Source organism: Heptranchias perlo, unplaced genomic scaffold, assembly GCF_035084215.1.
Source record: "Heptranchias perlo isolate sHepPer1 unplaced genomic scaffold, sHepPer1.hap1 HAP1_SCAFFOLD_49, whole genome shotgun sequence".
In the NCBI taxonomy this organism is placed as follows: Eukaryota; Metazoa; Chordata; class Chondrichthyes; order Hexanchiformes; family Hexanchidae; genus Heptranchias; species Heptranchias perlo.
In genome coordinates, this window is record NW_027139505.1 from 2,537,829 (window position 1) to 2,609,917 (window position 72,089).

General features: G+C 41.8%; 1 long non-coding RNA gene across 1 annotated transcript; it reads left to right on the forward strand.

Annotated features, from left to right (window-relative positions):
* Positions 1 to 25,833: 25,833 nt before the first annotated feature.
* LOC137313853 (uncharacterized) lies at positions 25,834 to 36,410 on the forward strand. The gene is made up of 3 exons (XR_010961086.1): positions 25,834 to 25,989; positions 32,419 to 32,703; positions 36,324 to 36,410. It is a non-coding gene; the product is annotated as an uncharacterized lncRNA (long non-coding RNA).
* Positions 36,411 to 72,089: the final 35,679 nt, after the last annotated feature.

Here is a 72,089-nt window from a genome sequence, read left to right on the forward strand (position 1 = left end):
CTGAACTCACATGTTAAGCCTATTAGTTGTGCCACAGCTCACAATCTTGTGATCTGGTAGATAGAGAACTGCCAACTTAGTTCAGCTGCCAGCTGATCAACGGTCACATCGAAAGCAAACAACTTTTCACAGGATATTTTCAGAGACTTCGGGTGGAGTTAAGGGTTTTATGTCCTGCTTGTGTGCGTGGCACATCCTGTCAGATGAGCTCATGTTTTAAAACCTGAAGTGGAGCCAAAAACACAACCTTGTGATCTGAAAGATAGAGAACTGCCAACTGAGGCAAGCTGCCAACTGATTCACGGTCACACAGAAGGGGAATGCGTTTTCTCCGTATATTTTCAGAGAATCCCTCACTGTGTATCTGATTATAAATACAGCAAACTTTCTGAGTATAGATACAGAACTTGTGTACTCCAGCTTTCTGATCCTGACTCTGAGGAACTCAGCGGAAGATGATGAAAGTCCTGCTCCTGGTATTTGGAGTCCTGGTGCTGACTCAGTCCATCACTGCTCCATGGTGGATCAGTGGAGGTTACAACATTCCAGGATCTAACGGAGGTAGGTTTCTCTGATCTCTCAGCACCAAGTTTTGTTTGAACTAATTTGTTCTCTGACTGAAGCTCACGGTTTGAATGGTTAAATGAATATTATTGTCAGAATGATTGAAGAATGTAACCTGATCCAGTTCCACAGCTATTCCACAGATTGTTTAATCGGTACCACAGCGAGTAGTGGGAATGGTGGGTGTTTTGTGATGATCCAAACAGAACACGAATTAAAGCACAAATTACTGGCCGGTGCCAAGTTAGTGGATCTCAGCCGAAGCATTAATTGTTTGGGGGGGGGTCTGTAATTGGCCTCAGTTCCCAGGTACTACGGAAACTCACTGTTCCTGCTCCCGACCAGTGCTACCTGCTACAAAGTGTTAGGGTGCGAACGGGATCAGGAACTCCTTCAGCCCATTTCCCCCACACTCACTGCTCAGACCCACAGATGAAGAATGGTGCATTGGGAGCGATACTGGAGGCGTCTGTGGAACTGGTCTGAAGACATGAGTCAGATTTTCATAACATGAGGGGAGGGGATTGGATCAAAAGTGTTTCAAAACAGGTTTCTGAATCCTAATAATTCTGCAGCGTTCATAGTGATCAGAATATGAGGACAAGAACTAAGTGGAGGAGTCAAGCGGTGAAACTATCATTTTTCAGTAGCCGGGTGTCAGTTTGCCTCAGTTGGGAGTTGAGTGAACAAGTTGTGGTTTGATGTCATACTGCAGCACATACAACCCAGCACTGGGGGAGTGCTGCACTCTTGGAGGTGTCAACTTTTGGATGAATCGTTAAACGGAGACCCTGTCTACATGTTCATGGGGCAAGAAACATTTGGTGGCATTATTTAAAGAGCTGTTAGTTCTCCTGGTGTCTTGGACCAACATCACTCACTCAACTAACAGAACAAGAAACTCCCCGCAGTGTCAAGTCTCATTTGCTGTTTGTGGGACTTTGCTGTGAGCCATTTGGCTACAAAATAGTGTCGGCACTTTCGAAATAATCCTTTGTCTGTTAAAACTCTTTGGGCCCTTCTGTTGACGGGAAAGGCTCTATATAAATGTCAAATCTTTCATTTCTTTGTCCTGAGTCTCCGATAGCGGGAATAGTGGGCTCCATTCTGTGGATAAACTATTGGGCTGCCCTTGAGAACAAAGGTTGGGACTCTGCAGGCCGGGGAATGGTCAGTGTGAGGTTTAATGAAGTACAAATGAGCTGAGGTTTATGTGTGGTCCAGAGTCGGTCCCAGTAACACGGACAGACTCAGCTTCATGTTTTCTCATTGTTCTCCCTCCCTCTCTGTCCATTACGATCAATCAATTAAGTCCACATTTTGGATTTAGGAGATACTGCCCCAGTGGATGGTATTGTTGCAGTCTGAAATAGTTAAAGGTCCAGTGATGGAATCTAACCAGCCCGAGATCTGCAAGTTCTCACTGAATGAAACCTTCGTCCACGGGATGCAGGCTCTGTTTGATTTTCCAGGTCCCATAACCCCTTGACCCTGTATTATTGCTGTCTGAATAATGGGCTGTACTCAGAAATAAAACTCACTGCATTGATCACTGTTTCGTATCCGTTTCTTCTTTCTCTTTGGGATCATTGTGTCCCAGGATGTTCAGACTATAATGGGGCTGGGAGAAGACGTGGGAATCGCAGGTAATGGGAAGAGGAGACCACATCAGGGAATCTCTGAAAGTGCCTGATAATACATTCAGAAAGGTACTGAGATAAGACAGGTCTCCCAGAGATTCAGCACTCTGACCATTCGAGGTTCAAAATATCTCACTTCAACGGTTTTTTTCAGGCAGATTGCAAGGAGACTTACTTTGCATCATGCCCAGCAGACTGTTTGATGGAATATTTAAGAAGGAGCTTTTCTCTGCATCAAATTCATGTTGTACCTGTCCTGGGAATATTTGATGGGACAGGGGAGAGTGAGCTTTATTCGGTATTTAACTCGTATTGTGCCTGACCTGGTGGTGTTTGACCGGACAGTGCAGTTGGAGATTTACTCTGGATCGAATCCGTGCTGTACCTGCGCTGGAACTGTGTGAAGGGACTGTGTGGAGGGAGATTGACCAGAGACCCATGTGAAGCTGTCAGTATAACTCGGTACCGCTGGATCAACCTGCTCTGACATCACTAACTCTCTCAAAACCACTACGTGATGAATAAAATGTTATTGCTTTTAGGTCAGTGATCATAATCCAACAGCGCTTTTATTATAGAAGAATAAATAATACAAGAAATATTGAACTTAAAAGGAACGCAGGAATAAAAAAATGTCTTTGCTTCCCAATCCATCTCTGCCTCTGTCTGAATCCCTCAGTCTCGTTTCTCTCACTCATTCGCTCTTTGACTCATTTCTTCTGTCGCAGCCTCCAAGGAACCCACAATTACTTTTGCTATTCTCTTCTTTTTTACATACTTGTAAAGCTCTAATAAGCTGTGTTTATATTTCTTGCTAGTTTACTTTCATAATCTATTTGCTCCCATCATGTTAAATTCCCAATCTAACTTTAACAACTCGCCCCTCATACCGATGTAATTGACTTTATTTAAGTTTAAGTCTCCAGTTTCTGACTTCAGAACGTTACTTTCAAACTCAATATGGAATTCTCCCATATAATGATCACTCATCCACAGAGGTTCTTTTACTGTGAGATTACAAATTAACCCTGTCGCATTACATCATACAAGTCTAAAATAGCCTGGTCCCTGATTGGTTCCATGACGTATTGTTCGAGGAAACTATCTCGAATACAATCCGTGAACTCTTCTTCCAAACTACCTTTGCCTATTTGATTTGCCCAGTCTATATGCAAATTGAAGTCGCCCATGATGATTGCATTTCCTTTGTTGCACGCCCCCATTATTTCATGATTAATACTCTGTCCAACGGTAATGCGACTACGAGAGGGCCGATAAACTATTCCCACCAGGGTTTTCTGCCTCTTGTTATTTTCCACGCATATTGATTCTACTTCCTGATCTTCTGAGGCAGGATCCTTCCTCACTACTGTCTTAATGTCATCCTTTATTATTAGGGCTACACACCTTCTCCTTCTTCATTCTTCCTGTCTTTTCTAAATGTCATGTACCCTGGAATGTTTCGTTTCCAACCTTGGTCATTTTGCAAACATGTCCTAGGAGGAGTGTTTGCTAGTGCTGTTGGGGAGGGTTTAAACTAAAGTGGCAGGGGGTTGGGAACCTGAGCAGGGAGAGAGAGGAAAGCGTAACAGGAAGGGACAGAAGGTATGGAGTAATAGGTAAAGTGTTAAAAAAGGAAAAAGCAGGAACTAAGCGTCACAAAACAGATTTGAAAGTTCTTTATCTGAATGCACGTAGCATTCGTAATAAAATGGACGAGTTAACGGCACAAATAACTACATATGGGTATGATCTTGTGGCCATTACAGAAACATGGCTGCAGGGTGACAACGACTGGGAATTAAATATGCCAGGGTATTTAACAATCAGGAAGGACAGGCAGGAAGGAAGGGGAGGTGGGGTGGCTATGTTAATAAAGGAAGGAATCACTGTAATACAGAGAAATGATATTGGGACAAAGCATCAAGATAATGAAACAGTTTGGGTGGAGATAAGGAATAATAAGGGAAAAAAAACATTAGTGGGCGTAGTATATAGGCCTCCTAATAGTTGCAACTCTGCTGGAAGAAGTATTAATCAGGAGATAGTCGGGGCATGTAATAAGGGAACAGCCATAATTATGGGGGATTTTAATTATCATATTAACTGGACAAATCAAATTGGGCAGAGCAGCCTTGAGGACGAGTTCATTGAGTGCATCAGGGATGGATTTCTTGAGCAGTATGTAACTGATCCTACAAGGGGGCAGGCAACCTTGGACCTGGTCCTGTGTAATGAGTCAGGATTAATTAATAATGTCCTAGTTAAGGATCCCCTTGGAACGAGCGACCACAACATGGTTGAATTCCATATCCAATTAGAGGGTGAAAAGGTTGATTCTCAAACAAGCGGACTGAGCTTGAATAAAGGAGACTATGATGGTATGAGAGCGGAATTGATTAAAGTGGACTGGGAAAATAGATTAAAGGGTAAGACGGTACATGAGCAGTGGTGTTCATTTAGGGAGTTATTTTACAACTTTCAAAATAAATATATTCCACTGAGGAAAAAAGGGTGTAAAAGAAATGACAGCCACCCGTGGCTAAGTAAAGAAATCAAGGATAGTATCCGACTAAAAACAAGGACATATAAGGTAGCTAAACTTAGTGGGAGGATAGAAGATTGGGAATTCTTCAAAAGACAGCAAAAAGTAACTAAAGGATTGATTAAGAAAGGGAAGTTAGATTATGAAAAGAAATTAGCAAAAAATATAAAAACAGATAGCAAGAGTTTCTATAGTTATATAAAAAGAAAAAGGGTGGCTAAGGCAAACATAGTTCCCTTAGAGGATGAGACCGGGAAATTAATGGTGGGAAACATGGAGATGGCAAAAATGCTGAACAAATATTTTGTTTCAGTCTTTACAGTAGAGGACACTAAGAATATCCCAACACTGGACAAACAGGGGACTCTCGGGGGGGAGGAGCTAAATACGATTAAAATCACTCAAGAGATGGTACTCAGTAAAATAATGGGACTCAAGGCGGATAAATCCCCTGGACCTGATGGCTTCCATCCTAGGGTCTTGAGGGAAGTGGCAGTAGGGATTGTGGATGCTTTGGTGATAGTTTTCCAAAATTCCCTGGACTCAGGAGAGGTCCCGGCAGATTGGAAAACTGCTAATGTAACACCGTTATTTAAAAAGGGTAGTAGGCAGAAGGCTGGAAATTATAGGCCAGTTAGCTTAACATCTGTGGTGGGTAAAATTTTGGAGTCTATTATTAAGGAGACAGTAATGGAACATTTAGATAAGCATAATTTAATAGGACAAAGTCAGCATGGCTTTATGAAGGGGAAGTCATGTCTGACAAATTTGCTTGAGTTCTTCGAGGATATAACGTATAGGGTGGATAAAGGGGAACCAGTGGACGTAGTGTATTTAGACTTCCAGAAGGCATTCGACAAGGTGCCACATAAAAGATTATTACTTAAGATAAAAAATCACGGGATTGGGGGTAATATTCTGGCATGGGTGGAGGATTGGTTATCAAACAGGAAGCAGAGAGTTGGGATAAATGGTTCATTTTCGGACTGGCAACCAGTAACCAGTGGTGTTCCACAGGGGTCGGTGCTGGGTCCCCAACTCTTTACAATCTATATTAACGATTTGGAGGAGGGGACCGAGTGCAACATATCAAAATTTGCAGATGATACAAAGATGGGAGGGAAAGTAGAGAGTGAGGAGGACATAAAAAACCTGCAAGGGGATATAGACAGGCTGGGTGAGTGGGCGGAGATTTGGCAGATGCAATATAATATTGGAAAATGTGAGGTTATGCACTTTGGCAGGAAAAATCAGAGAGCAAGTTATTTTCTTAATGGCGAGAGACTGGAAAGTACTGCAGTACAAAGGGATCTGGGGGTCCTAGTGCAAGAAAATCAAAAAGTTGGTATGCAGGTGCAGCAGGTGATCAAGAAAGCCAACGGAATGTTGGCTTTTATTGCTAGGGGGATAGAATATAAAAACAAGGAGGTATTGCTGCAGTTATATAAGGTATTGGTGAGACCGCACCTGGAATACTGCATACAGTTTTGGTCTCCATACTTAAGAAAAGACATACTTGCTCTCGAGGCAGTACAAAGAAGGTTCACTCGGTTAATCCCGGGGATGAGGGGGCGGACATATGAGGAGAGGTTGAGTAGATTGGGACTCTACTCATTGGAGTTCAGAAGAATGAGAGGCGATCTTATTGAAACATATAAGATTGTGAAGGATCTTGATCGGGTGGATGCAGTAAGGATGTTCCCAAAGATGGGTGAAACTAGAACTAGGGGGCATAATCTTAGAATAAGGGGCTGCTCTTTCAAAACTGAGATGAGGAGAAACTTCTTCACTCAGAGGGTGGTAGGTCTGTGGAATTTGCTGCCCCAGGAAGCTGTGGAAGCTACATCATTAGATAAATTTAAAACAGAAATAGACAGTTTCCTAGAAGTAAAGGGAATTAGGGGTTATGGGGAGCGGGCAGGAAATTGGACATGAAGCTGAGTTCGGATCGGTCAATGCCCTGTGGGTGGCGGAGAGGGCCCAGGGGCTATGTGGCCGGGTCCTGCTCCGACTTCTTGTGTTCTTTAGATTTGTGGTTGGGATCAGATCAGCCATGATCTTATTGAATGGCGGAGCAGGCTCGAGGGGCCGATTGGCCTCCTCCTGCTCCAATTTCTTATGTTCTTATGTTCTTATGCAATGGCTATTAGGTCAAACCCATTTATCTCTATTTGTGCAAGTAATTCATCTAACTTGTAACGAGTTCTCCATGCATTCAGATAAAGAACCTTTAATTTTGCCTTTTTACCATTTTTCCTGCTTTGAACTTACTTGTTGTTGCACTATTATTCGTAAACTCTGTCCCTTCCTGCAACACTCTGCTTGTCTTTCCCAAAGTCACTACACTGTTCTATGGTCTTAACATTTCGAATTAGATTTCTAAATTTCCTTTGACCTGATCCCTCCCCCTTTTTAGTTTAAAGCCCTATCTTCAGCCCGAGTTGTTCGAATCGTCAGGACGCTGGTCCCAGTCCAGTTCAAGTGTAGCTCGTCCCGTCGGAACAGCTCCCTCTTTCCCCAGTACTGGTGCCAGTGCCTCAAGAAAGGAAACCCCTTCCTCTCACACCGCACTATGAGCCACACATTTAACTCTCTTATCTGTCTGTCCCGATAACAACTTGGATGTGGCTTCGGTAGCACTGCAGCAACTCGCCAAGGCTTCTTCGACAGCATCTCACAAACCCGCGACCTCGACCACCAAGAAGGACAAGGGCAGCAGGCGCATGTGAACAACACCACCGGCACGTTCCCCTCCAAGTCACACACTATCCCGACTTGGAAATATATCGCCGTTCCTTCATTGTCGCTGGGTCAAAATCCTGGAACTCCCTTCCTAACAGCACTGTGGGAGAACCGTCACCACACGGACTGCAGTGGTTCAAGAAGGCGGCTCACCACCACCTTCTCAAGGGCAATTAGGGATAGGCAATACATGCCGGCCTTGCCAGCGGCGCCCACATCCCGTGAACGAATAATAAAAAAAAAGGTAGCATTCCAGAGATTATTCCCTTTGAGGTTCTGCTTATTAATTTAGACCCAAGCTCCTCAAACTCTCTCATCAAACCTCATCCTTAGTTCTACCTATGTCGTTGGTTGCTACGTGGATCACGACAACTGGATCCTCCCCCTCATGCTCCAAGTTATTTTCCAGCCTTGAGGAAATATCCTTAACCCTGGCACCGGGCTGGCAACACAGCCTTCGGGACTCGCGGTCGCGGCTGCACAAAATAATATATATCACCCTGACTATATTGTCACCTACCACTACCACAATCCTTTTTACTCCTCCCACTTGAATGGCCTCCTGTACCACAGTGCCGTGGTCAGTTGGCCCATCTTCCCTGAGGCCTTGCTCTCATCCATACATGTACCAAGTACCTCATGCCTGTTCGACAAGGTAAAGGGCTGAGTCTCCTCCATCACTAGAACCTGGATCTACATGCCTGTCGCACTCGCAGTCACAACATCTTTCCCTGAACACTGAATGAATCTAAACTACTACCGAATCTATGGGGTGCGACTGATTCCTGGATCAAAGTGCTCGGGTAACTCTCCCCCTACATGAAGCATCGTAAAGTCTGCAGCTCGGACTCCAGCTCAACAAACCTGAGCTGAAGCTCCTCGAGCTGCAGACACTTACTGCAGATGTGGATTCCGGGTATCATGCTGCTCTCCACCAACTCCCACATGCTGTAATTACCACACACCACTTGCCCCGTCATTGCTTGTCGAACCAGAAATTATTCACATACCTTATCATGCCTTTAATCTCTAGCTATTCTTAGTTTTATTCACTCATTCATTTATATCGTTGAATCTATTGATTTAAGTTCTTAGTTAAGCCCCTGCCATAAGAGAATGAAAGAAAAAAAAGTAATAGTCACCAACCAATCACCGACCTGCTGACCTGTCACACTTTCAATTTCTGCCTGTGGTGAGTTGACTCCAACTGTGTCTCGCCTTCACTCTACTCTCGGGCTTTCTGCTTCCGCCGCTTTATCGTCTCGATTAGACATTGCCAATATTAAACATTGTAGCAGAGGTTCGAGGATTTTCAGGCCTATTTCAGGCCTATTATCGGTTTCAGGCTTATTTTATACATTGTTGTACAGATTTGAGATGTTTCAGGCCTATTTGAGACATTGCAACAGAGGTTCTCGATATTTCAGGACAAATTTATACATTGCTGTAGAGATTAGAGATGTTTCAGGCCTATATCAGTTATTGCAGCAGAGGTTCGAGATGTTTCAGGCCTAATTTATACATTGTTTTAGAGACTAGGGATGTTTCAGGACTTTTTTAGACATTGTCGCAGAGGTTGGAGTAGTGTCAAATCTATTTTATACATTGTTTTGGAGATTAGAGGTGTCGCAGGCCTAATTTGTGCAGTGTTGTAAATATGACAGATGTTTCAGATGTATGTTACATAAGAAATAGGAGCAGCAGAAGGACAAACGGCACCTCAAGCCTGGTCCACCATTCAATAAGATCATGGCTGATCGTTTGCCGCAACTCCCCTCTCAGGCTCTATCCCCATATCTCTTGATTCCATTAGGGTCCAAAAATCTATCAATCTCAGTCTTGCATAGATTTAGCGACAGCGAATCCACCGCCCGCTGGGTCGAGAATTCCAAACATTAATGAGCCCCTGCGGAATGAAATTCCTCCTCATCTCAGTCCTAAATGTCTGACCCCTGATCCTGAGCCTATGTCCAGTAGTTCTAGACACTCCAGACAGGGGAAACATCCTCTCAGCATCGACCCTGTTAAATCCTCTTAGAATCTTATATGTTTCAATGAGGTCACCTCTCATTCTTCTAAATACATTATTGTAAACGATAGAGATGCTTCAGGCCTATTTTATGCATGGTGGTAGAGATTAGACATGTTTCGGTTCCACTTTGTTGTTGAGATTAGACGCGTTTCAGGCCCATGTTATACATTGCTTTAGAGATTAGAGAGGTTTCCGGCCTATGTTACAGAATGTTGTAGAAATTACAGATGTTTCAGACATATGTTATACACTGTTTCAAAGATTACAGATGTTTTAGGCCGATGTTGTACTTTTTTGTAGAATTCTTTGGTATCCCTCACCTGTGTCACTGCATCTTTCCTTTTGTTTTACTTTGTGTCACTTTACTCTCTCAGAGTTCATGTTTTTTTTTTCCATTTGGCATTCACTTGCAGAGGTCTCTGAACAGTCATTGCTTTGAAGTTGAGTGGTTTTTCTTTTTGCAGGTTACAGTTGTTCATGAGATTCATTGTCTGAAACGGAAGAATCTGGGCTGGGAATTGATTTTGTTGTTACAAACACCCATTCAAAGCAAAACAAAGTGCGCTGAGGACTTTCTCTACCCATTTTTTTTGCAACGCGCTCGGACCGAGGATCAGATGTCAGCTCCGCCTAAAGTCTCCGTTTTGCTGTAACAGACGGAGAAGCTGAATTTAAAGCTGCGCCGACAGCTCCAGGTGGTCGGGGAGGGGCGGAGAGTGGACCGGGAGCTCGGTTAGTCGCATTCCGCAAAGTGCCGAACAACTGATTCCTGCACCGGATATTGAACAAGCACCTGTGTTTATTTTGCATTAACTGAATGTTGCAAGATGAGGAAATGCTCAGATGAAACGCAGCTGCAATCAAAGCTTTATTCTCAAACAACCAGTGAAATAAACGGCAGCTTTGAAAAGCAACGTCCGATCACAAAATGTGAGCAAATGGAGATTGCACTCTCATAAATCATTTGGACAAGCAGCAGCCTTCTGGATTGTGCATTGAATTCCCCGGTAATTCCCTCCGGTACGGGCGAAATTATGATTGACAGCTGCTGGCTGTACACTGCAAGAAAAGTGAGGGGATTTATTGTTAACATTGTTGATACTACTGACAGTATCTGCACTGATTATTGATTTGATATTACATGCATTATCTGCAATGATTACAGAGCTGATATTACTGACAACATCTACAATGATTATACAGCTGATATCACTGACAGTGTCACTGTTGCTTGCAGAGCTGTTCTTACTGACAGTATATGTTCTGAATATAGAGCTGTTACTAATGACATTATCTGTAATGATTATAGAGCTTCTATTTCTATAATTTATGGGCGGATTATAGAGTATCTTTTCTGATTATACAGTATATATTTCTGACCGTACCTGTGTTGCTTGTAGAGCTGCTCTAATGACAGGATCTGTGCTGATAAAACAGCTGATATTACTGACAGTATCTGTACTTATTAGAGAGAAGATATTACTGACAGCATTTGTATTGATTATGGAGCTGATATAATTGGCAGTATCTGCACTGATTATAGAGCTGATATTATTGACAGTATCTGTACTGATTATAGCGCTGATATTACTGACTGCATCCGGGCTCAATATAGCGCTGTTATTACTGACAGTATCCCTGCTCAATATAGGGTTGATTTACTGACAGTATCCCTGCTCAATATATGTTTAATATTAATGTCACTATCTGCGATGATGAAAGAGCTGGTGTAATACAAATAGTCACTCATTTACATAGAATTGTACAGCTCAGGAACAGCCCACTTTGCCCAACAGATCTGTGCCTGGATTTATGCTCCACACGAGCGTTCTCCCACACGACTTCATCGCACCACATCAAATTATATTTCTATTGCTAGCCCCCTCATGTATTTATCTAACTTCCCCTTAAATGCACCTGCACTTTTCGACTCAACCATTCCATGTGGTAGCGAGTTGCACATTCTCACCACTCTCTGAGTAAGATATCTCTCCTGAATACTATCTTAGTTTCATCAGTAACTATTTTAAATTCATGGCCTCCAGTTTTGGACTGCCCTCGAGGTGAAACATGCTCTCTCGGTCGACACTAAGGAACCCCTTCCGAATATAAAAAAAACATCTATCAGTTCATCTATCAGTCTTCTCCCCAATAGAAAAAGAGCCACAGCCTGTTCATTCTCTCCTGATATTGTTACAGAAATAATGCATTACCAAGTGACGCCAGGAATGAAAGGAAATTAATGCCGGACAGGAACATTCCAGGCCATAATCTACAACCTCAGGACCGGATCAATGCAGGCAATCTCGGCAAAATCCGGTAGAATGGGTGTTTAAAACTGCACTAATAAAATGTCCGGAGCCGGCAGGCTGTGTTTGTGTATTGCTGCGGTTAAAGCAGATCAGTTAGAAGGACTGCACTGTCAAACTCACATATTGAAAAAAACAACCTTCTGTACAAGTGTTGCCTTGTTCTGCCAGGTGGGTGCGGGAGAACTGCTGTGACTCGCCCGGCAGAGGCGGAGACTCCGAAACGGCGCCAGAGAGTGCGATGTCCTGACCTGTCTCACTGTTCGTCGACTGAACAAGATTATTATGACAACGTGATATTTCGCGGGGGGGGGGGCGGGGGGGGGGTGGCGGTTTGGTGGTGAATTGCCATCCAGAATCCTGAACACATCAGGTTAGCATCTCGGCAGATACAAAAAGCATCAAATTCAGGAATTAGTATTTGAAATCTGGAGATACAGAATCTCTTGTACTGAACTTTTAACCGTCCCCGAAATAAAATCGGAGATTGGTTTCAGGGTATCACTGTTTAATTCTGACTGGACACAGGGTGGAACAGTGGGTGTGTTTACAAAACTATATTTATCAAACTTTACCTTCGATTCTCTCGCAACGATTATCTGATCTTTACTCCCCTGGAATTCTGAGAAGTTCACCACACGGACTGCAGCAGTTCAAGATGGCGGCTCACCACCACCTTCTCAATGGCAATTCGGGATGGGCAATAAATGCTGGCCCTGCCAGCGAAGCACACATCCCATGAACGAATAAGAAAAATAAAGAACAGATGGAGCTCAGCCTTAAATAAAACCAGCCATTCACTGCCCATTTGGTTCGGGTACAGTGTGGACACATCCGTCCAAGGAGGAAGGAAAGCCACCCAAAGCTAGAATTTCCTGGATGACTAAAGGGATAGAGGTTAAAAGGAAACAGGAAACGGAGGCTTATGATGAACGTAAGGTTCATAATACAGTTGAGAACCAGGCTGAATACAGATAGAACAGAGGATATCTAAGGAAAAGAGAATAAGAGGGGCAAAAAGAGAGATTCACGAGTAATTTTCAAAGGGGAATTGGACAAAAACTTGAAGGGAAAATTTACAGGGCTATGGGGAAAGAGCAGGGAAAGGGACTAATTGGATAGCTCTTTCAAAGAGCCAGCACAGGAATCATGGGCCGAATGGACTCCTCCTATGCTGTCCCTACTGTGAAACTACGATACACCCATTTAAAGGCAACGTACACACCATCCAGTGCTGATGCCATTGGACAGAATCTATGGTTAACCTTCACTTTCACCAAATGCTGGAATTCATAATCCAGCACATCTGGGAACATAGAAACAGAAGTAGGCCATTCAGCACCTCGAATCTGTTCTCCCATTTTATTAGATCATGGCTGTTGTGTACCTGAATTCTATTTGCCTGCACTTCATACATTTCGCTTGATATCCTTACCGAAAAAAATCTGCCTCTTTCGTTCTTCAAAATTTCAGTTGACCCAGAATCCATAACTTATCGGAGGAAGGAATTCCACATTTCCAGTTAACTTTGTGTGAAAAAATGCGTCACTGTTTCACTCCTGAACGGCCGAGCGCTAATTTTAATATTGTGCCTCTTTGATCTGGACTCCTCCATTAGAGGAAATGCCTTCTCTGTATCTAATGAGTGTGACGTATTATATTTTGGTTGGTAAAATAGGATAGAGAAGCAGAGGGTTCTGGTGGTACAGATATCGAAATCACTAGCTGTTGTGATGGAGGTTAATAAGGCCATAAAAAAGCAAATCAAGCACTGAGTTTTTTTCTCGAAGGATAGACTTTTAAAGCAGAGACGTTAAATTTGTACAGAACCCCGGTTAGGCCACACTTGGATTATTGTGAACAGTTCTGATCTCCATATGATAAAAATGACAAAGAGGCACTGGAGAAAGTGCAAAAAATAACTACTCGGACGACACCAGAACTGAGAAGTTATACCTATCAGGAAAGATTGAGCAACATGGGGCTCCTTTCCCTTGCAAAAGTAAGATGGAGTGGTGGCCTGTGAGAGGTCTTTAAGATTATCTAAGGGTTTGCGAGGGTGGTCGGAGAGAAGATGAAACCAGAACTCGGGACCATAAATATAAGATAGTCACCAATAAATATAATATGGAATTCAGCAGGAATGTCTTTAACCAGAGAGTGGTTGGAATGTGGAACTCACTGCCACAAGGAGTAGTTGAGGCGACTAGCATTTAAAGGAAGCCAAATAAAGTCAATGAGGCGAAAGGAATATCGGGATATGCTGATAGGGGTAGATGAAGGGAGGATGTTCGTGTGGAGCATGGACCTTTTCTACCCAATGACCTGTTTCTGTGCTGTACGTTCTATATAATTCTATGAAATTGCATATGGAATCCTTTTATCATTATAGAAATTTCATATAATGCACTCTGACTCCATGAAAACCCAGCATTGATCCAAATTTTCCTTTTAACAATGTATTTAATGATATGAACTGTTCGTTTGAAGGTTTTTGTTGGAATGAATAAAACTCCGCTTCAATCAGCGATAGATTGAAACAAGCTGTGGAGGGAGAGTTCACATGAAGATAAATGTTGGGGATTGTTAGTTTCCGCCGCTTCAGGCTGTGTCTCCGGCCCGAATGAATCCTCAATCCTGGTCAAAAAACAAGGGATGAATTAGTGAGAAAGGGGGAAATATCGCAATCTATACCTGGGATTGATCACAATAATCCGTCTCTCTGAATTATCACCACAATCTGTCCCTGGAATTGATCACAACAATCCGCCACTCGGAATTATCACCACAATCTATCCCTGGGCATGATCACAACAATCCGCCACTCGGAATTATCACCACAATCTGTCCCTGGGATTGATCACAACAATCCGCCCCTCTGAATTATCACCACAATCTGTCCCTGGGATTGATCACAACAATACGCCACTCGGAATTATCACCACAATCTGTCCCTGGGATTGATCACAACAATCCGCAACTCTGAATTATCACCACAACTTGTCATTGGAATTGATCACAAAAATCCGCAACTCTGAATTATCACCACAAACTGTCCATGGAATTGATCACAACAATCCGTCCCTTTGAATTGTCACCACAATCTGTCCTTGGGATTGATCACAACAATCCGTCCCTTTGAATTATCACCACAATCTATCCCTGGGATTGATCACAACAATCCGTCCCTCGGAATTATCACCACAATCTGTTCCTGGGATTGATCACAACAATCCGTCCCTTTGAATTATCACCACAATCTATCCCTGGGATTGATCACAACAATCCGTCCCTCGGAATTATCACCACAATCTCTCCCTGGGATTGATCGCAACAATCCGTCCCTCGGAATTATCACCACAATTTATCATCAAACACTTTCTCTATTCGGAAACTTCCAAACCGGGGAGGGGCTATTTATTACTGTCTGTGAAGCCCCTCAAAATGAGGGCAATCCAATCTTTATACCAGCAATAGTCCATTCCGGATTTAACAATGTAACTGGTGTATCTGCTGAATATTTACTGTGATCAATTTAACTGTTGAAAGTCAGTACTCATTCCCCCAGTGATTGAGGTGATTGATGCTCAACGATAGTTTAATTCGGCGGTTAAATGGTTAATGTCCTCCCTTGCAGAATCAGCCTCTCCTCAGCTCATTGACGAAACACTGGCTCTTGGCCCCAGGGTTGAAGCGCAAACATTAAAAAATCGATGGATCTTCAGTAAACAATGTTACTGATGCAAATATAACAATTTATTTCCAACAAAGTATCTGTTTTACTGAACTTCCCTGGAACAAGATGAGAAAAAGTAAAATTTAAAACTGACTTTGTTCACAATTGACGTTGCAGCGAATTGTCAACTTGGTTCGATTTGATTCAACCAGAAAGGCCGCTCCCTGTTCTGAAACAAATGAAGAATGTTTGTGTTGAAATCCATCCTGATGTCTGACAGCAGCTTTCACGGAGGGCGGAGCTCTGAATCTCACATGACAAGGATCAGATCAAATTCCCAAGTTGTTAACTGCTAAAATGAAGCAAAGAACGTGTGCTCGATTGATTACAATGAAATAACAAGGATATAATTTGAAAATCTACACGGACATTGCGGGACGGAAAATCCTTGCGGTATCACGGTAAGGGTAATACAATGTCAATTTGTTTTGTAATGAACTTTTTCTGCTCCTTCCTCTTTTCAAAAGCCGATTTACCGCGGTCAGATATGTTCCCTGGCGTTGGGAGCTCTCTATTCCTCGCGGATGGAACAATTCACTAATTGTTCGCTCAGACAATGACTGAAAGCCCGGTATTTCACACAGCGAATTTCAGGGCTTATCCCTTCATGGACCCCACCAATCTCCCCACAGACACATTTTAAAGCCGTTACAGGAGAGAAAGCCGGAACACGAACTCTGGAGATTTGCACCATCCCAGTCCAGCGGTGCCTCCACCCCATGTTAGAATTTCAAATTCAGTAAACAGGGGAGCGAAACTGTCCGTTCTCACTCTATATGCATTGATTTTTAACTGTAACACTGGCTCTTTTTACTCACTGAGCTGTGTTGTGCCCGGTACAATTTATTGAACTGATCAAAGAGTGATCGAACACACAGTTCAGCTCAGGAAAGGGTTAACACTTTCGCAATGGCCGATTATTGCTCTCTGCCTGGCACCTGGAAAATCAGCCTATGGTTACCCGAGGCCAGGACTGAACGTGATCCAATCACAGGATAGGAGCAACGTCGGAGCGAACACTTGTTCCTGATTAATTATAATTAATTCGTTTAATGCGAATTAGATGGGAGAATGGAGCAGGGACTTCTGTTTTCTCTGAAATATTTTATTGAGGATGTTATTTGTTAAACTGGCTCAATTGAAGAAAGAGAGGCCGCTCCCTTCAGACAGAAACAAAGTTCAGGAATGTTTTCAAGGGAAACCTGTTCAGCGCTGAAACCATCTTTCACACAGATCGGTGCTTCCTGATCGTTAATCTTGGTAATTTGAGATGTTAGTTTTAATATCAACAGTTCGGAGGGTCCGATCACAAAACTTTAAATTAAAAAAAAACAACTCAATTTACCAGCAGTCGATAGCCCCATCACTAACCTTTATATCAAAAGTAAACACTGAAATTACCAACAGGTCGGAGAGTCCATCACTAATCTTTCCAAAAAAAGTAACAACTCAGTTTACCAACAGGTAGGAGAGTCCATCACTAATCTTTATATAAAAGTAACTACTGAAATTACCAACGGGGAGGAGGGTCCATCACTAATCTATGTATAAACAGTAACCACTTACATTACCAACAGGGTGGATTGTCCATTACTAATCTTTATATAAAAAGTAATTACTGAAATCACCAACACTAACTTTTATATAAAAAAGTAACTATTGCATTTACCAACAGGAAGAGGGTCCATCATTGATTTTTTTTATCGATAGTAAACACAAAAATCAACAACCGTTAGGAAGGTCCATCACTCATCTTTAAATAAAAGGCAACCACTGAAATTACCAATACGGAAGCGGGTCCAACAATAAACGTTATATAAAAAGTAACCACCAAGATTACCAACAGGTAGGAGTGTCCATCACTATTTTTATACAAAAGTTTCAACTGGAATTACCAATAGGAAGGAGGGTCCATTACTAATCTATATATAAAAAGTAACAACTGGAATTACCAATAGGAAGGAGGGTCCATCAATAATCTTTATAAAAAAAGTAACTACTGAAATTACCAACAGGGAGGAGGGTCCATCACAATTTTTTATATAAAAAGTAACTGCTCAAATTAGCAACAGGTAGAAGAGTCCATATTAATCTTTATATAAAAAGTAACAACTCCATTTACCAACTGGTATGAGGGTCCATTACTAAAACTTAAATAAAAAGTAACTACTGAAATTAACAACATGGAGGAGGGCCCATCATTAATGTTCATATGGAAAGTTACCACGGAAATTATCAAAAGGTGGGAGGGTCCAATACTAACTTTTATTTCAAAGGTTGCTAGTGAGATTACCAACAAGTAGGAGGGTCCACCACTAATCTTTATACATAAAGTACAAAGTCAAATTACCAACAGGTAGTAGGGTCCATAACTAATCTTTATATATAAAGTATATGGGGATAGAGCAGGATAAAGGGTCTAATTGGATCGCTCTTTCAAAGAGCCAGCACAGGCATCAAGGGCAGAATGGACTCTCCTGTGCTGTACGAACTGTCATACTGCAATACACCCATTTAAAGGCAAGGTGCAAACCATCCAGTGATGATGCCATTGTGCAGAATCTATGGTTAACCTTCACATTCACCAAATGCTGGAATTCATAATCCAGCCCATATGCGAACATAGGAACAGGAGTAGGCCATTCAGCCCCTCGAATCTGTTCTCCCATTTAATTAGATTATGGCTGCTCTGCACCTGGATTCGATTTACCTGCCTTTTATCCATTTCGCTTGATAACCTTACCTGAATAAAATCTGCAGCTTTCAGTCTTCAAAATTTGAGTTGACCCAAAATCCATAACCTATCGGAGGAAGGAATTCCACATTTCCAGTAAACTTTGTGCTAAAAAGTGCGTCACTATTTCACTCCTGAACGGCCGAGCGCTAATTTTAATATTGTGCCTCTTTGTTCTGGACTCCTCCATCAGAGGAAATGCCTTCTCTGTATCTAATGATTGTGAGGTATTATAGTTTGGTTGGTAAAAGAGGGCCACATACTGCTTGGAGAATAAGTGTCCAAATAGGATCGAGGAGCAGAGGGTTCTGGTGGTACAGATATAGAAATCACTAGCTGTAGCGATGCAGGTTAATCAGGCCATAAAACAGCAAATCAAGCACTGAGTTTGTTCTCGAAGGATAGACTTGTAAAGCAGAGAAGTTAAGTTAAATTTGTACAGAACCCCGGTTCGGCCACACTTGGATTATTGTGAACAGTTCTGGTCTCCATATTATAAAACTGACATAGAGGAACTGGAGAAAGTGCAAAAAATGACGACTCGGACGACACCAGAAATGAGAAGTTATACCTATCAAGAAGGATTGAGCAACATGGGGCTCCTTTCCCTTGCAAAAGGAAAATGGAGTGGTGGCCTGTGAGAGGTCTTTAAGATTATCTAAGGGTTTGCGACGTTGAACGGAGAGAAGATGAAACCAGAACTCGGGACCATAAATATCAGATAGTCACTAATAAATCCAACATGGAATTCAGAAGGAATGTCTTTAACCAGTGTGTGGTTGGAATGTGGAACTCACTGCCACAAGGAGCAGTTGAGGCGACTCGCATTTAAAGGAAGCGAAATTAAGTCATTGAGGCGAAAGGAATAGAGGGTCATGCTGATAGGGGTAGATGAAGGGAGGAGGTTCGTGTGGAACATGGACCATTTCTGCCGAATGACCTGTTTCTGTGCTGCACGTTCTATATAATTCTATGAAATTGCATATGGAATCCTTTTATCATTATGGAAATTTCATTTCATGCACTCTGACTCCATGAAAACCCAGCATTGACCCAAATTGTTCATTTAACAATGCATTTAATTATATGAATCGTTCGTTTGAAGGTTTTTGTGAGAATGAATAAAACTCCGCTTCAATCAGCGATAGATTGAAACAAGCTGTGGAGGGAGAGTTCACATGAAGATTAATGTTGGGGATTGTTTGTTTCCTCCGCTTCAGGCTGTGTCTAGGGCCCGAATGAATCCTCAATCCTGGTCAAAAAACAAGGGGGAATTAGAGAGAAAAGGGTAAATATCACAATCTATCCCTAGGATTGATCACAACAATCAGTCTCCACGGAATTATCACCACAATCTGTCCCTGGGATTGATCACAACAATCTGTTCCTCGGAATTATCACCACAACCTGTCCCAGGGATTGATCACAACAATCCATCCCTCGGAATTATCACCACAATCTATCCCTGGGATTGCTCAGAACAATCCGCCCCTCGCAATTATCATCACAATCTGTCCCTGGGATTGATCACAACAATCCATCCCTTTGAATTATCAGCACAATCTATCCCTGGCATTGATTACAACAATCCGTCCCTCAGAATTATCATCACAATCTGTCCCTGGGATTGATCACAACAATCCGTCCCTCAGAATTATCACCACAATCTCTCCCTGGGATTGATCACAACAATCCGTCCCTCGGAAATATCACCACAATCTGTCATCAAACACTTTCTCTCTTCGGAAAATTCCAAACCGGGGAGGGGCTAATCATTACCGTCTGTGAACCCCATCAAATTGAGGGCAATCCAATCGTTATACGAGGAATGGTCCTTTTCCGGATTTAACAATGTAACTGGTGTATCTGCTGAATATTTACTGTGATCAATGTAACTGTTGAAACGCAGTACTCATTCCCCCAGTGATTGAGGTGATAGTTTAATTCGGCGGTTAAATGGTTAATGTTCTCACTTCCAGAAACAGCCTCTCCTCAGCTCACTTACGAAACACTGGCTCTTGGCCCCAGGGTGGAAGCGTAAACATTAGAAAATCGATGGGTCTTCAGTGAACAATGACACTGATACAAATATAACAATTTATTTCTGACAAAGTATCCGTTTTACTGAACTTCCCTGGAACAAGAAGAGAAAAAGTAAAATTTATAGCTGACTTTGTTCACAATTGACTTTGCAGCGAATTGTCAACCCGGTTCGAATTGATTCAACGAGAAAGGCCGCTCCCTGTTCTGAAACAAATGAGGAATGTTTGTGTTGAAATCCATCCTAATGTCTGACAGCAGCTTTCACGGAGGGCGGAGCTCTGAATCTCACATAACAAGGATCAGATCAAATACCCAAGTTGTGAACTGCTAAAATGAAGCAAAGAACGTGTACTCGATTGATTACAATGAAATGACAAGGATAAAATTTGCAAAATCGACACGGACATTGAGGGATGAAAAATCCTTGCGGTATCAAGGTAAGGTTGATATAGTGTCAATTTGTTTTTTAATTAATTTTTTCTGCCCCTTCCTCTCTTCTAAAGCCGATTTCCCGCGATCAGATATGTTCCCCTGGCGTACGGAACTCTCGATTCCTCGCGGATGGAACAATTCACTAATTGTTCGCGCAGACACTGACTGAAGGCCGGCTATTTTACACCGGTAATTGCAGGGTTCATCCATTCATACCCCACCAATCTCCCCACAGACACATTTTAAAGCGGTTACAGGACAGAAAGCAGGAACACGAACTCTGGAGATTTACACCATCCGAGTCCAGCGCTGCCTGCTCCACATGTTAAAATTTGATATTCAGTTAACAGGGGTGGGAAACTGTCCGTTGTCACTCCATATGCATTTATTTTTAACTGTAACAATGGCTCTTTTTACTCACTGAACTGTTTTGTGCCCGGTACAATTTATTGAACTGATCAAAGACTGATCGAACACACAGTTCAGCTCAGGAAAGGGTTAACACATTCGCAATGGCCGATTATTGCTCTCTGCCGGGCTTCTGGAAAATCAGCCGATGGTTCCCCGAGGCCGGACTGAACGTGATCCAATCACAGGATAGGAGCAAAGGAGGAGATAAAACTTGTTCCTGATTAATTTCTCATTCATTCCTTTAATGCGAATTGGATGGGAGAATGGAGCAGGGACTTCTGTTTTTTTCTAAAATATGTTATTGAGGATGTTATTTGTTAAACTGGCTCAACTGAAGAAAGAGGCGCTGCTCCCTTCAGACAGAAACACACTTCAGGAATGTTTTAAAGGGAAATCTGTTCAGGGCTGAAACCATCTTTCACACAGATCGGTGATTCCTGATCGTTAATCTTGGGAAGTTGAGATGTTGCTTTTAATATCAACAGTGAGGAGGGTCCGATCACAAAACTTTATATAAAAAGTAAAAACTCAATTTACCAGCAGGAGGTAGCCCCATCACTAATCTTTATATAAAAAGTAACTACTGAAATTACCAACAGGTATGATGGTCCATCACTAATCTATACATAAAAAGTAACAACTCAATTTACCAACAGGTAGGAGGGTCGATCACTAATCTTTAGAAAAAAGTAACTACTGAAATGAACAACATGGAGGAGGGTCCATCACTCGTCTTTATAGAAAAAGCAAATGCTGAAATTACCAACGGGGAGAAGGGTCCATCACTAATCTTTGACTAAACAGTAACCACTTTCATTTCCAACAGGGAGGATAGCCCATCATTAAACTTTATATAAAAAGTAATTACTGAAAATGGCAACACTAATTTTGATATAAAAAATAACTACTGCATTTGCCAACAGGTAGAGGGTCCATCATTGATCTTTTTTTCGAAACTAAACACCGAAATTACCAACAATTAGGAAGGTTCATCACTAATCATTATATAAAAAGTAAGGACTGAAATTACCAACATTGACGAGGGTCCAACGATAAACTTTATATAAAAAGAATCCACTAAGAACACCAACAGGTCGGAGTGTCCATCACTAATTTTTGAATGAAAGAAACAACTGGAATTACCAATAGGAAGGAGACTCCATCACTAATCTTGATATAAAAAGTCACTGCTGAAAATGCCATCAGGTCAGAGCATCCATCACTCATCTTTATCCAAAAAAGTAACTACTGAAATTACCAACAGGCTGAAGAGTCCACACTAAACTTTTTATAAAAAATAACAATTCAATTTACCAACAGGTAGGTGCGTCCATCACTAATCTTTAAATTAAAAAAAAGTATTGAAATTGCCAACAGGCAGAAGGATCCATCACTAATCTTTATATAAAAAGTAACTACTGAAATTACCACCAGGTATTGGGTGCATCACTTATATTAATATAAAAAGTAACTCCTCAAAATGCCAACAAGGAGGAGGGTCCATCACTATTCTTTCTTTAAAAAAGTAACTGCTCATATAACAAACAGCTCGGAGTGACCATCACCAATCTCTATATAAAAAGCATCGACTGAAAATACCACCAGGTCGGATGGTCCATCAATAAACCTTATATAAAAAGTAACTATTGAAATTATAAAAAGTTAGGAAAGTCCATCACTAATTTGGCAAAAAGAGTAACTGCACAATGTAATCTGACACTAGTGTCAGCGAATAACTTCAACTAGTTTGAAGAAATTACTGACTGAGATTAATCGCTTTTACATTTCCACAGTGTGGTAAGGATAATACAGTGACTGATAGTTTGATTAGTTGCTCTTGCCTGTGCGCACACAGAGGGAGGCACACGCACAAGTGGACAATTATGATGGTAAAATTGCCGTCGAATCTACAACTTATATATTTGTGTTTTTTTCTGAGATTGTAAGACCCCGACAAACAGTCCAACAATCAATGTGCAGCACCTGTTTAAAGTTACACAATTCATAACATTATACATTAGTGTTAATATTCGTAGAACGGTGTAAAATTCCTCACCTCCAACATTAATCAGGTCCTGATACCATGAGAGATATGGTAAATATATCCAAATCGAAGCACCAACCAAAACACATCTCCATGAACATACGGACAATGTCAGTACCCATCGAGAGTAGAGAAATCATACCAAGCTCCATTTGGGTGTGTAGATAGATATCACGTTCATAAAATACCAGAAATTAATAGCAAAACTCAACAAATCAAAAATATTAAAAAAACAAATCTGTGAATAAAATAATACAATAGCGCCAGACTGGGTAAAACTGAGTGAAGGATCATTTAATTCATCACCTCGCTCCATATTGCCCTCCAGAATATTCACTACCTCAGGAATAAGTCTCGTGCTGGCCTGCACCGTAAGTAAATCTTACTAAATGGTGCTCCCAGTGCAGAATCTCGGCCGTCGAGAACTGGGTTGTGGAGATCAGCGGGACTCATTGGGTTTCACTGGGTAGCTGTCTGCGCCGCACCTGATGTGGAGAGTTGATCGTAACAGTTGGAAAATGCTCGATCCTGGAGCTAACAGCTGTTGTACTAATGGGGAAGGAGGGACTTGATATCACTTTTAACAAGGCAACGTTGCTCCTTCTCATTTTAATATTTCAGTCTAAGCCTCCTATTAATATATTTATTACAGAGCATCACAATCTTGGAACGCCTGTCACCACCGTGGCTGAAGGTCCAAACAGGGGTGAAGATCCAACATCTTCAACAAGAATGAGAATAAAAACCGGTAGGTACAGAACAATCTTTCAAATATCAATTCTGTCCTGATAAACGGTCCAGATCATGAACAAGATCCTATTGCTCAAACAAGAAGAAGAAACCGAGCATATAGAGTGCAGATAAACGAAAGTGAGTGAACTTCTACCGGGCCAGTGCAGTCACAGTTGGAGGAATCTCATGACTGGAACTGTCCAATAGACACCTGATGTTATGGAATGTAAGGCGAATAGAAACAGTCACGCAGATTGGTCTTCATGAGTAACAGCTTGAAACCAGGGAGCAGTGGGAGGCAGCCCGAGCGGGAGAGAGGTGAGAGGCAGGTGGGGCACAGGAATAGGAGAGCGAGAGTGGTGCGAGATTCAATAGTCAGGGGAATAGACAGACTCTTCTGCAGCCGTGAGCAGGTCCAAATGATACGTTGCCGCCCTGGTGCCAGAGGGAAGAACTTCCTGGAACAGGTGGGACCATCTCTAGAAAGGAAAGGAGAGCGGAAAATAGTCATGGTCGGAATCAATAACACGGTTATAATTATGTTTTTAAAAGGAATATTAAAATTTGAGTTCTGTACTGAAAAACATGGCCACAGGGTGGTTATCTCCGAATTGTTTTGCACTGGGCCCTTACTGAGAACAACATGAGTCTGTTGAATTTATGGCAGCGGGGCTGGAGTAGGAGTGAAGGGTTCATGTTCTTGGGACACTAGGGTGAGTTCAGGAAGAAGGGAAGGGACGGTTACGATCTGAACCAACCAGCAAAAACGGTTTGACAGACTGGGAGGGTTTCACCTGATAAGACTGGAGCGTGTGAAATATCCGGATCTGAGACTAGAGAGTGGAAATAATAAAACTGTTGGAGCAGGAACAGATGATTTATGAAATAGTGAAAAGTTATTAGCAGGAAAAAAGGAAGGAGGTTTTTGAAGTAGTGACAGAAGATGTAACTTGATATCTAAAAATTTAAAAAAACGAGAACGTGTCAACATTCCAGTGAATTGGATTTCAGATTGTGTGTTATGCCTGTGAATCTAAAAATCATTCCAAACACGTTTGGAAAGTCAGACTCTTGAGCGATGTGATCTGGTATCTATCAGACAGGGCTGGATTGGATGAACTTTTGGGACGATATAAATTATTTTCTTCATTTTCTAAAAATGATGGCAGATGTGAAAATGTTGGTTTCAATGAATCAAGGAATCACAGTATCAAACTAGCTGCAGTAAAAGTATTCCATACAAAGGTGTCGATACAGCATCTTCAGCGAGACTGAGGAGGATGTGGAGCCATATTTCGAGACAATTGTGGAGAAGGATTTGGCTCTGAATTTAATAGCCGAGGTGGATTAATCACTGAGCTAAGAGATAACGCACCCAGGCTGTGAAAAGGAAGTGAGAGAGCAGATCGGAGGTACTCGGACCACAATTTGTCAAACTCACAATTTTTGAGAACACAATTGTTAATGAAAATATCCAGCTGGACTGAAAGAGACCAAGTAATGTCTGTGTTAAAACAGGGAGAATGTGGCAATCAGATAACTAGAGACCAATTAGACAACGTCATTTGTGGGCAAACTTCTCGAATCTGCAATTTCACGCCGAATCATTTAAGATTCAGTCATGGCTGGAACGGATTAACTGTAGACATTTGACATTGTCGTTGACAAATATGATACAGCCTTTTTGAGACCTGACTATATAGATCAATGGATTGTAAAACATGCGGTATATATGGGTTTTCAAAAGGTATTTGATAACGTGGCTCACAGGAGGCGGCACCAGTTTGGTGCAAGAGGAAATGTAACCGCCCGGATAGAAGGTCGATAATGTGATTAGTTTTCTCCATTGTTGTTCACAGAACGAACACTGCGATCACTGAGGTCTTGACAAAGTGTGACGGTTACCAACTGTTCCAGTTGAGGAAATTCTACCGGGACAGACCAGAACAGGCAGGTGAAGAAGGGATGGACGGAGTCAGCACATTGTCAACACTCGAAAGGCATTTCACTGGACAAGAACATCGGGTAAGTGGGAGGGGAACGGGATGAGTTTGGATTATTTAAACATCACAGAACTGACAGGATATTAGAACTTAGAATCATAGAAGGTAACAGAACAGAAACAGGCCAAACGGTAAAGAAATGGATCAAACTGCAATTATAGTGAATCTGAAACAATGAAAGGCAGTGGTGAAAATGCCCAGCGGATCCGTCAGTATCTGCACAAAGGACAGGGTAATGGTTCGGATACAACTCTTGAGTGGACCGAAAAGAAAGTGAAACTCTTTTAGTGGAACTGGTAAAAGGGCAGATCGGAGGCGACAACCAGGAGTCTGATGGAATTTCATGATTTGACTGAACTGGAATGTAGTTCAGGAAATTAAGGATCTGAGAGGTGAAAAAATACCCTGCGGAGTAAATGAGAGACATTTCAAGAACAAAAATGTTGAAATGGTTCAAATGTCTAAGACCCGAACAGGGAAACTAATCAAACAAACTGTGGAGAGCGCGAAACAAAGGCCGTGGAGGGTTTTGTTCTTCCCCATTCATCACCGTGGTTTAATTCTGCCTTCAGCGGACTCACAATCCGGGCAGTAGAACTTGCGGTGGAGCGTCACTCCCCGGGAGAGCACTTTAGCAAATTGCATTCCATCAGTCCATAATATTCTGTCAATTACTTTTAATGGAATCGAGGTAAATAGAAGTGAAAATGTGTCAGGGTTGTAATGGACGGACGATCTGACACCACCTGCTGAAGGTGGAAATCTAGGCAACCGAGTCACAGAGTCGTGGTAAAGAGGAGCAGGAGGAGGCCATTCGGCCCTTCGAGCCAACTCTGCATTCAATAGGATCATGGCTTGTCCTCCATCTCAATACCATATGCCCGCTTGTCTAAATTTTTACAGTCCGCTTTTATGTTCCATGCAAGTTCACTCTCATAATCTATTTTCCCTCACAATCAATGTGTCTATGCGCAATATAGCGCTGATATTACTGACTGTATCTGTGCGCAATATAGCGCTGATATTACTGACGGTATCTGTGTTGCTTGTGGAGCTGATATTACTGACAGTGTCTGTGCTCAATACAGCGCTGATATTACTGACAGTGCTTGTCCTGATTATGGAGCTGATGTTACTGACAGTATCTATACTGATTATGGAGCTGATATTATCGACAGTATCTATGCTGATTCTATACAGCTTAATGACGACAGTATTTGTGAGAATTATAGGGTTCTTACACTGATGGCGACTGTTCTGATTATATAGCTGGTATTACTGACAGAATCTGTGCTTAATATAGGGCTGATATTACTGACACTACCTCTGCTCAATATAACCCTGTTATTACTGACAGTATCCCTGCTCAATATAGGGCTCATAATTCTGGCACTATCTGTGTCGATGAAAGAGCTGGTGTAATGAAAATATTCATTCAATTACATAGAATTGTACAGTTCAGGAACAGCTCATTTGCGCAACAGGTCTTTGCCTGGATTTATGCTCCACACGAGCGTTCTCCCACACTACTTCATCGCACCCTATCAACTTATATTTCTATTGCTAGCCCCCTCATGTATTTATCTACCTTCCCCTTCAATGCATCTGCACTTTTCGCCTCAACCATTCCACGTGGTAACGAGTTGCAGATTCTCACCACTCTCTGAGTAAGATGTCTCTCCTGAATCCCATCTTGGTTTCATCAGTCAGTATTTGAAATTCATGGCCTCTAGTTTTGCACTGCCGTCAAGGTGAAACATGCTCTCTAGTTTTACCCTAAGGAACCCCTTCCGAATATGAAAAATAACATCCATCAGATCATCTATCAGTCTTCTCCTTAATAGAGAAAAGAGCCACAGCCTGTTCCGTCTCTCCTGATATTGTTAAATAAATAATGCATTAAACAAGTGACGACAGGAATGAAAGGAAAGCAATGCCGGACAGGAACAATCCAGGCCAGAATCATCTGCCTTCGGACCGGATTAATGCATGCAATCTCGGCACAATATAGAGCACGGTAGGGAGGGAACTTAAAAATGCAGTAATAAAATGCCAGGAGCCGGCAGGCTGTATTTGTGCACTGCTGCGGCTGAAGCAGATCAGTTAGAAGGACTGCACAGTCAAACTCACATATTAATCAAAACAACCTTCCGTACAAGTGTTGCCTTGTCCTGCCAGGTGGGTGCGGGAGAACTGCTGTGACTCGCCCGGCAGATGCGGAGACTCCGAAACGGCGCCAGAGAGTGCGATGTCCTGACCTGTCTCACTGTTTATCCACTGAACAAGATTATTCTGATAAAGTGGGTTTTCAGGGGCGAGGTGGGAGGTGTTGGTGGTCAATTGCTATCCAGAATCCTGGACACATCAGGTTAGCATCCCGGCAGGTACAAAAATCATCAAATTCAGGAACTTAGTATTTAAAATCTCGAGATACAGAATCTCTTGGACTGAACTTTTAACCATCCACGAAATAAAATCGGAGATTGGCTTCAGGGTTTCAATGTTTAATTCTGACTGGACACAGATTGGAACAGCAGGTGTGTTTCCGAAACTATATTTAAGAAAGTTTACCTTCGATTATCTCGCACCGATTATCTGATCTTTACTCCCCTGGAATTCTGCGAAGTTCACCACACGGACTGCAGCGGATCAAGAAGGCGGCTCACCACTACCTTCTCAAGGGCAATTCGAGATGGGCAATAAATGCCGGCCCTGCCAGCGATGCCCACATCCCATGAACGAATAAGAAAAATAAAGAACAGATGGAGCTCAGCCTTAAATAAAACCAGCCAGTCACAGCCCATTTGGTTCGGGTACAGTGCAGACACATCCAACCGAGGAGAAAGGAAAGCCACCCAAAGCTAGAGTTCCCTGGATGACTAAAGGGATAGAGGTTAAAATGAAACAGGAAACGGAGGCTTGTAACGAATGTAAGGTTCATAATACAGTTGAGAACCAGGCTGAATACAGAAAGAACAGAGGAGATCTAAAGAAAAGGGAATAAGAGGGGCGAAAGGAGAGATTCAATAATAACTTTCAAAGGGGAATTGGATAAAAACTTGAAGGGAAAAATTTACAGGGCTATGGGGAAAGAGCAGGGGAAAGGGACTAATTGAATCGCTCTTTCAAAGTGCCAGCACAGGCATCAAGGGCAGAACGGACTCCTCCTTTGCTGCACTAACTGTCATACTACGATACACCCATTTAAAGGCAAAGTACAAACCATCCAGTGATGATGCCATTGTGCAGAATCTATGGTTAACCTTAACATTCACGAAATGCCGGAATTCATAATCCAGCACATATACGAACATAGGAACAATAGTAGGCCATTCAGCCCCTCGAATCTGTTCTCCCATTGAATTAGATCATGGCTGCTCTATAACTGAATTCTATTTACCTGCCCTTTATCCATTTCGCTTGATAACCTTACCTGAATAAAAAATCTGCCGCTTTCAGTCTTCAAAATTTCAGTTGACCCAAAATCCATGACGGATCGGAGGAAGGAATTCCACATTTCCAGTAAACTTTGTGCGACAAAGTGCATCATTATTTCACTCCTGAACAGCCGAGCGCCAATTTTAATATTGTGCCTCTTTGTCCTGTACTCCTCCATCAGACGAAATGCCTTCTCTGTATCTAATGAGTGTGAGGTATTATATTTTGGTTGTTAAAAAAAGGGCCACATGCTGCTTGGATAATAAGTGTCTAAATAGGGTAGAGGAGCACAGGGTTCTGGTGGTGCAGATATAGAAATCACTAGCTGTAGCGATGCAGGTTAATAAGGCCAGAAAATAGCAAATCAAGCACTGAGTATTTTCTCGAAGGACAGACTTGTGAAGCAGAGAAGTTAAGTTTAATTTGTGCAGAACCCCGGTTAGGCCACACTTGGATTATTGTGAACAGTTCTGGTCTCCATATGATAAAAATGACAGAGAGGCACTGGAGAAAGTGCAAAAAATAACTGCTCGGACGACACCAGAACTGAGAAGTTATACCTATCAGGAAAGATTGAGCAACATGGGGCTCTTTTCCCTTGCAAAAGGAAGATGGAGTAGTGGCCTGTGAGAGGTCTTTAAGATTATCTAAGGGTTTGCGAGCGTGGTCGGAGAGAAGATGAAACCAGAACGCGGGACCATAAATATAAGATAGTCACCAATAAATATAATATGGAATTCAGCAGGAATGTCTTTAACCAGAGAGTGGTTGGAATATGGAACTCACTGCCACAAGGAGTAGTTCAGGCGACTCGCATTTAAAGGAAGCTAAATAAAGTCATTGAGGCGAAAGGAATAGAGGGATATGCTGATAGGGGTAAATGAAGGGAGGAGGTTCGTGTGGATCATAGACCTTTTCTGCCGAATGAACTGTTTCTGTGCTGCACGTTCTATATTGTTCTATGAAATTGCATATGGATTTCTTTTATCATTAAGGAAATTTCAATCAATGCACTCTGACTCCATGAAAACCCAGCATTGACCCACATTGTCCATTTAACAATGTATTTAATGAAATGATTCGTTCGTTGAAGGTTTTTGTTAGAATGAATAAAACTCCGCTTCAATCAGCGATAGATTGAAACAAGCAGTGGAGGGAGAGTTCACATGAAGATAAATGTTGGGGATTGTTTGTTTCCTCCGCTTCAGGCTGTGTCTCCGGCCCGAATGAATCCTCAATCCTGGTCAAAAAACAAGGGGGAAATAGAGAGAAAAGGGGAAATATCACAATCTATCCCTGGGATTGATCACAACAATCAGTCTCTTTGAATTATCACCACAATCTATCCCAGGGATGGATCACAACAATGAACCCCTCGGAATTATCACCACAATCTGTCCCTGGGATTGATCACAACAATCCGCCCCTCCGAATTATCACCACAATCTGTCCCTGGGATTGATCACAACAATCCGCCCCTCCGAATTATCACCACAATCTGTCCCTGGGATTGATCACAACAATCCGCCCCTCGGAATTATCACCACAATCTGTCCCTGGGATTGATCACAACAATCCGGCCCTCGGAATTATCACCACAATCTGTCCCTGGGATTGATCACAACAATCCGGCCCTCGGAAATATAACCACAATCTGTCTCTGGAATTGATCACAACAATCTGTCCCTCCGAATTATAACCACAATCCGTCCCTGGGATTGATCACAACAATCCGCCCCTCGGAATTATCACCACAATCTGTCCCTGGGATTGAACAAAACAATCCATCCCTGGGAATTATCACCACAATCTGTCCCTGGAATTGATCACAGCAATCCTTCCACCTGATTTATCACCATAATCTGTCCCTGGGATTGAAAACAACAATCCGTTTCTCTGAATTATCACCACAATCTGTCCCTGGGATTGATCACAACAATCTGTCCCGCGGAATTATCACCACAAACTGTCCCTGGGATTGATCACAACAATCCGTCCCTCGGAATTATCATCACAATCTGTCCCTTGGATTGATCACAACATTCCGCCAATCGCAATTATCATCACAATCTGTCCTTTGGATTGATCACTGCAATCCCTCCCCCTGATTTATCACCGCAATCTGTCCCAGAGATTGATAATGACAATCCGCCCCTCGCAATTATCACCACAATCTGTCCCTGGGATTGATCACAACAATCCGCCCCTCGGAATTATCACCACAATCTGTCGCTGGGATTGATCACAACAATCCGCCCCTCGGAATTATCACCACAATCTGTCGCTTTGATTGATCACAACAATCCGCCCCTCGGAATTATCACCACAATCTGTCCCTGGGATTGATCACAACAATCCGCCCCTCGGAATTATCACCACAATCTGTCCCTGGGATTGATCACAACAATCCGCCCCTCGGAATTATCACCACAATCTGTCCCTGGGATTGATCACAACAATCCGCCCCTCGGAATTATCACCACAATCTGTCCCTGGGATTGATCACAACAATCCGTCCCTCGGAATTATCACCACAATCTGTCATCAAACACTTTCTCTCTTCTGAAACTTCCAACCCGGGGAGGGTCTAATCATTACCGTCTGTGAACCCCATCAAAATGAGGGAAATCCAATCGTTATACGAGCATTGTTCCTTTTTCGGATTTAACAATGTAACTGGTGTAACTGCTGAATTTTTACTGTGATAATTATAACTCTTGAAACGCAGTGCTCATTCCCCCAGTGATTGAGGTGATAGTTTAATTCGGCGGTTAAATGGTTAATGTCCTCACTTCCAGAAACAGCCTCTCCTCAGCTCACTGACGAAACACTGGCTCTTGTCCCAGGGTTGAAGCGCAAACATTAGAAAATCGATGGGTCTTCAGTAAACAATGACCCTGATACAAATATAACAATTTATTTCTGAAAAAGTATCTGTTTTACTGAACTTCCCTGGAACAAGAAGAGAAAAAGTAAAATTTATAGCTGACTTTGTTCACAATTCACTTTGCAGCGAATTGTCAACCCGGTTCGAATTGATTCAACCAGAAAGGCCGCTCCCTGTTCTGAAACAAATGAGGAATGTTTGTGTTGAAATCCATCCTGATGTCTGGCAGCAGCTTTCACGGAGGGCGGAGCTCTGAATCTCACATAACAAGGATCATATCAAATTCCCAAGTTGTGAACTGCTAAAATGAAGCCAAGAACGTGTACTCGATTGATTACAATGAAATGACAAGGATATAATTTGTAAAATCTACACGGACATTGAGGGATGAAAAATCCTTGCGGTATCAAGGTAAGGTTAATACAGTGTCAATTTGTTTTTTAATTATTTTTTTCTGCCCCTTCCTCTTTTCGAAAGCCGATTTCCCGCGGTCAGACATGTTCCCCTGGCGTGCGGAACTCTCGATTCCTCGCGGATGGAACAATTCACGAATTGTTCGCTCAGACACTGACTGAAGGCCGGCTATTTTACACCGGTAATTGCAGGCTTTATCCCTTCATACCCCACCAATCTCCCCACAGACACATTTTAAAGAGGTGACAGGACAGAAAGCAGAAACACGAGCTCCGGAGATTTACACCATCCGAGTCCAGCGCTGCCGACTCCACATGTTAAAATTTGATATTCACTAAACAGGGGTGGGAAACTCTCCGTTCTCACTCCATATGCATTTAATTTTAACTGTAACACTGGCTCTTTTTACTCACTGAACTGTTTTGTGCCAGGTACAATTTATTGAACTGATCAAAGACTGATCGAACACACAGTTCAGCTCAGGAAAGGGTTAACACATTCGCAATGGCCGATTATTGCTCTCTGCCGGGCTTCTGGAAAATCAGCCTGTGGTTACCCGAGGCCGGACTGAACGGGATCCAATCACAGGATAGGAGCAAAGGAGGAGATAAAACTTGTTCCTGATTAATTTCTCATTAATTCGTTTAATGCGAATTAGATGGGAGAATGGAGCAGGGACTTCTGTTTTTTTCTAAAATATGTTATTGAGGATGTTATTTGTTAAACTGGCTCAACTGAAGAAAGAGACGCCGCTCCCTTCAGACAGAAACACACTTCAGGAATGTTTTAAAGGGAAACCAGTTCAGGGCTGAAACCATCTTTCACACAGATCGGTGTTTCCTGATCGTTAATCGTGGTAATTTGAGATGTTGCTTTTAATATCAACAGTGAGGAGGGTCCGATCACAAAACTTTATATAAAAAGTAACAACCCAATTTACCAACTGTCGGTAGCCCCATCACTAATCTTTATGTGAAAAGTAACGACTGAAATTACCAACAGTTGTGAGGGTCCATCAATTATCTATACATAAAAAGTAACAACTCAATTTACCAACAGGTAGGAGGGCCCCATCACTTGTCTTTAATGAAAAAGCAAATGCTGAAATTGCCAACACTAATTTTGATATAAAAAATAACTACTGCATTTACCAACAGGTAGACGGTCCATCATTGATCTTTTTATAGAAAGTAAACACTGAAATTACCAACAATTAGGAAGGTCCATCACTAATCTTTATATAAAAAGTAACGACTGAAATTACCAACATGGACGAGGGTCCAACGATAAACTTTATACAAAAAGTAACCACTAAGAATACCAACAGTTGGGGGTGTCCATCACTAATTTTTGAATGAAAGTAACAACTGCAATTACCAATAGGAAGGAGGGTCCATTACTCATCTTTATATAAAAAAAGTAACGACTGAAATAACAAATATGGAGGAGGGTCCAGCAATAAACTTTATATAAAAAGTAACCACTAAGATTACCAACAGGTAGGCGTGTCCATCACTAATTTTTGTATGAAATTAACAACTGGAAATAACAATACGAAGGAGGCTCCATCACTAATCTTTATATAAAAAGTCACTGCTGAAAATGCCAACAGGTCAGAGCATCCATCACTTATCTTTTTATAAAAAGAAACTACTGAAATTACCAACAGGGAGGAGGGCCCATCATTCATTTTCATATGGAAAGTAACCACTGAAATTATCAAAAGGTAGGAGGGTCCAACACTAACTTTTATTTCAAAGGTTGCTATTGAAATTACCAACAAGGAGGAGGGTCCATCCCTAATCTTTATATATAAAGTAACAAGTCAAATTACCAACAGGTAGTAGGATCCATCACTATTCTTTATATAACAAGTAACTCCTGAAATTGCCAACATATAGTGGGGTCCATCACCAATCTTTATGTCAATGTAACGACTGAAATTAACAACAGGGAGAAGGGTCCAACAGCAATCTTTATATAAAACGTTACTACTGAAATTACCAAAAGGTAGGTGCATCAATTACTAATCTTTGTATAAAAAGTAAGAAGTAAAATTACCAACAGGGAGGGGGGTCCATCACTAATCTTTATATGAAAATTAACTGCTCAATTGCCAACACGGAGCAGGGTCCATCACTAATCTTTGCATAAAATGTAACTACTGACCTTACAAAAGAGGAGAAAGGCCCATCACTAATCTTTATATAAATAGGAACTACCGAATTACCAAGAGGTAGAAGAGTCCATTAATAATCTTTATATAATGAGTAAAAACTCAATTTACCAACCGGGAGGAGGGCCAATCAGTAATCTTTTCTAAAAAGTAACCACTAAAATCACCAACAGGGAGGAGGGTCCATCACGAATCTTTAAATAAAAAGTAAGCATTGAAATTACCAGCAGGCAGAAGGGTCCATCAGTAATCTTTATATAAAAAGTAACTACTGAAATTACCACCAGGTTTTGGGTGCATCACTTATTTTTATATAAAAATCAAACGACTCAAACTACCAACAAGGAGGAGGGTCCATCACTATTCTTTTTATAAAAAGTAACTACACAAATTACAAACAGCTGGGAGTGACCATCACTAATCTCTATATAAAAAGCATCGACTGAAATTACCAACAGGTCGAATTGTCCATCATTAATCTTTCCATAAAAAGTAACTATTGAAATTACCAAAAGTTAGGATAGTCCATCACTAATTTGACAAAAAGAGTAACTGCACAATTTAATCTTGTTATCACACTAATGTAAGCGAATAACTTCAACTACAGTTTGAAGAAATTGCTGACTGAGATTAATCGCTTTTACATTTCCACAGTGTGGAAAGGATAGTATCGTGACTGATAGTTTGATTAGTCGCTCTTGCCTGTGCGCACACACAGAGAGAGGCACACGCACAAGTGGAGAATTATGATTGTAAAACAGCCGTCGAATCGACAACTTATATATGTGTGGTTTGTTTCTGAGATTGTAAGACCCCTACAAACAGTCCAACAATTCCTCACCTCCTACAGTGCTCATTTATCAGGTCCTGATACCATGAGAGATATGGTAAATATGTGCAAATGGAACCACCAACCAAACCACATCTCCATGAACATACGGACAATGTCAGTACCCATCGAGAGCAGAGAAATCGTACCCAGCTCCATTTGGGTGTGTAGATAGATATCAGGTTCATAAAATAATAGAAATTAATATCAAAACTCAACAAATCAAAAATATTAAAAACAAATCTGTGAATAAAATAATCCAATAGCGCCAGACTGGGTAAAACTGAGTGAAGAATAATTTAATTCATCACCTCGCTCCATATTGCCCTCCAGAACATTCACTTCCTCAGGAATAAGTCTGGTGCAGAATCTCGGCCGTCGAGAACTGGGTTGTCGAGAACAGCGGGACTCATTGGGTTTCACTGGGCAGCTGTCTGCGCCGCACCTGATGTGGCGAGTTGATCGTAACAGTTGGAAAATGCTCGATCCTAGAGCTAACAGCTGTTGAACTAATGGGGAAGGAGGGACTTGATATCACTTTTAATAAGGCAACGTTCCTCCCTCTCATTTTAATATTTCAGTCTAACCCTCCAATGAAAATACTTATTACAGAGCATCACAATCTTGGAACGCCAGTCACCACCATGGCTGAAGGTCCAAACAGGGGAGAAGATCCAACACCTTCAACAAGAATGAGAATAGACACCGGTAGGTTCAGAACAATCTTTAAAATATCAATTGTGTCCTGATAAACGGTCCAGATCATGAACAAGATCGTGTTGCTCAAACAGGAAGAAGATACCGTGCATAAAGTGTGTAGTTAAACGAAAGTGAGTGACCATCTAACGGGCTGGTACAGTCACAGTTGGAGGGATCTCATGACTGGAACTGTCCAACAGACACCTGGTGTTATGGACTGTAAGGCGTATAGAAACAGTCACTCAGATTGGTCTTCCTGACAAACAGTGTAAAACCAGGGAGCAGTGGGAGGCAGCTCGAGTGGGAGAGAGGTGAGGGGCAGATGGGGCACAGGAATAGGAGAGCGAGAGTGGTGCGAGATTCTATAGTCAGGTGAATAGACAGACTCTTCTGCAGCCGTGAGCAGGTCCAAATGATACGTTGCCGCCCTGGTGCCAGAGGGAAGAACTTCCTGGAACAGGTGGGACCATCTCTAGAAAGGAACGGAGAGCGGAAAATAGTCATGGTCGGAATCAATAACACGGTTATAATTACGTTTAGAAAGGGAATATTAAAATTTGAGCTCTAGACTTAAAAACAATGCCACAGGGTGGAGATCTCCGAATTGTTTTGCAGTGGGCCCTTACTGAGGACAACATGTGTCCGGTGAATGTGTGGCAGCGGGCCTGGAGCAGGAGTGAAGGGTTCATCTTCTTGGGACACTAGGGTGAGTTCAGGAAGAAGGGAAGGGACGGTTACGATCTGAACCAACCAGCAAAAACGGTTTGTCAGACTGGGTATATGGAGCAGTGGGAGGGTTTCACCTGATAAGACTGGAGCGTGTGAAATATCCGGATCTGAGACTAGAGAGTGGAAATAATAAAACTGTTGGAGCAGGAACAGAAGATTTATGAAATAGTGAAAAGAGGTCACCAAGAAAAAAGGAAGGAGGTTTTTGAAGTCGTGACAGAAGATGTAACTTGACATCTAAAAAAAAACGAGAAAGTGTCAACATTCCAGTGAATTGGAGTTCAGATTGTGTGTTCTGCCTGTGAATCTGAAAATCATTCCAAACACGTTTGGAAAGTCAGACTCATGAGAGATGTGATCTGGTATCTATCAGACAGGGCTGGATTGGATGAAGTTTTCGTGCGTTATAAAATATTTCCTTCAGTTTCTAAAAATGATGGCAGATGTGAAAATGTTGTTTTCAAAGAATCAAAGTATCACAGTATCAAACTATCTGCAGTAAATGTATTCCATACAAAGGTGTCGATACAGCATCTTCAGCGAGACTGAGGAGGATTTGGAGCCATATTTCGAGACAACTGTAGAGAAGGATTTGGCTCTGAATTTAATAGACGAGGTGGATTAATCACTGAGCTCAGAGATAACGCACCCGAGGCTGTTAAAGGAAGTCAGAGAACAGATAGGAGGGACTCTGACCACAATTTTTCAAAACTCACAATTTTTGATAACACAATTGTTAATGAAAATATCCAGGTGGACTGAAAGTGACCAAGTAATGTCTGTGCGAAAACAGGGAGAATGTGTCAATCAGATAACGAGAGACCAATTTGACCACGTCATTTGTGGGCAAACTTCTCGAATCTGTAATTTCACGACGAATCATTTAAGATTCAGTCATGGCTGGAACGGATTCACTGCAGACATTTGACATTGTCGTTGACAAATTTGATACAGCCTTATTGAGACCTGACTATATAGGTCAATGGATTGTAACACATGCGGTATATATGGGTTTTCAGAATGTATTTGATAACGTGGCTCACAGGAGGCGGCACCCGTTTGGTGCAAGAGGAAATGTAACCGCCCGGATGGAAGGTCGATAATGTGTTTAGTTTTCTCCATTGTTGTTCACAGACCGAACACTGCGATTACTGAGGTCTTGACAAAGTGTGACGGTTAACAACTGTTCCAGTTGACGAAATTCTACCGGGACAGACGAGAACAGGCAGTTGAAGAAGGGGTGGACGGAGTCAGCTCGTTGTCAACACACGAGAGGCATTTCAGTGGACAAGAACATCGGGTAAGTTGGAGGGGAACGGGACGGGTTTGGATTATTCAAACATCACAGAACTAACAGGATATCAGAAATTAGAATCATAGAAGGTAACAGAACAGAAACAGGCCAAACTGTAAAGAAATGGATCAAACTGCAATTATAGTGAATCTGAAACAATGAAAGGCAGTGGTGAAAATACCCAGCGGATCGGTCAGTATCTGTCCAAAGGACAGGGTAATGGTTCGGATACAACTCTTGAGTGGACCGAAAAGAAAGTGAAAGTTTTAGTGGAACTGGGAAAAGGGCAGATCGGAGGCGACAAACAGGAATTAGTGGGAATTTCGTGAGTTGACTGAACTGGAATGCACTTCAGGAAATTAAGGAACTGAGAGGTGACAAAAATTCCCTGCGGAGTAAATGAGAGACAATTAAAGAACATAAATGTTGAAATGGTTAAAATGTCTCAGACCTGAACAGGGAAACGAACCAAACAAACTGTGGAGAGCGCGAAACCGAGGCAGTGGAGGGTTTTATTCTTCCCCATTCATCACCGGGGGTTAATTCTACCTTCAGCGGACTCACAATCCGGGCAGTGGAACTTGCGGTGGAGCGTCACTCCCCGGGAGAGCACTTTAGCAAATTGCATGCCATCAGCCCATAAAATTGAGTCAATTACTTTTAATGGAATCGAGGTGAATAGAAGTGAAAATGTGGCAGGGTTGGAATGGACGGGCGATCTGACGCCACCTGCTGAAGGTGGAAATCTCGGCAACCGAGTCACAGAGTCATGGTAAAGAGGAGCAGGAGTAGGCCATTCGGACCTTCGAGCCAACTCCGCCATTCAATAGGATCATGGCTGGTGTTCCATCTCAATACCATATTCCCGCTTGTAGAAGTTTTTACAGTCCGCTTTTATGTTCCATGCAAATTCACTCTCATAATCTATTTTTCCCTCTCAATCAATGTGTCTATGCGCAATATAGCGCTGATATTACTGACTGTATCTTTGCGCAATTTTGCGCTGATATTACTGACAGTGCTTGTGCTGATTATGGAGCTGATGTTACTGACAGTATCTCTACTGATTCTATACAGCTTATTTGTGGGAATTATAGGGTTCTGACACTGACGGCGTCTGTTTTGATTATATAGCTGGGATTACTGACAGTATCGGTGCTCAATATAGGGCTGATATTACTGACCCTACCTCTGCTCAATATAGCCCTGTTCTGACTGAAAATATCCCTGCTCAATATAGGGTTAATAAATCTTGCACTATCTGTGTTGATGAAAGAGCTCTGGTGTAATAAAAATATTCATTCAATTACATAGAATTTTACAACTCAGGAAAAGCCCATTTTGCCGAACATGTCTGTGCCTGCATTTATGCTCCACACGAGCGTTCTCCCACACTATTTTTTCGCACCCTATCAACTTATATTTCTATTGCTAGCCCCCTCATGTATTTATCTGCCTTCCCCTTAAATGCATCTGAACTTTTTCGCCTCAATCATTCCATTTGCTCGCGAGTTACACATTCTCACCACTCTCTGAGTAAGATGTCTCTCCTGAATACCATCTTAGTTTCATCAGTAACTGTTTGTAATTGATGGCCTCTAGTTTTGGACTGGCCTCAAGGGGAAACATCTTCTCTAGGTCTACCCTAAGGAACCCCTTCCGAATATATAATAAAAACATCTATCAGATCATCTATCAGTCTTCTCCTTAAGAGAGAAAAGAGCCACAGCCTGTTCAGTCTCTCCTGATATTGTTACATAAATAATGCATTAAACAAGTGACGCCAGGAATGAAAGGAAAGCAATGCCGGACAGGGACAATCCAGGCAATAATCTTGTCCCTTTGGACCGGATTAATGCAGGAAATCTCGGCACAATATAGAGCACGGTAGAGGGGGAACTTAAAAGTGCAGCAATAAAATGCCCGGAGCCGGCACGCTGTGTTTGTGCACTGCTGCGGTTAAAGCAGATCAGTTAGAAGGACTTCACTGTCAAACTCACATATTAATAAAAACAACCTTCTGTACAAGTGTTGCCTTGTCCTGCCAGGTAGGTGCGGGAGAACTGCTGTGACTCGCCCGGCAGAGGCGGAGACTCCGAAACGGAGCCAGAGAGTGCGATGTCCTGACCTGTCTCACTGTTTATCGACTGAACAAGATTATTCTGATAAATTGGGTTTTCGGGGGCGAGGGGGGCGTTTAGGTTTTTGTTGTGAATTGATATACAGAATCCCGAACACATCAGGTTAGCATCTCGGCAGATAAAAAAAAGCATCAAATTCTGGAATTAGTATTTAAAATCTGGAGATACAGAATCTATTGTACTGAACTTTTAACCATCCCCGAAATAAAATCGGAGATTAGATTCAGGGTTTCAGTGTTTAATTCTGAGGTGACACAGGGTGGAACAGTGGGTGTGTTTACTAAACTATATTTAACAAAGTTTACCTTCGATTCTCTCGCACCGATTATCTGATCTTTACTCCCCTGGAATTCTGCGAAGTTCACCTCACGGACTGCAGCGGATCAAGAAGGCGGCTCACCACCACCTTCTCAAGGGCAATTCGGGATGGGCAATAAATGCCGGCCCTGCCAGCGATGCCCACATCCCATGAACGAATAAGAAAAATAAAGAACAGATGGAGCTCAGCCTTAAATAAAACCAGCCAGTCACAGCCCATTTGGTTCGGGTACAGTGCAGACACATCCGTCCGAGGAGAAAGGAAAGCCACCCAAAGCTAGAGTTCCCTGGATGACTAAAGGGATAGATATTATAATGAAACAGGAAACGGAGGCTGACGATGAATGTGAGGTTCATAATACAGTTGAGAACCAGGCTGAATACAGAAAGAACAGAGGAGATCTAAAGAAAAGGGAATAAGAGGGGCTAAATGAGAGATTCAATAATAACTTTCAAAGGGGAATTGGATAAAAACTTGAAGGGAAAAATTTACAGGGCTATGGGGAAAGAGCAGGGGAAAGGGACTAATTGGATAGCTCTTTCAAAGAGCCAGCACAGGCATAAAGGGCCGAATGGACTCCTCCTGTGCCGTACTTGCTGTGATACTACGATACACCCATTTAAAGGCAACGTACAAACCATCCAGTGATGAAGCCATTGTGTAGAATCTATGGTTAACCTTCACATTCACCAAATGCCGGAATTCATAATCCAGCACATAAAAGCACATCGGAAAAGGAGGTGGCTATTCAGCCCCTCGATTCTGTTCTCCCATTTAATTAGATCATGGCTGCTCTGTACCTGAATTCTATTTACCAGCACTTTATTCATTTCGATTGATAACGTTACCTCAAAAAAAATGCCGCTTTCAGTCTTCAAAATTTCAGTTGACCCAAAATCTCTAACCTATCAGAGGAAGGAATTCCACATTTCCAGTAAACTTTGTGTGAAAAAGTGCGTCACTATTTCACTCCTGAACGGCCTAGCGCTAATTTTAATATTTTGCCTCTTTGTTCTGGACTCCTCCATCAGAGGAAATGCCTTCTCTGTATCGAATGATTGTGAGGTATTATATTTTGGTTCGTAAAAAAAGGGCCACATACTGCTTGGATAATAAGTGCCTAAATAGGGTCGAGGAGCAGAGGGTTCTGGTGGTGCAGATATAGAAATCACCAGCTGTAGCGATGCAGGTTAACAAGGCCACAAAAAAGCAAATCAAGAACTGAGTATTCTTCTCGACTTTTAAGCAGAGAAGTTAAGTTAAGTTTGTACAGAACCTCGGTGAGGCCACACTTGGATTATTGTGAACAGTTGTGGCCTCCATATTATAAAAAGGATATGGAGGCACTGGAGAAGGTGCAAAACATAATGACTTGGATGATACCAGAACTGAGAACTTATATCTATCAAGAAAGATTGAGCAACATGGGGCTCTTTTCCCTTGCAAAAGGAAGATGGAGTGGTGGCCTGTGAGAGGTCTTTAAGATTATGTAAAGGTTTGAGAGGTTATACGGAGAGAAGATGTTTCCACTTGCGGGAGAAACCAGAACTCTGGACCATAAATATAAGATAGTCACTAATAAATCCAATATGAAATTCAGCAGGAATGTCGTTAACCAGAGAGTGGTTGGAATGTGGAGCTCACTACTACAAGGAGTAGTTGAGGCGACTGGAATTTAATGGAAGTTAAAGAAAGTCATTGAGGTGAAAGGAATACAGCGATATGCTGATAGGGGGAGATGAAGGGAGGAGGTTCGTGTGGAGCATGGACCTTTTCTGCCGAATGATCTGTTTCTGTGCTGTTCGTTCTTTAAAATTCTATATAATTGCTTGTGGAATCCATTTATCATTTTAGAAATTTCATTTAATGCACTCTGACTCCATGCAAACCCACCATTTACCCACACTGTCCATTTAACAGTGTATTTAATGATATATAAACACACCATTTACCCACATTGTCCATTTAACAGTGTATTTAATGATATATAAACCAACCATTTACCCACACTGTCCATTTAACAGTGTATTTAATGATATATAAACCCAACATTTACCCACACTGCACAGTCAACAATGTATTTAATGATATATTAAACCAACATTGCCCCAATTGTCCATTGAACAGTGCATTTAATATGAATCGTTCGTTTGAAGTTTCTGTTAGAATGAATAAAACTCCGCTTAAATCAGCGATAGATTGAAACAAGCTGGAGAGGGAGAGTTCACATGAAGATAAATGTTGGGGATAGTTTGTTACCGCCGCTTCAGGGTGTGTCTCCGGCCCGAATGAATCTTCAATCCTTGTCAACAAACAAGGCGGGTGGATTAGAGAGAAATGGGGACACATCGCAATCTATCCCTGGGATTGATCACGACAATCCGCCCCTCGGAATTATCACCACAATCTGTCCGTGGGATTGATCACAGCAATCCGTCCCTCTGAATTATCACCACAATCTATCCCTGGGATTGATCACAACAATCCGTCCCTCTGAATTATCACCACAATCTATCCCTGGGATTGATCACAACAATCCGTCCCTCTGAATTATCACCACAATCTATCCCTGGGATTGATCACAACAATCCGTCCCTCTGAATTATCACCACAATCTATCCCTTGGGATTGATCAGAACAATCCGTCCCTCGGAATTATCACAACAATCTGTCCCTGGGATTGATCGCAACAATCCGTCCCTCGGAATTATCACCACAATCTGTCATCAAACACTGTCTCTCTTCGGTAACTTCCAAACCGGGGTGGGGCTATTTATTACTGTGGGTGAACCCCCTCAAAATGAGGGCAATCCAATCTTTATACCAGGAAAGATCCATTCCGGATTTAACAATGTAACTGGTGTATCTGCTGAATATTTACTGTGATCAATTTAACTGTTGAAAGTCAGTACTCATTCCCCCATTGAATGAGGTGATTGATGCTCAACGATAGTTTAATTTGGCGGTTAAATGGTTAATTTCCTCTCTTACAGAAACAGCCTCTCCTCAGCTCACTGACGAAACACTAGCTCTTGGCCCCAGGGTTGAAGCGCAAACATTGGAAAATCGATGGATCTTCAGTAAACAATGTCCCTGATGCAAATACAACAAATTATTTCGAACAAAGTATCTGTTTTACTGACCTTACCTGGAGCAAGAAGAGAAAAAGTAAAATTTATAACTGACTTTGTTCACAGTTGACTTGGCAGCGAATTGTCAACACGGTTCGATTTGATTCAACCAGAAAGGCCGCTCCCTCTTCTGAAACGAATGAGGAATGTTTGTGTTGAAATCCATCCTGATGTCTGGCAGAAGCTTTCACGAAGGGCGGAGCTCTGAATCTCAGATAGCAAGGATCAGATCAAATTCCCAAGTTGTGAACTGCTAAAATGAAGCAAAGAACGTGTGCTCGATTGATTACAATGACAGAACAAGGATATAATTTGCAAAATCTACACGGACATTGCGGGACGGAAAATCCTTGCGGTATCACGGTAAGGGTAATACAATGTCAATTTGTTTTTTAATTAACTTTTTCTGCTCCTTCCTCTTTTCTGAAGCCGATTTCCCGCTGTCAGATATGTTCCCTGGCGTCGGGAGCTCTCTATTCATCGCGGATGGAACAATTCACTAATTGTTCGCTCAGACACTGACTGAAGGCCCGCTATTTCACACAGCGCATTTCAGGGCTTATCCCTTGATGGACCGCACCAATCTCCCCACATACACATTTTATAGCGGTTACAGGAGAGAAAGCCGGAACACGAACTCTGGAGATTTACACCATCCTCGTCTGGCGGTGCCTCCACCCCATGTTAGAATTTGATATTCAGCAAACAGGGGTGCGAAACTGTCCGTTCTCACTCTATATGAATTTATTTTTAACTGTAACACTGGCTTTTTTTACTCACTGAGCCGTTTTGTGCCCGGTACAATTTATTGAACTGATCAAAGACTGATCGAACACACAGTTCAGCTCAGGAAAGGGTTAACACATTCGCAATGGCCGATTATTGCTCTCTGCCGGGCACCTGGAAAATCAGCCCATGGTTCCCCAAGGCCGGACTGAACGTGATCCAATCACATGATAGGAGCAAAGTAGGAGCGAAAACTTGTTCCTGATTAATTGTAATTAATTCGTTTATAACGAATTAGATGGGAGAATGGAGGAGGGACTTCTGTTTTCTCTAAAATATGTTATTGAGGATGTTATTTGTTAAAATGGCTCAATTGAAGAAAGAGAGGCCGCTCCCTTCAGACAGAAACAAAGTTCAGGAATGTTTTAAAGGGAATCCTGTTCAGGGCTGAAACCATCTTTCACACAGATCGGTGCTTGCTGATCGTTAATCTTGGTGATTTGAGATGTTACTTTTAATATCAACAGTTAGGAGGGTCCGATCACTAAACATTAAATTTAAAAAAAACTCAATTTACCAGCAGCAGTTAGCCCCATCACTAATCTTTATTGGAAAAGTAACTACTGAAATTACCAACAGGTTGGAGAGTCCATCACTCATCTATACATAAATAGAAACAACTCAATTTATCAACAGGTAGGAGGGTCCATCACTAATGTTTATATAAGAAGTAATTACTGAAATTACCGACAGGTAAGAGGGCCCCATCACTAATCTGTATGTGAAAAGTAATTACTGAAATTACCAACACTATTTTTTATGTAAAAAAGTAACGACCGAATTTACCAACAGGTACACGGTCCATCCTTTATTCTTTTTATTCGATAGTAAACACAGAAATTACCAACAGTTCGGAAGGTCCATCACTCATCTTTATATAAAAGGTAACCACTGAAATTACCAATATGGAAGAGGGTCCAACAATAAACGTTATATAAAAAGTAACCACCAAGATTACCAACAGGTAGGAGAGTCCATCACTATGTTTATACAAAAGGTCCAACTGGAATTACCAATAGGAAGGAGGGTCCATTAGAATCATAGAATCATAGAAGTTTACAACATGGAAACAGGCCCTTCGGCCCAACATGTCCATGTCGCCCAGTTTATACCACTAAGCTAGTCCCAGTTGCCTGCACTTGGCCCATATCCCTCTATACACATCTTACCCATGTAACTGTCCAAATTCTTTTTAAAAGACAAAATTGTACCCGCCTCTGCGACTGACTCTGGCAGCTCGTTCCAGACACTCACCACCCTTTGAGTAAAAAAATTGCCCCTCTGGACCCTTTTGTATCTCTCCCCACTCACCTGAAATCTATTCCCCCTACTTTTGGGAAAAGATTTTGACTATATACCTTATCTATGCCCCTCATTATTTTATAGACTTCTTTCAGATCAACCCGAAACCTCCTATTCTCCAGGGAAAAAAGTCTCAGTCTATCCAAACTCCCCGTTTAAGTCAAACCATCATGTTCCGGTAGCATCCTAGTAAATCTTTTCTGCACTCTTTCTAGTTCAATAATATCCTTTCTATAATAGGGTGACCAGAACTGTACACAGTATTCCAAGTGTGGCCGAACGAATGTCTTGTACAATTTCAACAAGACATCCCAACTCCTGTATTCAATGTTCTGACCAATGAAACCAAGCATGCTGAATGCCTTCTTAACCACCCTATCCACCTGTGACTCCACTTTCAAGGAGCTATGAACCTGTACTCCTGGATCTCTTTGTTCTATAACTCTCCCCAACGCCCTACCGTTAACGGAGTAGGTCCTGGCCCGATTCGATCTACCAAAATGGATCACCTCACATTTATCTAAATTAAACTCCATCTGCCATTCATCGGCCCAACTGGCCCAATTTATCAAGATGCCGTTGCAATCCTAGATAACCTTCTTCACTGTCCACAATGCCACCAATCTTGGTGTCATCTGCAAACTTACGAACCATACCTCCTAAATTCTCATCCAAATCATTAATATAAATAACAAATAACAGCGGACCCAGCACCGATCCCTGAGGTACACCGCTGGTCAAATGACTCCAATTTGAAAAACAACCGTCTACAAACACCCTCTGTCTTCTGTCGTCAATTAAATTTTGTATCCAATTGGCTACCTCACCTTGGATCCAGTGAGATCTAACTTTATGTAACAACCTACCATGCGGCACCTTGTCAAAGGCTTTGCTAAAGTCCATGTAGACCACGTCAACTGCACAGCCCTCATCTATCATCTTGGTTACCCCTTCAAAAAACTCAATCAAATTTGTGAGACATGATTTTCCTCGCACAAAACCATGCTGACTGTTCCTAATCATTCCCTGCCTCTCCAAATGCCCGTAGATCCTGTGTCTCAGAATAACCTCAAACAACTTACCCACTACTGATGTCAGGCTCACCGGTCAGTAGTTCCCAGGCTTTTCCCTGCCGCGCTTCTGAAACAAAGGCACAACATTTGCTACCCTCCAATCTTCAGGCACCTCACCTGTAGCTGTTTATAAACAGCTGTAGACATTATATAAAAATTACCGACTGAAATTACCAATATGAAGGAGGGTCCGACAATAAACTTTATATAAAAAGTAACCACTAAGATTAACAACAGGTAGGAGTGTCCAACACTATTTTTTTAAAAAAAAGTAACAACTGGAATTACAAATAGGAAGGAGGGTGTATCACTAATCATTATATAAAAATTTACCACTGAAAATGCCAACAGGTCGGAGCATCCATCACTTATCTTCATGAAAAAAGTAACTACTGAAATTACCAACAGGGAGGAGTGTCCATCACTAATTTTTATATAAAAGTAACAACTGGAATTACCAATAGGAAGGAGGGTCCAGCACTAAACTTTATAATAAAAAGTAACCACTAATGTTACCAACTAGTGGGAGTGTCCATCACTAATTTTGATATAAAAGTAACAACTGGAATTGCCAATAGAAAGGAGGGTTCATCACTAATCTTTAGATAAAAAGGTTACTGCTGAAAATGCCAACAGGTCGGAGCATCCATCACTGATCTTTATAAAAATGGTAACTACTGAAATTACTAAGAGAGAGGAAGGTCCATCACAATTTTTTATATAAAAAGTAATTACTTAAATTACCAACAGGAAGAAGAGTGCATACTAATCTTTATATAAGAACTAACAACTCAATTTACCAACTGGTATGAGGGTCTATTACTAAAATATAAATAAAAAGTAACGACTGAAATGAACAACAGGGAGGAGGGCCCATCATTAATTTTCATGTGGAAAGTAACCACTGAAATTTTCAAAAGGTAGGAGGGCCCAACACTAACTTTTATTTCAAAGGTTGCTAGTGAAATTACCAACAAGTCGGAGGGTCCATCACTAATCTTTACATATAAAGTACAAAGTCAAATTACCAACAGATAGTAGGGTCCATCACTAATCTTTATATAAAAAGTAACTCCTGAAATTGCTAACAAATAGTGGGGTCCATCACTAATCTTTATATAAATATAACGACTGAAATTAATAACAGGTAGGGGGTCCAACACTAATCTTTTTACAAATGGTTACTACTGAAATTACCAAAAGGTAGGAGCATCAATTAATAATCTTTATATAAAAAGTAAGAAGGAAAATTACCAACAGGGAGGGGGTCCATCACTAATCTTTATATCAAAAGTAACTGCTCAATTGCCAACACGGAGCAGGGTCCATCACTAATCTTTACATAAAATGTAACTACTGACCTTACCAAAGAGGAGGAAGGCCCATCACTAATCTTTATATAAATAGGAACTACTGAATTACCAAGAGGTAGAAGAGTCAATCAATAATCTTTATATAATAGTAACAACTCAATTTAACAACAGGTAGGACGGACAATCAGTATTTTTTTCTAAAATGTAACTACTGAAATTAACAACAGGTAGGAGGATCCATCACTAATCGTTATCTAAAAAGTAACGACTGAAATTACCAATATGGAGGAGGGTCCATCACTAAGCTGAATATAAAATGTTACCAGTAAAATGACCCAACAGGGAGGAGGGTCCATCACTAAACATTATATGAAAAGTAACTACTGAAATTACCAACACGGAGGAGGGTCCATCACTAATCTTTATATGAAAAAGTAACGACTGAAATTACCAACAGGTAGAACAGTCCACATTAAATTTGTATAAAAAGTAACAATTAATTTACCAACAGGTAAGAGGGTCCATCATTAATCTTGAAATAAAAAGTAACTTCTGAAATTACCACCAGGTATTGGGTGCATCACTTATCTTTATATAAAAAGTAACGACTCAAATAACCAACAGGTAGGAGGGTCCATCGCTTATCTCTATATAAAAAGCATCGACTGAAATTACCAACAGGGAGGAGCGTCCGTCATTAATCTTCTTTAGAAAGTAACGATTGAAATTACCAAAAGTTGGAAGGTCCATCACTAATTTGACAAAAAGAGTAACTGCACAATTTAATCTTGTTATTACACGAGTTTCAGCGAATAACTTCAAATATAGTTTGAAGAAATTACGGACTGAGCTTAATCGCTTTTACATTTCCACAGTGTGTGAAGGATAGTACAGTGACTGATAGTTTAATTAGTTGCTCTTGGTTGTGTGCACACACAGAGGGAGACACGCGCACAAGTGGAGAATTATGATTGTAAAATAGCCGTCGAATCTACAACTTATATCATTGTGGTGTTTTCTGAGATTATAATACCCCTAAAATAAATACAAAAATAAATGTGCAGCACATGTATAAAGTTACACAATTCATAACATTATACATTAGTGTTAATATTCCTAGAACGGTGTAAAATTCCTCACCACCCACAGTGCTCATTAATCAGGTCCTGATACCATGAGAGATATGGTAAATATATCCAAATGGAACCACCAACCAAAACACATCTCCATGAATATAGGGACAATGTCAGTACCCATCGAGAGTAGAAAAATCACACCCAGCTCCATTTGGGTGTGCAGAAAGATATCAGGTGCATAAAATAACAGAATTTAATATCAAAACTTAACAAATCAAAAATATTTAAAAACAAATCTGTGAATAAAATAATACAATAGCGCCAGACTGGGTAAAACTGAGTGAAGGATCATTTAATTCATCACCTCGCTCCATATTGCCCTCCAGAACATTCACTTCCTCAGGAATAAATCTGGTGCTGGCCTGGACCGTAAGTAAATCTTACCAATTGGCGCACCCACTTCAGAATCTCGGCCGTCTAGAACTGGGTTCTGGAAATTAGCGGGACTCATTGGGTTTCACTGGGCAGCTGTCTGTGCCGCACCAGATGTGGAAAGTTGATCGTAACAGTCGGAAAATGCTCGATCATAGACTAACAGCTGTTGTACTGATGGGGAAGGAGGGACTTGATATCACATTTAACAAGGCAACGTTCCTCCCTCTCATTGTAATATTTCAGTCCAACCCTCCTATTAATATACTTATTACAGAGCATCACAATCTTGGAACGCCTGTCACCACCATGGCTGAAGGTCCAAACGGGGGAGAAGATCCAACATCTTCAACAAGAATGAGAATAGACACCGGTAGGTTCAGAACAATCCTTAAAATATCAATTGTGTCCTGATAAAGGGTCCAGATCATGAATAAGCTCCTGATGCTCAAACAGGAAGAAGAAACCGAGCATATAGAGTGCAGATAAAAGAAAGTGAGTGACCTTCTACCGGGCCAGTGCAGTCACAGTTGGAGGCATCTCAGTACTGGAACTGTCCAATAGACACCTGATGTTATGGACTGTTAGGCGGTTAGAAACAGTGACTCAGATTGGTCTTCCTGAGTAACAGCTTGAAACCAGGGAGCAGTGGGAGGCAGTCCGAGTGGGAGAGAGGTGAGAGGCAGGTGGGGCAAAGGAATAGGAGAGCGAGAGTTGTGCGAGATTCTCTTGTCAGGGGAATAGACAGACTCTTCTGCAGCCGTGAGCAGGTCCAAATGGTAAGTTGCCGCCCTGGTGCCAGTGGGAAGAACTTCCTGGAACAGGTCGGACCATCTATCGAAAGGAAGGGAGAGAGGAAAATAGTCATGGTCGGAATCAATAACACGGTTAGAATTACGTTTCTAAAGGGAACATTAAAATTTGAGCTCCAGACTAAAGAACAAGGATTCAGGGTGGTGATCTCCGAATTGTTTTGCACTGGGCCGTCACTGAGGACAATATGAGGCAGGTGAATGGGCGTCTGCAGGGCTGGAGCAGGAGGGAAGGGATCATGCTCTTGGGACACGAGAGTGAGTTCAGGGAGAAGGGAAGTGACGGTTACGATCTGAAACAACCAGCAAAAACGGTTTGACAGACTGGGTATCTGGAGCAGTGGGCGGGTTTCACCTGATAAGACTGAAGCGTGTGAAATATCTGAGACTGGAGAGTGGAAATAATAAAACTGTTGGAGCAGGAACAGAAGATTTATGAAATAGTGAAAAGTTATTGGCAAGAAAAAAGGAAGGAGATTTTTGAAGCAGTGACAGAAGATGTAACTTGATATCTAAAAATAAAAAAAACAAGAACGTGTCAACATTCCAATGAATTGGAGTTCAGATTGTGCGTTATGTCTGTGAATCTACAAATCATTCCAAACACGTTTGGAAAGTCAGAATCATGAGAGATGTGATCTGGTATCTATAAGACAGGGCTGGATTGGATGAACTTTTGGCCAGATACAAAATATTGCCTACAGTTTCTAAAAATGATGGCAGATATGAAAATGATGGTTTCAAAGAATCAAAGTATCACAGTATCAAACTATCGACAGTAAAAGTATTCCATACAAAGATGTCGATACAGCATCTTCAGCGAGAGTGAGGAGGATGTGGAGCCATATTTCGAGACAACTGTCGAGAAGGATTTGGCTCTGAATGTAATAGCCGAGGTGGATTAGTCACTGAGCTCAGAGATAACGTACCCGATGCTGTTAAAGGAAGTCAGAGAACAGATCGGAGGGACTTTGACCACATTTTTTCAAAACTCACAATTTTTGTACACACAATTGTTAATGAAAATATCCAGGTGGACTGAAAGAGACCAAGTAATGTCTGTGTTAAAACAGGGAGAATGTGGCAATCAGATAACCAGAGACTTATTAGACAACGTCATTTGTGGGCAAACTTCTCGAATCTGTAATTTCACGTCGAATCATTTAAGATTCAGTGAAGGCTGGAACGGATTATCTGCAGACATTTGACATTGCAGTTGACAAATTTGATACAGCCTTATTGAGACGTGACTATATCGATGAATGGATTGTAACACATGCAGTATCTATGAGTTTTCAGAAGGTATTTGATAACGTGGCTCACAGGAGGCGGCACCCGTTTGGTGTAAGAGGAAATTTAACCGCCCGGATGGAAGGTCGATAATGTGTTTAGTTTTCTCCATTGTTGTTCACAGACCGAACACTGCGATCACTGAGGTCTTGACAAAGTCTGACGGTTAACAACTGTTCCAGTTGATGAAATTCTATCGGGACAGACGAGAACAGGCAGTTGAAGAAGGGATGGACGGAGTTAGCTCGTTGTCAAAACACGAGTGACATTTCAGTGGACAAGAACATCGGGTAAGTGGGAGGGGAACGTGATGAGTTTGCATTATTTAAACATTACAGAACCAACAGGATATCAGAACTGGTTGTCGTGGTCCATATTGGTACCAACGATATAGGTAAAAAAGGGATGAGGTCTGGAAGGAGAATTTAAGGAGTTAGGAGATAAATTGAAAAGCAGGACTTCAAAGGTAGTGATCTCAGGATTAGTACCGGTGCCACGTGCTATTGAGTTTTGGAATAGGAGAATAGACAGGGTGAATGAGTGGCTGCAGGGATGGTGTAGGAGGGAGGGATTCCGATTCCTGCGACATTGGGAGCGGTTCTGGGGAAGGTGGGACCTGTACAAGCGTGACGGGTTACACCCGAGCAGGACCGGGCCCAATGTTCTCGCGGGGGGTTTTGCTCGTGCTGTTGGGGAAGGTTTAAACTAGAGTGGCAGGGGGATGGGAACCTGAGCGGGGAGTCAGATGGGAATAAAATTGAGAGCAGCAAGAGAGGGGAAGACCCAGGGGAAATCTACAATACAAATAGGACAAACAGTTGTTCAAGAACAAGTGAGAGGGAAAAGCGGAGAGCAGCGGAAAGGAAGTGTACGACAGATTAATTAACAACGAGAAAGCGTAAGGCCATTAACACAGCATCAAAGCTGTGGCAGGGGGTTGGGAACCTGAGCAGGGAGACAGAGGAAATCTTGTCAGGAAGGGACAGAAGGTATGGAGTAAAAGGTAAAGTGTTAAAAAAGGAAAAAGCAGGAACTAAGTGTCACAAAACATATTTGAAAGTTATTTATGTGAAAGCACGTAGCATTCGTAACAAATTGGACGAGTTAACGGCACAAATAACTACGTATGGGTATGATCTTGTGGCTATTACAGAAACATGGCTGCAGGGAGACAACGACCGAGAATTAAATATGCCAGGGTATTTAACAATCAGGAAGGACAGGCAGGAAGGAAGTGGATGTGGGGTGGCTATGATAATAAAGGAAGGAATCACTGCAATACAGAGAAATGATATTCGAACAAAGGATCAGGATAATGAAACAGTTTGGGTGGAGATGAGGAATAATAAGGGGAAAAGAACACTAGAGGGCGTAGTATATAGGCCTCCGAATGGTAGCAACTCTGCTGGAAGAAGTATTAATCAGGAAATAGTCGGGGCATGGAACACGGGAACAGCTAGAAGTATGGGGTATGTTAACTATCATATTAACTGGACAAATCAAATTGGGCAAGGCAGCCTTGAGGAAGAGTTTATTGAGTGTATTAGGGATGGATTTCTTGAGCAGTATGTAACTGATCCTCCAAGGGGGCAAGCAACCTTGGTCCAATCCTGTGTAATGAGCCAGGATTAATTAATAATGTCCTAGTGAAGGATCCCCTTGGAATGAGTGACCATAACATGGTTACATTCCATATCCAAGTAGAGAGTGAGAAGATTGGTTCTCAAACAAGCGTACTGAGCTTGAATAAAGGAGACTATGATGGTATGAGAGCGGAAATGATTAAAGTGGACTGGGAAATTAGATTAAAGTGTAAGGCGGTAAATGAGCAATGGTGTTCATTCAAGGAGTTATTTTACAACTTTCAAAAAATATATATTTCACTGAGGAAAAAACGGTGTAAAAAAATGATAGCCATCCGTGGCCCAGTTAAGAAATTAAGGATAGTATCCGACTAAAAGCAAGGACATATAAGGTAGCCAAACTTAGTGGGAGGATAGAAGATTGGGAAGTCTTCAAAAGACAGCAAAAAGTAACTAAAGGATTGATTGAGAAAGGGAAGATAGATTATGAAAATAATTTAGCTAAAAAATATAAAAACAGACCGCAAGAGATTCTGTTGTTATATCAAGAGAAAAAGGGTGGCGAAGGCAAACGGGGGTCCCTTAGAGGATGAGACCGGGAAATTAATGGTGGGAAACATGGAGATGGCAAAAATGCTGAACAAATATTTTGTTTCAGTCTTTACGGTAGAGGACACTAAGAATATCCCAACACTGGACAAACAGGCGGCTCTAGGCGAGGAGGAGCTAAATACGATTAAAGTCACCAAGGAATTGGTACTCAGTAAATTAATGGGACTCAAGGCGGATAAATCCCCTGGACCTGATGGCTTACATCCGAGGGTCTTGAGGGAAGTGGCAGTAGGGATTGTGGATGCTTTGGTAATAATTTTCTAAAATACACTGGACTCGGAAAAGGTCCCGGAAGATTCGAAAACTGCTCATGTAACGCCCTTATTTAAAAAGGGTAGTCGGCAGAAGGATGGAAATTATAAACCAGTTAGCCTAACATCTGTGATCGGTAAAATTTTGGAGACAGTAGCAGAACATTTGGATAAACATAAGTTAATAGGACAAAGTCAGCATGGCTTTACGAAGGGGAATTCATGTCTGACAAATTTGCTTCAGTTCTTTGAGGTCATAACGTACAGGGTGGATGAAGGGGAACCAATGGACATAATGTATTTAGACTTCCAGAAGGCATTCGACAAGTTGCCACATAAAAGATTATTGCTCAAGATAATGAATCACTGGATTGGGGGTAATATTCTGGAATGGGTGCTGATTGGTTATCAAACAGGAAGCAGAGAGTTGGGATACATGGTTCATTCTCGGACTAGCAACCAGTAGCCAGTGGTGTTCCGCAGGGGTCGGTGCTGGGTCCCCAATAATTCTTTACAATCTATATTAACGATTTGGAGGATGGGACCGAGTGTAACGTATCAAAGTTTGCAGATGATACAAAGATGGGAGGGAAAGTGGAGAGTGAGGAGGACATAAAAAACCGACAGGGGGATATAGTCAGGCTGGGTGAGTGGGCGGAGATTTGGCAGATGGAACACAATATTGGAAAATGTGAGGTTATGCATTTTTGCACGAAAAATCAGAGAACAAGTTATTATCTTAATGGCGAGAAACTGGAAAGTACTGCAGTACAAAGGGATCTGGGGGTCCTCGTGCAAGAAAATCAAAAAGTTCGTATGAAGGTGCAGCAGGTGATCAAGAAGGCCAACGGAATGTTGGCTTTTATTGCTAGGGGGATAGAATATAAAAACCGGGAAATATTGCTGCAGTTATATAAGGTATTGGTGAGACCGCACCTGGAACACTGCATACAGATTTGGTGTCCATACTTAAGAAAAGACATACTTGCTCTCGAGGCAGTACATAGAAGGTTCAATCGGTTAATCCCGGGGATGAGGGGGTGGACATATGAGGAGAGGTTGAGTAGATTGGGACTCGACTCATTGGAGTTCAGAAGAATGAGAGGCGATCTTATTGAAACATATAAGATTGTGAAGGGGCTTGATCGGGTGGATGCTGGAAGGATGTTCCCAAGGATGGGTGAAACTAGAACTAGGGGGCATAATCTTCGAATAAGGGGCTGCTCTTTCAAAACTGAGATGTGGAGAAACTTCTTCACTCAGAGGGTAGTAGGTCTGTGGAATTTGCTGCCCCAGGAAGCTGTGGAAGCTACATCATTGAATAAATTTAAAACAGAAATCGACAGTTTCCAAGAAGTAAAGAAATTAGGGGTTCCGGGAAGCGGGCAGGAAATTGGACATGAATTTAGCTTTGAGGTTTGGATCAGATCAGCCATGATCTTATTGAATGGCGGAGCAGGCTCGAGTGGCCGATTGGCCGACTCCTGCTCCTATTTCTTATGTTCTTATGTTCTTATGTAACTTAGAATCATAGAAGGTTACAGAAGAGAAACAGGCCAAACGGTAAAGAAATGGATCAAACTGCAATTATAGTGAATTTGAAACAATGAAAGGCAGTGGTGAAAATACCCACCGGATCGTTCAGTATCTGCACAAAGGACAGGGTAATGGTTCGGATGCAACTGTAGAGTAGACCGAAAACAAAGTAAAACAGTTTTAGTGGAACTGGGAAAAGGGCAGATCGGAGGCGACAAACAGGAGTTCGAGGGAATTTCATGAGTTGACTCAACTGGAATGTCCTTCAGGAAATTAAGGAACTGAGAGGTGACAAAAATTCCCTGCGGAGTAAATGAGAGACATTTCAAGAACAAAAATGTTAAAATGGTGAAAATGTCAAAGATCCGAACAGGGAAACTAATCAAACAAACTGTGGAGAGCGCGAAACCGAAGCCGTGGAGGGTTTTATTCTCCACCATTCATCACCGGGGGTTAATACTACTTTCAGCGGACTCACAATCCGGGCAGTAGAACTTGCGGTGGAGCGTCACTCCCCGGGAGAGCACTTCAGGAAATTGCATGCCATCAGCCCATAAAATGCTGTCAATTACTTTTAATGGAATCCAGGTAAATAGAAGTGAAAATGTGGCAGGGTTGGAATGGACGGGCGATCTGACACCACCTGCTGAAGTTGGAAATCTCGGCAATCGAGTCACAGAGTCATGGTAAAGAGGAGCAGGAGTCGGCCATTCGGCCCTTCGAGCCTACTCCGCCATTCAATAGGATCATGGCTGGTCCTCGATCTCAATACCATATTCCCGCTTGCACAAGTTTTTACAGTCTGCTTTTTTGTTCCATGCAAGTAATCTATTTTTCCCTCTTAATCAATGTGTCTGTGCGCAATATAGCGCTGATATTACTGACTGTATCTGTGCGCAGTATAACGCTGATATTACTGACTGTATCTGTGTTGCTTGTAGAGCTGATATTACTGAAAGTGCCTGTGCTCAATATAGCGCTGATATTACTGACAGTGCTTGTACTGAATTTGGAGCTGATATTGCTGACAGTATCTATGCTGATACTATACAGCTTAATGATGACAGTATTTGTGAGAATTATAGGGTTCTTGCACTGACGGTGTCTGTTTTGATTCCATAGCTGGTATTAATGACAGTATCTGTGCTTAATATAGGGCTGATATTACTGACTCTACCTCTGCTCAATATAGCCCTGTTATTACTGACAGGACCCCTGCTCAATATAGGGCTCATGATTCTGGCACTATCTGTGATGATGAAAGAGCTGGTGTAATAAAAATATTCATTCAATTACATAGAATGTTGCAGCTCAGGAACAGCCCATTTTGCCCAACAGGTCTTTGCCTGGATTTATGCTCCACTCGAGCGTTCTCCCACATACTTCATCGCACCCTATCAACTGATATTTCTATTGCTCGCCCCCTCACGTATTTAACTCTCTTCCCCTGAAATGCATCTGCACTTTTCGCCTCAACCATTCCATGTGGTAACGAGTTGCACATTCTCACCACTCTCTGAGTAAGCTGTCTCTCCTGAATACTTTCGTGGATTCATCAGTAATATTTGAAATTCATGGCCTCAAGTTTTGGACTGCCCTCAAGGGGAAACATCTTCTCTAGGTCTACCCTAAGGAACCCCTTCCGAATATAAAAAAAAAATCTATCAGGTCATCTATCAGTCTTCTCCTTAATAGAGAAAATAGCCACAGCCTGTTCAGCATCTCCTGATATTGTTACAGAAATAATGCATTAAACAAGTAAAGACAGGAATGAAAGGAACGCAATGCCGGACAGGAACAATCCAGGCCATAATCTTCTCCCTTAGGACCGGATTAATGCAGGCAATCTCGTCACAATAAGAACATAAGAACATAAGAAATAGGAGCAGGAGTAGACCAATCGGTCCCTCGCGCCTGCTCCGCCATTCAATAAGATCATGGCTTATCTGATCCTAACCTCAAATCTAAATTATGTCCAATTTCCTGCCCGCTCCCCGTAACCCCTAATTCCCTTTACTTCCAGGAAACTGTCTTTAAATATAGAGCACGGTTTAATTCTGACTGGACACAGGTTGGAACAGTGGGTTTGTTTACTAAACTATATTTAACAAAGTTTATCTTCGATTCTCTCGCATCGATTATCTGATCTTTACTCCCCTGGAATTCTGCGAAGTTCACCACACGGACTGCAGCGCTTCAAGAAGGCGGCTCACCACCACCTTCTCAAGGGCAATTCGGGATGGGCAATAAATGCCGGCCCTGCCAGCGATGCCCACATCCCATGAACGAATAAGAAAAATAAAGAACAGATGGAGCTCAGCCTTAAATAAAACCAGCCAGTCACAGCCCATTTGGTTCGGGTACAGTGCAGACACATCCAACCGAGGAGAAAGGAAAGCCACCCAAAGCGAGACTTCCATGGATGACTAAAGGGATAGAACTTAAAATTAAACAGGAAACGGAGGCTCATGGCGAATATAAGGTTCATAATACAGTTGAGAACCAGGCTGAATACAGAAAGAACAGAGGAGATCTAAACAAAAGGTAATAAGAGGAGCAAAAAGACAGATTCAATACTAACTTTCAAAGGGGAATTGAATAAAAAACTTGAAGGGAAAAATTTACAGGGCAATGGGGAAAGAGCAAGGGAAAGCGACTAATTGGATAGCACTTTCAAAAAGCCAGCACAGGCATCAAGGGCCGAATGGACTCTTCCTGTGCTGTAATTACTGTGATACCACGATACACCCATTTAAAGGCAACGTTCAAACCATCCAGTGATGAAGCCATTGTGCAGAATTTATGGTTAACCTTCACATTCACCAAATGCCGGAATTCATAATCCAGCACATAAACGAACATAGGAACAGGAGTAGGCCATTCAGCCCCTCGATTCTGTTCTCCCATTTAATTAGATCATGACTGCTCTGTACCTGAATTCTATTTACCTGCCCTTTATCCATTTCGCTTGATAACCTTACCTAAAAAAAACTGCCACTTTCAGTCTTCAAAATTTCAGTTGACCCAAAATCCATAACCTATCGTAGGAAGGAATTCCACATTTCCAGGAAACATTGAGCGAAAAAGTGCGTCACTATTTCACTCCTGAACGGCCGAGCGCTAATTTTAATATTGTGCCTCTTTGTTCTGGACTCCTCCATCAGAGGCAATGACTTCTCTGTATCTAATGAGTGTGAGGTATTATATTTTGGTTGATAAAAAAGGGCCACATACTGCTTGGATAATAAGTGTCTAAATAGGGTTGAGGAGCAGAGGGTTCTGGTGGTACTGATATAGAAATCACTAGCTGTAGCGATGCAGGTTCATAAGGCCACAAAAAAGCAAATCAAGCACTGAGTTTTTTTCTCGACTTATTAAGCAGAGAAGTTAAGTTAAGTTTGTACTGAACCTCGATTAGGCCACACTTGAATTATTGTGAACAGTTCTGGCCTCCATATTATAAAAAAGGATATAGAGGCACTGGAGAAGGTGCAAAACATAATTACTTGGATGATACCAGAACTGAGAACGTATACCTGTCAGGAAAGATTGAGCAACATGGGGCTCTTTTCCATTGCAAAAGGAAGATGGAGTGGTGGCCTGTGAGAGGTCTTTAAGATTATGTAAGGGTTTGAGAGTATAGACGTAGTGAACATGTTTCCACTTGCGGGAGAAACCAGAACTCTGGATCATAAATATAAGATAGTCACTAATAAATCCAATATGGAATTCAGCAGGAATGTCGTTAACCAGAGAGTGGTTGGAATGTGGAACTCACTACTACAAGGAGTAGTTGAGGCGACTGGCATTTAATGGAAGTTAAATAAAGTCATTGAGGCGAAAGGAATAGAGGGGTATGCTGATAGGGGGAGATGAAGGGAGGAGGTTCGTGTGGAGCATGGACCTTTTCTGCCGAATGACCTGTTTCTGTGCTGTACGTTCTTTAAAATTCGATATAATTGCTTGTGGAATCCTTTTATCATTTTAGAAATTTCATTTAATGCACTCTGACTACATGTGTCTCCGGCCCGAATGAATCTTCAATCCTTGTCAACAAACATGGGCGGGGGGCGGGGGGGGGGGATTAGAGAGAAATGGGGACATATCGCAATCTGTCCCTGGGATTGATCACGACAATCCGCCCCTCGGAATTATCACCACAATCTGTCCCTGGGATTGATCGCAACAATCCGTCCCTCGGAATTATCACCACAATCTGTCATCAAAATCTTTCTCTCTTTGGAAACTTCCAACCCGGGGAGGGGCTGTTTATTACTGTCTGTGAAGGCCCTCAAAATGAGGGCAATCCAATCTTGAGACCAGGAATGTTCCATTCCGGATTTAGCAATGTAACTGGTGTATCTGCTGAATTTTTACTGTGATCAATTTAACTGTTAAAAATCAGTACTCATTCCCACATTGAATGAGGTGATTGATGCTCAACGATAGTTTAATTCGGCAGTTAAATGGTTAATGTCCTCTCTTACAGAAACAGCCTCTCCTCAGCTCACTGACGAAACACTGGCTCTTGGCCCCAGGGTTGAAGCGCAAACATTAGAAAATCGATGGATCTTCAGTAAACAATGTCCCTGATGCAAATATAACCATTTATTTCTAACAAAGTATCTTTTTTACTGAACTTCCCTGGAACAAGAAGAGAAAAAGTAAAATGTATAACTGACTTTGTTCACAATTGACTTGGCAGCGAATTGTCAACCCGGTTCGATTTGATTCAACCAGAAAGGCCGCTCCCTGTTCTGAAACAAGTGAGGAATGTTTGTGTTGAAATCCATCCTGTTGTCTGGCAGCAGCTTTCACGGAGGGAGAAACTCTGAATCTCACATAACAAGGATCAGATCAAATTCCTAAGTTGTGAACTGCTAAAATGAAGCAAAGAACGTGTGCTCGATTGATTACAATGAAATAACAAGGATATAATTTGCAAAATCTACACCGACATTGCGGGACGGAAATTCCTTGCGGTATCAAGGTAAGGTTCATACAGTGTCAATTTGTTTTTTAATTAACTTTATCTGCCCCTTCCTCTTTTCTAAAGCCGATTTCCCGCGGTCAGATATGTTCCCTGGCATCGGGAGCTCTCTATTCCTCGCTGATGGAACAATTCACTAATTGTTCGCTCTGACACTGAATGAAGGCCCGCTATTTCACACAGCGAATTTCAGGCCTTATCCCTTCATGGACCCCACCAATCTCCCCACAGACACAGTTTAAAGCGGTGACAGGACAGAAAGCCTGAACACGAACTCTGGAGATTTACACCATCCTCGTCCAGCGGTGCCTCCACCCCATGTGAGAATTTGATATTCAGTAAACAGGGGTGGGAAACTGTCCGTTCTCACTCTGCCTGCATTTATTTTTAACTGTGACACTGGCTCTTTTTACTCACTGAGTTGTTTTTTGCCCGGTACAATTTATTGAACTGATCAAAGACTGATCGAACACACAGTTCAGCTCAGGAAAGGGTTAACACATTCGCAATGGCCGATTATTGCTCTCTGCCGGGCACCTGGAAAATCAGCCCATGGTTTCCCGAGGCCGGACTGAATGTGATCCAATGACAGGATAGGAGCAAAGTAGGAGCGAACACTTGTTCCTGATTAATTATAATTAATTCGTTCAATGCGAATTAGATGGGAGAATGGAGCAGGGACTTCTGTTTTCTCCAAAATATGTTAGTGAGGATGTTATTTGTTAAACTGGCTCAATTGAAGAAGGAAAGGCCGCTCCCTTCAGACAGAAACAAAGTTCAGGAATGTTTTAAAGGGAAACCTGTTCAGGGCTGAAACCATCTTTCACACAGATCGTTACTTGCTGATCGTTAATCTTGGTAATTTGAAATTATTTTTTAATATCAACAGTTAGGAGGGTCCGATCACAAAACTTTAAATTTAAAAAAAAACTAAATTTACCAGCAGCAGGTAGCCCCTTCACTAATCTTTATATAAAAAGTAACAACTGAAATTAACAACAGATAGCAGAGTCCATCACTAATCCATACATAAAAAGTAACAACTCAATTTACCAGCAGGTAGGTGGGTCCATCACTCATCTTTATATAAAGAGTAACCAGTAATATTCCCAACAGGGAGGATGGTCGATCACTAATCGGTATATAAAATGTAATTACTGAAATTACCAACACTAATTTTTATATAAAAAAGTAACTACTGCATTTCCCAACAGGTAGAGGGTCCATCATTGATTTTTTTTTATCGAAAGTAAACACAGAAATTACCAACAGTTAGGAAGGTCCATCACTCATCTTTATATAAAAGGTAACCACTGAAATTACCAATATGGAAGAGGGTGCAACAATAAACTTTATATAAAAAGTAACCACCAAGATTACCAACAGGTAGGAGTGTCCATCACTATTTTTATACAAAAGTTACAACTGGAATTACCAATGGGAAGGAGGGTCCATTCCTAAACTTTATATAAAAAGTAACGAATGAAATTACCAACATGGAGGAGGGTCCGACAATAAACTTTGTTTAAAAAGTAACCACTGAAATTACCAACAGGTAGGAGTGTCCAACACTATTTTTTTTTTAAAAAGTAACAACTGGAATTACAAATAGGACGGAGGGTCCATCACTATTCGTTATATAAAAAGTTGCTACTGAAATTACCAACAGGTAGGAGCATCCATCACTTATCTTTATATAAAAAAATAACGACTGAAAATGCCAACAGGTCGGAGTCCCATCACTAACTTTATATAAAGTAACAACTGGAACTACCAATAGGAAGGAGGGTCCATTACTAAACTTTATTAAAAAATGTAACCACTAATGTTACCAACAGGTAGGAGTGTCCATCACTAATTTTTATATATAAGTAACAACTGGAATTACCAATAGGAAGGAGGGTCCATCATTATTCTTTATGTAAAAAAGTTACCACTGAAAATGCCAACAGGTCGGAGCATCCATCACTGATCTTTATAAAAATAGTAACTAATGAAATTACCAACAGGGAGGAGGGTCCGTCACAATTTTTTATATAAAAAGTAACTACTTAAATTACCAACAGGTAGAAGAGTCCATACTGATCTTTATATAAAAAGTAACAACTCAATTTACCAACTGTTATGAGGGTACATTGCTATAATTTAAATAAAAAGTAACTACTGAAATTAACAACATGGAGGAGGGCCCATCATTAATTTTCATATGGGAATTAACCACTGAAATTATCAAAAGGTAGGAGGGTCCAACTCTAATCTTTATATATAAAGTATCAAGTCAAATTAACAACAGGTAGTAGGATCCATCACTATTCTTCATACAAAAAGTAACTACTGAAATTGCTAACAAATGGTGGGGTCCATCACTAATCTTTATACAAATATAACCACTGAAATTAACAACAGGTTGGAGGTCCAACACGAATCTTTATACAAATGGTTACTACTGAAATTACCAAAAGGTAGGTGCATCAATTACTAATCTATATATAAAAAGTAAGAAGTAAATTTACCAAAAGGGAGGGTGGTCCATCACTAATCTTTATATCAAAAGTACCTGCTGAATTGCCAACACGTCGCAGGGTCCATCACTAATGTTTACATAAAATGTAACAACTCAATTTAGCAACCGCTAGGAGGGTCAATCAGTATTTGTTTCTAAAAAGTAACTATTGAAATTAACAACAGGTAGGAGGATCCATCACTAATCTTTATATAAAAGGTAACGACTGAAATGACCAATATGGAGGAGGGTCCATCACGAATCTTTATATATAAAGTACAAAGTTAAATTACCAACAGGCATTAGGATCCATCACTATTCTTTATATATAAAGTAACAAGTCAAATTACCAACAGGTATTCGGGTCCATCACTAATCTTTATATACAAAGTAACAAGTCAAATTACCAACAGGTAGTCGGGTCCATTACTATTCTTCATATAAAAAGTAACTCCTGAAATTCCTAACAAATAGTGGGGTCTATCACTAATCTTTATATAAATATAACCACTGAAATTAACAACAGGTTGGAGGTCCAACACGAATCTTTATACAAAAGGTTACTACTGAAATTACCAAAAGGTAGGAGCATCAATTACTAATCTTTATATAAAAAGTAAGAAGTAAAATTACCAACAGGGAGGGGGTCCATCACTAATCTTTATATCAAAAGTAACTGCTGAATTGCCAACACGTAGCAGGGTGCAAAACTAATCTTTACATAAAATGTAACTACTGACCTTACCAAAGATGAGGAAGGCCCATCACTAATCTTTATGTAATAAGTAACAACTCAATTTAACAACCAGTAGGATGCTCAATCAGTATTTTTTTCTAAAAAGTAACTACTGAAATTAACAACAGGTAGGAGGATCCATCACTAATCGTGATATAAAAAGTAACGACTGAAATTACCAACACGGAGGAGGGTCCATCACTAATCTTTAAATAAAAAGTAAGTATTGAAATTACCAACAGGCAGAAGGGTCCATCACTAAACTTTATACAAAAAGTAACTTCCGTAATTACCACCAGGTATTGGGTGCATCACTTATCTTTATATAAAAAGTAACTACACAAACTATCAACAAGGAGGAGGATCCATCACTAATCTTTATATAAAAAGTAACTACTCAAATTACCAACAGGTAGGAGGGTCCATCACTAATCTCTACATATAAAGCATCGACTGAAATTACCAACAGGTAGGGGCGTCCATCATTAATCTTTATATAGAAAGTAACTATTGAAATTACCAAATGTTAGGAAGGTCCATCACTAATTTGACAAAAAGAGTAACTGCACAATTTAATCTTGTTATTACACTAGTTTCAGCGAATAACTTCAACTATAGTTTGAAGAAATTACTGACTGAGATTAATCGCTTTTACATTTCCACAGTGTGGAAAGGATAGTACAGTGACTGATAGTTTGATTAGTTGCTCTTGCCTGTGTGCACACACAAAGGGAGACACGCGCACAAGTGGAGAACTATGATTGTAAAATAGCCGTCGAATCTACAACTTACATAATTGTGGTGCTTTCTGAGATTGTAATACCCCTAAAATAAATCCAAAAATAAATGTGCAGCACCTGTTTAAAGTTACACAATTCGTAACATTATACATTGGTGTGAATAGTCGGAGAACGGTTTAAAATTCCTCACCACCGACAGTGCTCATTAGTCAGGTGCTGATACCATGAGAGATATGGTAAATATATCCAAATGGAACCACCAACCAAAACACGTATCCATGAACATACGGACAATGTCACTACCCATCGAGAGCAGAGAAATCACACCCAGCTCCATTTGGGTGTGTTGATAGATATCAGGTGCATAAAATCACAGAATTTAACATCAATACTCAACAAATCAAAAAAATTAAAAAAACAAGTCTGTGAGTAAAATAATACAATAGCGCCAGACTGGGTAAAACTGAGTGAAGGATCATTTAATTCATCACCTCGCTCCATATCGCCCTCCAGAACATTCACTTCCGCAGGAATAAGTCTGGTGCTGGCCTGCACCGGAAGTAAATCTAACCAATTGGTGCTCCCAGTGCAGAATCTCGGCCGTCTGGAACTGGGTTCTGGAAATCAGCGGGACTCATTCGGTTTCACTGGGCAGCTGTCTGTGCCGCACCTGATGTGGAGAGTTGATCGTAACAGTCGGGAAATGCTCGATCCTAGAGCTAACAGCTGTTGTACTTATGGGGAAGGAGGGACTTGATATCACATTTAAAAGGCAGCGTTCCTCCCTCTCATTTTAATATTTCAGTCTAACCCTCCTATTAATATACTTATTACAGAGCATCACAATCTTGGAACGCCTGTCACCATCATGGCCGAAGGTCCAAACAGGGGAGAAGATCCAACATCTTCATCAAGAATGAGAATAGACACCGGTAGGTTCAGAACAATCTTTAAAATATCAATTGTGTCCTGATAAACGGTCCAGATCATGAACAAGTTCCTGTTGCTCAAACAGGAAGAAGAAACCGAGCAGATAGAGTGCAGATAAAAGAAAGTGAGTGCAAGGGTCAAGGATGTCTCGGAGGGGCTGCAGGACATTCTGGAGGGGGAGGGTGACCAGCCAGTTGTCGTGGTGCATATAGGCACCAACGATATAGGTACAAAACAGGATGAGGTCCTACAAGCTGAATTTAGGGAGTTAGGAGTTAAACTAAAGAGCAGGACCTCAAAGGTAGTAATCTCAGGATTGCTACCAGTGCCACGGGTTCGTCAGAGTAGGAATGACAGGATAGCTAAGATGAATACGTGGCTTGAGAGATGGTGCAAGAGGGAGGGATTCAAATTCCTGGGCCATTGGAACCGGTTCTGGGCGAGGTGGGACCAGTACAAATTGGAAGTTCTGCATCTGGGCAGGACTGGAACCAATGTCCTAGGGAGAGTGTTTGCCAGTGCTGTTGGGGAGGGTTTAAACTAATGTGGTAGGGGGATGGGAACCGATGCAGGAAGTCAGTGGGAAATAAAGTGGTGACAGAAACAAAAGGCAGTAAGGGAGAGTGTACAGAACATGACCGGACAGATGGTCTGAGAAAGCAGGGCAAAGACCAAGGGAAGTCTAGATTAAACTGCATTTATTTCAATGCAAGAAGTCTGATGGGCAAGGCAGATGAACTCAGGGCATGGATGGGTACATGGGACTGGGATGTTATAGCTATTACTGAAACATGGCTAAGGGAGGGGCAGGACTGGCAGCTCAATGTTCCAGGGTACAGATGCTATAGGAAAGATAGAGCAGGAGGTAAGAGAGGAGGGGGAGTTGCGTTCTTGATTAGGGAGAACATCACGGCAGTAGTGAGAGGGGATATATCCGAGGGTTCGCCCACTGAGTCTATATGGGTAGAACTGAAAAATAAGAAGGGAGAGATCACTTTGATAGGATTGTACTACAGACCCCCAAATAGTCAACGGGAAATTGAGGAGCAAATATGTAAGGAGATCACAGACAGCTGCAAGAAAAATAGGGTGGTAATAGTAGGGGACTTTAACTTTCCCAACATTGACTGGGACAGCCATAGCATTAGGGGCTTGGATGGAGAGAAATTTGTTGAGTGTATTCAGGAGGAATTTCTCATTCAGTATGTGGATGGCCCGACTAGAGAGGGGGCAAAACTTGACCTCCTCTTGGGAAATAAGGAAGGGCAGGTGACAGAAGTGTTAGTGAGGGATCACTTTGGGACCAGTGATCATAATTCCATTAGTTTTAAGATAGCTATGGAGAAGGATAGGTCTGGCCCAAAAGTTAAAATTCTAAATTGGGGAAAGGCCAATTTTGATGGTATTAGACAGGAACTTTCAGAAGTTGATTGGGAGAGTCTGTTGGCAGGCCAAGGGACGTCTGGTAAGTGGGAGGCTTTCAAAAGTGTGTTAACCAGGGTTCAGGGTAAGCACATTCCTTATAAAGTGAAGGGCAAGGCTGGTAGAAGTAGGGAACCTTGGATAACTCGGGAGATTGAGGCACTAGTCAAAAAGAAGAAGGAGGCATATGACATGCATAGGCAGCTGGGATCAAGTGGATCCCTTGAAGAGTATAGAGATTGCCGGAGTAGAGTTATGAGAGAAATCAGGAGGGCAAAAACGGGATATGAGATTGCTTTGGCAGATCAGGCAAAGGTGAATCCAAAGAGCTTCTACAAATACATAAAGGGCAAAAGGGTAACTAGGGAGAGAGTAGGGCCTCTTAAGGAACAACAAGGTCATCTATGTGCGGAACCACAAGAGATGGATGAGACCCTGAATGAATATTTCACATCGGTATTTACGGTTGAGAAAGGCATGGATGTTAGGGAACTTGGGGAAATAAATAGTGATGTCTTGAGGAGTGTACATATTACAGAGAGGGAGGTGCTGGAAGTCTTAACGCGCATCAAGGTAGATAAATCTCCGGGACCTGATGAAATGTATCCCAGGACGTTATGGGAGGTTAGGGAGGAAATTGCGGGTCCCCTAGCAGAGATATTTGAATCATCCACCGCTACAGGTGAGGTGCCTGAAGATTGGAGGGTAGCAAATGTTGTGCCTTTGTTTAAGAAGGGCGGCAGGGAAAAGCCTGGGAACTACAGACCAGTGAGCCTGACATCTGTAGTGGGTAAGTTGTTAGAGGGTATTCTGAGGGACAGGATCTACAGGCATTTGGAGAGGCAGGGACTGATTAGGAACAGTCAGCATGGTTTTGTGAGAGTAAAATCATGTCTCACGAATTTGATTGAGTTTTTTGAAGGGGTAACCAAGAAGATAGATGAGGGCTGTGCAGTAGACGTTGTCTACATGGACTTCAGCAAAGCATTTGACAAGGTACCGCATGGTAGGTTGTTACATAAGGTTAAATCTCATGGGATCCAAGGTGAGGTAGCCAATTGGATACAAAATTGGCTTGACGACAGAAGACAGAGGATGGTTGTAGAGGGTTGTTTTTCAAACTGGAATGCCTGTGTCCAGCGTTGTGCCTCAGGGATCGGTGCTGGGTCCGCTGTTATTTGTTATTTATATTAATGATTTGGATGAGAATTTAGGAGGCATGGTTAGTAAGTTTGCAGATGACACCAAGATTGGTGGCATTGTGGACAGTGAAGAAGGTTATCTAGGATTGCAACGGGATCTTGATAAATTGGGCCAGTGGGCCGATGAATGGCAGATGGAGTTTAATTTAGATAAATGTGAGGTGATGCATTTTGGTAGATCGAATCGGGCCAGGACCTACTCCGTTAATGGTAGGGCGTTGGGGAGAGTTATAGAACCAAGAGATCTGGGAGTACAGATTCATATCTCCTTGAAAGTGGAGTCACAGGTGGATAGGGTGGTGAAGAAGGCATTCAGCATGCTTGGTTTCATTGGTCAGAACATTGAATGCAGGAGTTGGGATGTCTTTTTGAAGTTGTACAGGGCATTGGTGAGGCCACACTTGGAGTACTGTGTACAGTTCTGGTCACCCTATTATAGAAAGGATATTATTAAACTAGAAAGAGTGCAGAAAAGATTTACTAGGATGCTATCGGGATTTGATGGTTTGACTTACAGGGAGAGGTTAGACAGACTGGGACTTTTTTCCCTGGAGAGTAGGAGGTTAAGGGGTGATCTTATAGAAGTCTATAAAATAACGAGGGGCATAGATAAGGTCGATAGTCAAAATCTTTTCCCAAATGTAGGGGAGTCTATAACAAGGGGGCACAGATTTAAGGTGAGAGGGGAGAGATACAAAAGGGTCCAGAGGGGCAATTTTTTCACTCAAAGGGTGGTGAGTGTCTGGAACGAGCTGCCAGAGGCAGTAGTAGAGGCGGGTACAATTTTGTCTTTTAAAAAGCATTTGGACAGTTACATGGGTAAGATGGGTATCGAGGGATATGGGCCAAGTGCAGGCAATTGGGACTAGCTTAGTGGTATAAACTGGGCGACATGGACATGTTGGGCCGAAGGGCCTGTTTCCATGTTGTAACTTCTATGATTCTATGATTCTATGACCATCTACCGGGCCAGTGCAGTCACAGTTGGAGGGATCTCAGTACTGGAACTGTCCAATATACACCTGATGTTATGGACTGTAAGGCGGAAAGAAACAATGACTCAGATTGGTCTTCCTGAGTAACAGTTTGAAACCAGGGAGCAGTGGGAGGCAGCCCGAGTGGGAGAGAGGTGAGAGGCAGGTGGGGCACAGGAATAGGAGAGCGAGAGTGGTGCGAGATTCTATAGTCAGGGGAAAAGACAGACTCTTCTGCAGACCTGAGTAGGTCCAAATGGTAAGCTGCCGCCCGGGTGCCAGAGGGATGAACTTCCTGGAACAGGAGGGACCATCTCTCGAAAGGAAAGGAGAGCGGAAAATAGTCATGGTCGGAACCAATGACACGGTTGGAATTCCGTTTATAAAGGGAACATTAAAATTTGAGCTCTAGACTAAAAACCAAGGCCTCAGGATGGTGACCTCCGAATTGTTTTGCACTGGGCCCTCACTGAGGACAATATGAGGCAGGTGAATGTGCGGCTGCAGGGCTGGAGCAGCGGGGAAGGGTTCATGCACTTGGGACAATATGGTGAGTTCAGCGAGAAAGGAAGGGACGGTTACGATCTGAACCAACCAGCAAAAACGATTTGACAGACTGGGTATATGGAGCAGTGGGAGGGTTTCACCTGATAAAACTGGAGCGTGTGAAATATCCGGATCAGAGACTAGAGAGTGGAAATAATAAAACTGTTGGAGCAGGAACAGAAGATTTATGAATTCGTGAAAAGTTATTCGCAAGTCAAAAGGAAGGAGGCTTTTGTAGTAGTGACAGAAGATGTAACTTGATATCTAAAAATAAAAAAAAAACGAGAAAGTGTCAACATTCCAATGAATTGGAGTTCAGATTGTGTGTTGTGTCAGTGAATCTACAAATTATCCAAAAACGTTTGGAAAGTCAGACTCATGAGAGATGTGATCCAGTATCTATAAGACAGGGCTGGATTGCATGAACTATTTTGGGAGATGCAATATTTCCTTCAGTTTCTAAAAATGATGGCAGATGTGAAAATGTTGGTTTCAAAGAATCAAAGTATCACAGTATCAAACTATCTAGAGTAAAAGTATTCCATACAAAGGTGTCGAGACAGCATCTTCAGCGAGACTGAGGAGGATGTGGAGCCATATTTCGAGACAACTGTGGAGAAGGATTTGGCTCTGAATTTAATAGCCGAGGTGGATTAGTCACTGAGCTCAGAGATAACGCGCCCGAGGTTGTTAAAGGAAGTCAGAGAGCAGATCGGAGGGAGTCTGACCACAATTTTTCAAAACGCACAATTTTTGAGAACACAATTGTTTATGAAAATATCCAGGTCGTCTGAAAGAGTGCAAGTAATGTCTGTGTTGAAACAGAGAGAATGTCGCAGTCAGATAAATTGAGACCAATTAGACAACGTCATTTTGTGGGCAAACTTCTCGAAATTGTAATTTCACGTTGAATTATGTATGATTCAGTCAAGGCTGGAACGGATTAACTGTAGATATTTGACATTGTATTTGACCAATTTGATACAGCTTTATTGAGACGTGACACTATCGATCAATGGATTGTAAAACCTGCGGTATATATGGGTTTTCAGAAGGTATTTGATAACGTGGCTCACAGGAGGCGGCACCCGTTTGGCGTCAGAGGAAATGTAACCGCCCGGATGGAAGGTCGATAATGTTTTTAGTTTTCTCCATTGTTGTTCACAGACCGACCACTGAGGCCTTGACAAAGTGGGACGGTTACCAACTGTTACAGTTGACGAAATTCTACCGGGACAGACGAGAACAGGCAGTTGAAGAAGGGATGGACGGAGTCAGCTCGTTGTCAACATACGAGAGGCATTTCAGTGGACAAGAACATCGGGTAAGTGGGAGGGGATCGGGATGAGTTTGGATTATTTAAACATCACAGAACTAACAGGATATCAGAACTTTGAATCATAGAAGGTAACAGAAGAGAATGGATCAAACTGCAATTATAGTGAATCTGAAGCAATGAAAGGCAGTGGTGAAAATACCCAGCGGATCGGTCAGTATCGGTACAAAGTACAGGGTAATGGTTCGGATACAACTCTTGAGTGGACCGAAAACAAAGTAAAACAGTTTTAGTGGAACTGGGAAAAGGGCAGATCGGAGGGGACAACCAGGAGTTAGAGGGAATTTCATGAGTTGACTGAACTGGAATCCAGTTCAGGAAATTAAGGAACTGAGAGGTGACATGAAAATGTCTGTGGAGTAAATGAGAGACATTTCAAGATAATAAATGTTAAAATGCCTAAGACCCGAACAGGGAAAATAACCAAACAAACTGTGGAGAGCGCGAATCCTAGGTCGTGCAGGGTTTTGTTCTCCCCCATTCATCACCGGGGGTTAATTCTACCTTCAGCGGACTCACAATCCGGGCAGCAGAACTTGCGGTGGAGCGTCACTCCCCGGGAGAGCACTTTCGGAAATTGCATGCCATTAGCCCATATTATTTGGTCAATTACTTTTAAT